This window comes from Carex rostrata, chromosome 13 (assembly GCF_964058835.1).
Source record: "Carex rostrata chromosome 13, lpCarRost1.2, whole genome shotgun sequence".
Taxonomy (NCBI): Eukaryota; Viridiplantae; Streptophyta; class Magnoliopsida; order Poales; family Cyperaceae; genus Carex; species Carex rostrata.
In genome coordinates, this window is record NC_135930.1 from 3,218,125 (window position 1) to 3,290,213 (window position 72,089).

At 34.4% G+C, this 72,089-nt stretch overlaps 3 protein-coding genes across 3 annotated transcripts; 1 reads left to right on the forward strand and 2 right to left on the reverse strand.

Moving 5' to 3' along the window:
• The first annotated feature begins 3,425 nt into the window (after positions 1-3,425).
• LOC144564662 (MATE efflux family protein) lies at positions 3,426-7,031 on the forward strand. The gene is made up of 4 exons (XM_078314266.1): positions 3,426-3,787; positions 4,370-4,695; positions 5,077-5,502; positions 6,067-7,031. Exons 1-4 carry the CDS (start codon positions 3,541-3,543, stop codon positions 6,598-6,600), a joined length of 1,533 nt encoding a protein of 510 aa, XP_078170392.1. The 5' UTR covers positions 3,426-3,540; the 3' UTR covers positions 6,601-7,031.
• Positions 7,032-14,322: 7,291 nt separating this feature from the next.
• On the reverse strand, positions 14,323-26,811 carry LOC144564144 (metal transporter Nramp5-like). The gene is made up of 13 exons (XM_078313684.1): positions 26,659-26,811; positions 25,601-25,679; positions 25,432-25,472; positions 25,229-25,307; positions 24,996-25,100; positions 24,798-24,907; positions 23,872-24,053; positions 23,424-23,493; positions 22,782-22,955; positions 15,765-15,869; positions 15,519-15,650; positions 15,325-15,420; positions 14,323-14,737 (listed from the first exon to the last, which is right to left on the reverse strand). Exons 1-13 carry the CDS (start codon positions 26,788-26,790, stop codon positions 14,411-14,413), a joined length of 1,632 nt encoding a protein of 543 aa, XP_078169810.1. The 5' UTR covers positions 26,791-26,811; the 3' UTR covers positions 14,323-14,410.
• Positions 26,812-34,505: 7,694 nt separating this feature from the next.
• On the reverse strand, positions 34,506-40,861 carry LOC144564143 (metal transporter Nramp5-like). Its single transcript, XM_078313683.1, has 13 exons — positions 40,694-40,861; positions 40,408-40,486; positions 40,260-40,300; positions 40,061-40,139; positions 39,874-39,978; positions 39,622-39,731; positions 38,491-38,672; positions 37,604-37,673; positions 36,602-36,775; positions 35,968-36,072; positions 35,729-35,860; positions 35,535-35,630; positions 34,506-34,963 (listed from the first exon to the last, which is right to left on the reverse strand). The coding sequence occupies exons 1-13, from the start codon at positions 40,823-40,825 to the stop codon at positions 34,634-34,636; spliced, it is 1,635 nt and encodes a 544-aa protein (XP_078169809.1). The 5' UTR covers positions 40,826-40,861; the 3' UTR covers positions 34,506-34,633.
• Between the last annotated feature and the right edge of the window lie 31,228 nt (positions 40,862-72,089).

A 72,089-nucleotide genomic window follows, 5' to 3' on the forward strand; every position in this document is an offset into this window, starting at 1 on the left:
TTTTAATTCTTTTTGTGTGTATATGCAAATCGTAACAGTTGAACAAATTTTGTAAATCTTTTTATACAATTTAAGAGGAATTCAATACCTCTATCTTCCGTATTCCGCCCATCATAATTAATACACACGACTTATTTTTTCTTCTTCTAATATTCAAAATTCAAATAATAAAATTATTAATCCTATTTAATTTAAAAAATAATGCATTCACAAAGAAATTTTATTGTAAATTTTTTTTAGTTCATTTTATACAAGATCAAAAGGTGAAAAAAAAAATCAAATTTTGGGTTTGAATTTGAATTAAAGTGGGTCGGGTATAAGGGTACGGGTAAGGGTAGACAGGTACCCGGGTAGGGTAAAGTCGGGTACGGGTAAGATCGGGTACGGGTATGGTCGGTCCGGGTAGAGTCGAGTATTTGCCAAAAAAAACAGTGACCGGTCCGTTTTTTGCCCGTACCCGCGTATCCATTTACCCGACCTATACCCGGGCTCGGGCACGGGTACCGCGGGCATAGGGTACGGGCGGGCAAGGTAAGGTATACCCGACTGGGGTATAATTAATACACTAAGTGGTGGTATATTTTTCATCTCTCACGTTGAAAATTAACGACACATAATATTTATTTAATATTTGAGGAGGATCCAATAAAATTGTTTTTGGTGACATCCGATTACATTTTATATTTTTTAAAAATTTCAAGTTTAAATAATTAATTTAAATCGTTTAACATGATTGATATATTAAATTGTATCAAATTATATATATATTTTTTATTTTTTTACTATTAATTAAGTATTTTAAAAAATTATTATTTTAAGACCATTAAATTTTTGTACCCATCTTAATAAATAGTAAAAAAATTCAAAAAAATGTAAAGTTTGAACTGCAAACACATTTTAATATATCCATTATGTTAAACGGTTTGAATCGACTATTTGGACTCTAAAAATGTAGAATATAATTCAATGTCACCAAAAAATAGTATAGGTAGATCTCTCCCCTTGATATTTTTGCAATAAAACCATTTATTTAATGGACACGTATTCTTAGCGCACAATGAGGCTCACTACTTTACTGCTTCAGATTAATTTAAAAATAGTGCCTATTCCGGGTATCCAGTATTATTTGTTCATTGAGATTCGTACAAATTTAAAAGAACGGTCATAATCATCTCACTATTTAGAATAATACCTCTGTAGTAATACAGAGGACACAAATTCTTATTAAAAGCCACCAATATTGCAAAGCAGGCTCTCTAGATGAAATCATTTTCTGAAACAATATGTCAAGATTGACATAAGGGGTGGAACTAATTTATTTATTTTTGATAAAAAAGACTGAAATTAAAATACACAATATGTATTAAGTGAAATTTGAACTCAAGTTTTCACAATTATAAAGAGAAGCTCTAACTACTAAATTATAAGTAAATATTGGATATTTAAGAAGAAGTTGGACTATATAAAAATAAAATATTAATTAAATTTTAATATACATAATTAACAGGGTACAGATTGGCTTACTTTTTCAGGTAATTTCTACTCTGTTTATTTTGCCATTTTTAGATATAATTTATTACATTATAGATGTAAATAATTTATAAACTTTTCCTAAACTTATAAAATTTAAAAACTAAAAGAAGTGACTGAAGAAGCATAGTAACACAGATATCCTAAATTTTGTTCAAATATTTTATCAAAATCTTTCTATAAATGCATTGTCAGTTTGTGGTCGGATTAAAAACCCAAAGCAACAACATTCATTAAATGACTTTTCTTCTCTGATATATATGAATAATTTAATTTCAGTTTATTATAATTTCGATATTTTGAAATAATATATAAGAAAATTCCACCTTTGATAAAAGATTTGGGAGTAGGTTTGATGGGCTTCAACATTGTCCGATTCACTTTAATATCCGTGTATATTCGCTTCAATTTTCGTACGATCTTAAAGTGAATTGGACGAACACCGTGCAATTCACTTTAAGACCCGTACACTCCGCTTTAATATATGTGCGCATCCGCTTCAATTTTGGTACACATGGATCTTAAAGCGAATTGGGCTCCAACACCGTCCAATCCACTTTAAAATTCGCACGCTTCACTTTAATATTAGTGTGCTTTAATTTTCATACACATCAATCTCTTGATAAAAATGTATATAATACAGTTCAATGCAAAGTTCTCTTTGCTGAAAATCTTGACCCCACCATCGGAGTAGCTACCTGTACTAAAAAATCTTTTCTTCTGTTCCCTGTACTTTTTATATTATATAATAACATTAGAATATGAATAATTATACTAATTTCCCACCCCTGTCCCCCTATTTATCTCCGCACTCTCTCTCTTCCTTAACTGTCATATCCCCTCACTTATTTGGCTAAAAATTTTCATTTATCCCCGCATTAAATTAGAGTCATTTAATACCAATCCCCGTATTAATTATGCTTTCCTCTAATAACAATTCCCACATTAATTATTCCTTTAAAAACAATTTTCGCATTAATTATACTGTTATCTAATAACAATCACCGTTAATAAATGTTTATTTGTTATTTCTGAGAAGTATTTATCCATGTAACATAAAATATTTATCCATATAACATAAAGTATTTATCATTATATCTGAGAGTATTTATCATTGATGTTTACTGTAAGTTGCAATTATGTTTGAGAAATATTTATCTATGCAACATAAAGTATTTATCCTTATACATGAGAGTATTTATCATTATGTTTAAGAGTATTTATCACTGATGTTTTACTATAAGTGCAATTATGTTTGAGAAATATTTATCTATGTAACATAAAATATTTATCTTTGTAACATAGAGTATTTATCCATGTAACATAGAGTATTTATCATTATGTCTTAGAGTATTTATCATTGATGTTTTTACTGAAAATTACAATTATGTCTGAGAAGTATTTATCTATGTAACATAAAGTATTTATTATTATGTGTGAGAAGTATTTATCATTGGGTGAGGGAATTGTTTATTTAATGGTCCCCAGTTGTGCGGGGACAATCCAAAAAAAATGAAATTTTGTGCGGGGATAACTGACAAGTATTTATGAGGGGATTGTTTATTTAATGGTCCCCAATTGTACGGGGACAATTCAAAAAAAAAAGAAATTTTGTGCGGGGACAATTAATGAATTGATTTATTCAGTCAAAATAGAGATCATTGCATAGAGATTAATACTTTGCAAATTCAGGATAAATACTTTTATGCTTCAAGTTAAATACTAACATTTTCTACGAAGTATTAATGATTGAGCGGTCCCCCCATGACTTTTTTGGAAGTTAGTGCGGGATTTTTTGCGGAGATAGACCTGCGGAGATTGTTATCATGATCCTTAGAATATAAGGTGGCAAGTGCAAAAATGACCCTATATGACCCCTAGACTTTTTGCTTTTTACTGTGCTCTCACCTCTCCACCGTTTACAAGGCATAGCATAGCATCTGATACAAAAAGGAAAGAAAGCTTCTCTCTCTCTCCCTAAACCCTCTCTCTCGATCTCTTTCAACAACAATGGCCATTTCAACAAAGACCAACAAAACTATGGTAAAAGAGGGAGGAGATGACGAAGAATTAGACCCTGGTTTTTACAATTTTACCAACAAGTCCAGTAAAATGGTCGTCGACCCAGTAGTGCTAACGGAGCTCGGCGAGTTATGGTCCATGGCTGCACCGATTACGCTCATGAACTGTGTTGTGTTTCTTCGTGCCATGGTTTCGGTTGTCTTCTTAGGTCGCCTTGGACCGCTCGCTCTGGCAGGTGGGTCCCACTCTCAAAAAAATAAAAGAAAAGCTGTTGTTTGGTAAGAGACGAAACTCTGATTGAACAGCTGGTTATGGTTGTATAGGAAGCGAACTTGAAATTTTGGGTAAGGATTTTAACTGAGTAGTTTTGTCTTCACGCAGCGCACAATCCATATGTAGCTCTTTATTATTCTATAGTCCGTGTGCTGCAAGAAGCCAAAAATGCTCTGTTAAAATATTTACCCAATGAGCAGTATAACTAACTTGTTTATTTTAGAAACAGTATATTACCTAGTAAAGAAAAATCCTGTTTTGATGCTTCTTACTTGGGGGAGTAAAGATGTTAACAGAGCAATTTTGTCTTCAGGCAGCGCAGAGATCGTATGCAGTGCTGTTATGATTTTATTGTCAGTGCGCTGCATCATGTTCAAATATATTAAGACTTCCTTTTTTTAGTATCTCCATTGACTAAAGTACTAAACACAATATTTTACTTGGTACAATTAGTAATAATTAACGTTGACAGTAAGTGGTTAAAGAATATCTATAGTTAGCTTTCTGTGTTAGTGGTAACCAAATTACCTTCTTCGACTGACAGGTGGGGCCCTCTCAATAGGATTTACCAACATAACTGGCTATTCAGTTCTTTTCGGGCTCGCGTCAGGTCTTGAGCCTCTCTGCTCTCAAGCTTACGGCTCGGGCAACTACGAAATGCTTTCTCTCTCCCTCCAAAGAGCATTTCTTTTACTCTTCCTTGCTGCTGTGCCGATTTCCGTTCTCTGGCTGAATCTGGGCCCCATCATGGTGGGCCTCGGCCAAGACCTAGAAATCACTGCCACTGCTGCATCTTTTTGTTTATACTCGCTACCTGATTTATTAACATACATAGCGCTTCAACCCCTCCGGGTTTATTTGCGGTCCCAGGTACATTGAATTTGTTACTACTATGATCTTGTTAAATGATTGGCTGAAAATATAATATTGGGTACTACTAGTACTATCCTAAAAATATGAGAAGGATTAAATGAGGTCTATATATGTTGCTCAGGACTATGCTCTGTGTGCTTGAATTGCTATCTTTGGATTAGAAAAATTAAAATGAAGAGGGACCATGGTTTAATATTAAATTACCATCTTTCGAGGATTCATGCTCTTATGAATCAACAAAAATATACTACCCTAATTATTGTACTTTGCTCATAGTAAATACTTCTGAAAATTGACTTTCAGTTATTGCATCTCACCCCCTACAGTTTATCTATATTGCATTAAAATCTCTTTACTCATTGGAAAATTTCCTTTTAGGGTGTTACTAAACCCATGGCGGCGTGCTCGGCAGCGGCAGTGGTACTCCACGTACCACTCAACTTCTTCCTAGTATTCGTGCTAAGTCTTGGCGTACCAGGTGTTGCAATTGCATCAGCTCTGACAAACTTTAACATGCTAATGTTTTTACTAATCTACTTGTGGTGGACTGGTACGTGTAAGCTGACGTGGTGTGGATGGGCTTCCCCTGCAACAGTGGCTAGTGGGGTCGCTCCACTTGTCAAACTGGCCGTGCCAAGTTGTCTCAGTGTATGTTTGGAATGGTGGTGGTATGAGATCATGACGGTATTAGCTGGATACCTCCCTGACCCCACCACTGCTGTGGGGGCCGCAGCAGTGCTCATACAAACCACTAGTTTAATGTACACCGTGCCTATGGCATTAGCTGCATGCGTCTCTACCAGAGTAAGTTCAATTAATTACTATAAATATTCAAGAACTTTCAATAACTATAGAACAACTCATTGAGGTGGTCCTTGAACTTCATTAATTGTACGTTGTTGTACCATATTATGTTTTGCTATTTCATGTCTCATAAGCTTTTGGTAGTGATATTAAAGAGTACATTATTGGTTCTGAGTATTTTTACTTTGATGAGAGCAGGATGTGTTTTTTTTATAACAAGGGGGGAATTCCTATGGTGGTCCATGAAAATTTAGTTTGCTTTTGAACTGTCATGTTTCCAGTGTGTGCATTGTTACTGGACTACTGGTTTCTAATATTCAATGCTACCAAATGGTCAGCGTTTGTCTTTACCTGCATTCTTCAATGCAAACCTGACAATATCTAAAAGAAAGCTGGAATTAGTGGTCCCCACTTGCCAGTGACAGATATTTGTACCTTTTTCAATATTAATTTTTCAAAAAGAAACTTTATATCCATGGACCAGTATATGCTACACACTAATAACCATCCAAAAAATTAACTTGCTGAGTTACTGTCTTATGATATATTCAAATGAAATTGTAGGTTGGAAATGAGCTCGGGGCAGGGAAGCCGAGCCGGGCCCGCATGGCAGCTATGGTCGCCCTTGGATGTGCACTCATGATCGGTGTCATCCATGTCATCTGGACCCTTGTATTCCGTGAACAGTGGGTCCGGCTTTTCACGAACGATGCATCCATCGTCAGGTTGGCGTCAGCAGTGATGCCTCTAATGGGTTTATGCGAATTGGGAAATTGCCCTCAATCAACTGGTTGCGGAGTCTTACGTGGAACAGCTCGGCCAGCTGTCGGTGCGAGGATCAATTTGTTCTCTTTTTATTTAGTTGGTTTACCTGTAGCCGTTAGCCTGGCTTTTGGGGCCAATGTGGGTTTCTCCGGGCTGTGGTACGGGCTTTTCTCGGCCCAAGTTGCGTGTGTGGTTCTTATACTAATTGCGGTTTTAGTACAAACGGATTGGGAGTTGGAGGCATCAAGGGCTAGAAAACTGACAAATGTTGAGATTGCGGTAGTAAATGACGAGATGAAGGGGCTTATTGGGGACACTAATATGGAAGTGTAACAAAAACCTTAGTTATAACGGGCTTTACAAAGGGTCAAGGAGGGGTATAATAGGTAATATGTAACGGTTTTTGTGGCTCATTGGGTTCGGTTTTGAACCGTTACAACTGAACAGGGGCCTCAACTTTTGGTTTAGTGGAGTTTATATTTTCGAAAGGGAATTGAATGGGGGTATTTTGGTCATCTTTGGTACCTTTTCCTGTGCAACTCTTCTACTAGGCCGGTGACTCATAGAGGTGGTGGTGGTTTGAAAGAGACTACACAAAAATTTGATAAAAGAGATTTTTTGTTGGTGGTTAATTTTTGTAACCTTTTCTTATAAACTCTGCTTTGGTGAAGTGTAAGATAATATATGTGAAGAAGACATAGTTGTAGTTGCCTAGAGCTTTTATAAAGTTTTATTCACATATTAGTGGATATAAGCAAACCTTACCTTTTGCACCCCTCTTTCTGAGAAATCTACCAGAATTTTTTATTTTTAGAAGTACGTAAAATATTTTGTTGAGAAAGAGAAAGATAATTTCTTTTTTGATCTCACGGAAAGAACATAATTATTGATTCGGTATATATTTTTAAAGAAGTAAAACTAATGATTCGATTCCTTTATGCATTATTGTAGGTCTCTTAGTTTGTTCACATTTTTTTTTTGAAATTTAAAGGACCCAAAATATTACTTCAGTTCCTTTACTCATTGAGGTAGATTTATTTTCTTTTTATCTTAGTGAAATATGTTTGTAGACCGTAACTTTTCCTTTTGTAATGATAAATGAGAGGGTTCAAATCTCTTTATTTTTTGTCTTTATCATGTCTTTATTTTTAAAAATTTAAATAATTCAAAGTTTAAAACTTAAAATTCAAAATAAAACCGTTAGATGTGATCTATGTTATTTTCTCTATGTGCCCACAAAAAATTAACACATTTTGATTTTGCTTTTATGTGAATCAATAAGTTAAAAAATCAACGTCTACAAATTATCCATATTAGTATACATTTTTACAAGCTCAAGATGACAACCAAAACAAAATTGAAATACCATAATTTTTTACACACATAGATAAAATGATGTAGTTCATATCCTACAGTTTTATTTTGAATTTTAAGATTTAAATTTTGAGTTATTAAAGTTTTAAAAAATGAAGGCATTTGAACCCTCCTCATGCTAAATATATTGAAACAAAATTACAGGAGTAGAGATTCAATTACCACACATCTTGATACTATATGTTTATAAGTTATTTTTGCAATTTCAAAGTTCAAATAGTTGATTCGAACCGTTCAACATGATCTCCATATTAAAATGTGCTTGGAGATCAAATTTGACATTTTTTGGAACTTCTTTTAGTATTTATTAAGATAGTACTAAATTGTTGTTTTCAGACAATTCCGGATTATTGAAAAATCATGATTTAAAAAAATTCTAAATAAATAGTAAACAATTTAAAAAAAACATGTAAAATTTGGTTTCCAAGCACATTTTAATATGGAGATCATGTTGAACGGTTCAAATCGATTGTTTGAATTTTGAAATCACAAAAATAACTTATAAACATACAGTGTCAAGATGTGTCACCATAAAATGATGTAATTAAATCTCTCCTCAAATTCCAATTACTAAATATTTCACATTTTTGTGTGACTAAACTTGAGAACTTGCACTAATACATAATCGAATCAATTCAATTATTTCCATGGGATCTAATTTTTTTTCCATTTATCTAAATATCTAATATATTTCTACAAATAAAAAAATCTGTAGATTTAGCTGTTGGATCTATTTATAATTAATTTTATATAAACTATGAAGGTTAGTGCGCTACATATAAAAATGTATGAGTGTGCTTCTACATGGATCCCCGCGTAGATAAGCACAACATATCGGTACTAGATTCTGGATGCCAAGTGCATACTTTGTAAAAGAACCTTTATTAGTTTGTGTCAATTTGGGGTTTTCATTTATGTTCAACTTTCTGGGAGAATATTTCATAAGATTGAACGGTGTCCGTTTTGCATTATACAAAGACGAGGGATCCGATTATACTATTTTTTGGTGACACCGAATTACACTCTCTATTTTTAAAGTTTATAAAGTTTAAATAGTTGATCCAAACCGTTCAACTTGTTGGATATGTTAAAATGTGCCTGCAGATCAAATTTTACATTTTTTAGAATTTTTTACTATTTTTTAAGTATTTAACAAAATCGCTATATTCAGACCGTTGAATTTTTGTACCCATCTTAATAAATAGTAAAAAAATTCAGAAAAATGTAAAATTTGATCTGCAAGCACATTTTAACATATTCAACAAGTTGAACGGTTTGGATCAACTGTTTGGACTTTGTAAACATAGGAGTACAATTCGGTGTCACAAAAAAAGGATGTAATCGGATCCCTCCTCTTATATAAATTAATAAAAGAAATTAAGCTTTATGCATGATAATTAATAAGTAGCTGTATTATTACATGAATATTGCTTTATAGCTTTACTTGTATTTCTTAACATTTGATATCTTTAAAAAGATTGATATAAAGTATCTCATCAGATTGATTTAAAATATTTTTAGATCTATATTTAATGCAAACTATTTATTTATGTTTATTAATAAAGTAAACTGAAATAAATACTCCTTTTCTTTTCATAATTAGGAATAAGAATTAAGGCACTCCAATATACAATATTGCACTAAAATTTTTTTGGTTATGGACACCATGTCAATTTAAAAAAAATATGCAGCACTATAATTAATACAAGGATACTTGTAATATGCATCCAAATTCTAGTGGCATGTTGACTAGGGGCCTGTTCGGCCAGATCACTATTCACGTGGGAAAAAAAAAATTCAGTTCAACTGAATTTTTTTTTTCTCACGGAAACAGTGTTTTTTAGTTCAAATCCCGTACCCGCGCCCATTCCCATTTGTCGGCCGAACAGGCCCTAGATGTGCTTCTTTTATGGAATACTGATCTTGTTCAAAGCTAAGAAAATTATTGCGTTGTTAAAAATAACAACATAAACAGTTTGGATTTAATATCTGATTACACTAAATACTTGTAGTACGGATTGCAACTCTTATCTTCATTAAAAAAAAAAAAAGCTATTGCAAGTGGGAATTGTGAACTTCTAATTAAAGCCCTTTAGCAAAGATATATCATATAGACATATACGACGGGTAAAGATTCTAACAGAGCAGCTTTGACTTCATGCAGCGCTGTGCGCTGTTTTGATTCTACATTCCATGCGGTGCATGAAGCCAAAACGGCACTGTTAAATTCTTTACCCTTTCTTACTTCAACAATGCACCTCAGTATAATTAAGGCAATAATGAATGTTAATTTGCTTATGCATGAGAAATTAAGAGTGTGATCCAAAAGAGATGGAGATCATAGGGGGTGCAGATGGATCGGATACGGACCGGATAACGGTAAAACGATATCTGTTATTATTTTTTCGGATACAGATACAAATCAGATGTTAGATGGATACATACATATATATATTGAATATCTGTAGATATATACATAAGTATTTTCATAATATATATATTAAATTATATAGTATATATCTACTATTCAGATATAGATTATTAAAATTGAAAATCATATTAATATATGTATCCACACAAATATTCGACTATTAGATAATAATATCTAATTTTCAGATACATATCTAGATATGGACAGATAATATCGGATCTATTTGCACCACTAGATGGAGAGTGGGTGAGAGGGAATTCACATCCTCTAAGATAACTCAAAATTTGAGTTTAAATCCGAACCGTTCGATTAGAATTTGTACAGATGTTAAAGGGTCATGTGGATTTCCACCTAAGCTGAATTGGCTCAAAATCAGATCGGCCAGTCCGGATCCAAAATCAAAATTAAGTTACTTTAGAGATTCGGATCAGATGAGAGGATAGTGGAAAGGAAATTTATGGATTTGTTTGGCTTCACAAATTTATTAAAGGCACACAACAAGGACGGATGGTAGGTCCCTCCATAAATTAAAATTTTATAATTTTTTATAAACATTAATACTTTTTAGTTTCTTTTATAAATTTAAATTTTACTACAATAAATTATTTAGCCTCCCCAATATCACTATTCTGACTATACATATTTTATTTTGGAGAAGTGTAGGTCCGATGAGTATCGGAACTGTCCGATCCATTTTAAGATTCGTGCATACCTCTCTGCTTTAAGATTCATGAGCACAAATTTTAAAGCACATCGGACAGTTCTGATGCTCATCAATTTTGAAGCCACCACCTTAGCTTTCTTTTTTAGCTAATTGATTTCAAACTGTATCCGCTACATTTAGCTTCCAATGGTTCTTTCATTATCTCAATTTCCATTATTATGCACTTATTTAAGAATTATGTTAGGTTAACTGCAATGTTTCTTGTCCCCTTAATTGGATCATCTCAGCCATGTTAAACTGTTAAATTTTCAGTTAATTAAATCTAAGGGTAATTTTCCAAAATTGAAAAATGAAAAATGAAATGCAGAGGAAGTTAACTAATTATTTGATCATCTTTTTCATCTTGATTCTTTTCATTCCATCCTAAGGATCACAACAACCTAATGATATATTTATATGACAAATTTTCATATTTGCCATATTTTGATTTGACACTATGTTTAAGAAGAAAAAAAAAATATAGTTCTATTGTTTATATTTGCGATGCATAAATATGCATTGGTTGCTTAATGTGACGTCATAAAAAAATTAGTGTTAAATAAAAGGAATTGGATTTTGGACAAATTTTATTTAAAAAAAAGGACCAAAACTGTCTGATTTGCGTCGAGTTTTGTGTAAATTAAATTAGACAATTATATAAATCTAAATCATATGTAAAAAAATTTAACGCAAATAAGACGGTTTTAGATCCGACTTTGAATAAGACTTTATGCAAAGTGATAAAAATCCCACAAAAAAAAATAGTTGTTATAAAACAGAACAATAGCATGCATTCAAAATGACCACTTAGCATTAGCCACAGAGAATTGATAAGAACACAACTAAGACAAATACTTACAATTACTTTTGTTTTTGTCTAGACAACAAAACAACAATGGAAGATTTCAAGGGAAATTTGTCTCTCATTTCCCCTACAAAACAAGGAACAAGTAGTTTGCTAGTTTTTTTTTTTTTTTTTCTAAATATAACTAATATACTCGTAATGCATGCATGTTTGGATGATGACTGTAAATAAATAAATAAATAGAAGAAATGTCATTATCTTTTGTCATCTATAACATAGTAGGTTAAATATTAATTCTAAATCTAGATCACTGATTTGTTTGATAGTGCCTTCTTTTGGAAGTTTTTTATTTTTTTGAAGTGAAAGAAAAACAGAGACGTGATTTTTTTTATAGTTGTAAAATATAATAATATATTTAAATAAACATGGGATCACTTTTCAAGAGGATGGTCCATATGCCTTTATTTTTTGTATCTCCATTTTTAAAAACTTTGATAACTCAAAATTCAAAACTTAAATGTCAAAATAAAACCGTTAGATATGATCTATGCACGTGTAAAAATTATGATATTTCAACTTTGTTGTATTTTTCATCAAGAGCTTGTAAAAATGTAATGATGTGGATATAATTCCTAAACGTTCATTTTTCAACTTATTGGTTCACATGAAAACAAAACGAAATGTGATAATTTTTTATAAGTACGTAGTGAAAATCATATAGGTCACATCTAATGATTTTAGTTTGATGTTTATGTTTTAAATTTTGAGTTATATATTAACGCTATAAAAATGAAGGCATGCATGGTGGAGACACAAAAAATAAAGGCATTTGAAGCCTTCTCTACTTTAAATAATATTCACAAGTAATTATTTAATGAGGAGGGTTCAAATGCCTCCATTTTTTGTGCCTTCATCATGCCTCTATTTTTTAAAACTTTAATAACTCAAAATTTAGAACTTAAAAGTCAAAATAAAATCGTTAGATATGATCTATCTTATTTTCTCTATGTGCTCATAAAAAATTATCACATTTCAATTTTGTTTTTATGTGAATCAATGAGTTCAAAATCAACGTCTAGAAATCATCCAAATTAGTACGTTTTTTACAAGCTCTTGATGACAACCAAAATAAAATTAAAATGTCATAATTTTTTACACGTGCATAGATAAAATGATGTAGATCATATCCAATGGTTTTATTTTGACTTTTAAGTTTTAAATTTTGAATTATTAAAGTTTTAAAAAAATGAAAGCATGGTGGAGGCACAAAAAATGGAGGCATTTGAACCCTCCTCTTATTTAATTGAGTTTGGAACTAGCAAATTTCATAGTAATTTATGAACAAAAAAAAATCATTAGTAATTTAAAGAAATAACATTTAATTTAATGATAAATACAATACTGTGGGGAAGGTTGAATATTTGAAATCCGACTGAATGATCCCTTGTGAATTTTCAAGTTGGAAATTTTGCTCATCAATATCTCTAGCTAGTTAGGTGACTATGCACAAATATTTATCTTAAAAATAAAATCTTTACTAATAAAAAAGTTATAATCTTGTAAATCATATTGCAACATATATATTAATGTTTCTCACAAATCATAGCATAAAAAGTTATGCATCCTTAGTCACAAAATTAAAAGATGTAAGAGAGATGATAAGGAAACCATTTTGAACCAATGCAAAACCCCATTTAGTTTTAAATTGGACTTTAACCTCATCCTGCTCAAGATAATGCAAATTAATTAATTGAGTTGGTAACTTATATGTCATTGGTGCGCTTAGAATGAGAAGTGTTTTCTTTAAAGTAATTATTTTAAATGGTTCATTGTTCAATTTATGTATTGCCAAGTTGTTAGGTTTAGGTGTATGTGGTCATATAGATATAGTTAGGTAACTTAAAAGTGTTTTTAATATATAAAGAAAAGCATAAGCATCTCATGCAATAAGCTTAGCTTACTAAGCAAATTATTTGTTAAGATCCTTTTTGCATGCAGATAAATAAACTAATTAATGAATTGAGAAATAGGAGGAATTTGGTGTGGCCAACCTTTTAGCACAAAAGGTCACCAGTTCATAATGCAAAAATTTAAAAATAAAATAAAAGATTAAACTGTTAATTAGATACTGTCAATATATATCATATTAATGGTTTCATTTTAACATTTAAGTTTTATATTTTAAATTATTAAAGTTTCATAAAAAAAAATTAGCCCAATTTTAAGTTGGATGTCAAAGCGGTGTATACAATTACATAGATCTGAAAACTATTTGACTTTAGTACACTTGATTGTACATTAGCAAATAAGTATAATTCACAGAGATTTTCAGCACTACAAAATGCAATATACTACATTTTTTTTATGAATATCTGGAGCTACTTCTTCCAAAATATTACATTTTCTTTTAACATAAAACCTCATATTTCGGATCAATATTGGTGTGTAATTCAGACCAATATCTTTATTTTCAAAGACCAAATAGTCGATTTAAACCGTTCAATATGATTTCAATATGAAAATGCACTTGCATACTAAATTTTCACATTTCTAAAAATTATTTTACTATTATTTTAGATAGGTAGAAAATCACTACTTTTGAATAGTAAAAAATCTTTAAATCTTTAGATCAAGTGATTTTCTACCTATCTGAAATAATAGTAAAAATATTGCAAAAATGTAAAATTTGACCTACACATACATTTTCATACGATGATCATGTTCAGATTGATTATTTGAATTTTATAACCAGTAATATTGATTCAAAGTACGAACCAAAGTGTGCTATGTTATGCTTAGTATCATAGCCTCATTCCATTTCATGTACAAATTATTCTGGAAATGGGATATCTGCAAGATCCTCTCTATATGGCACAACCTCATTCTCTCCATCTCCAGAGCATATGTGCACCCCTTTCTCCATTTCGACCGGCGCCTTGTAAGAAGCCGGTGCAAATGTGATGGTGTCTTTCCGAAGCGTCAAGTAACCGACGGCAATGATGTAAATCGCCATGAGAGGGAATACTACGATGCCTATTATGACGCGTCCGGCTTTCGGCAAACTGCTTTTAAGCAACCAGTCGGTGAAGCTGGTGCTAAGGAAGTATATGTTTATGCTGACTATCATCAATCCCAGTAGCCATGAAATTATTATTATCTGGTTTACATTATTACATTATCAGTATAAATATTTTTACATATGAAATGTGTAGAATGAAAGAAAAGAAACGAGGATATAGAGCTTATTCTTTGGTGCTATAGTACTATGCATAGCGTGAATTGTTCCGTACTATGGATCAATATATTGATTTTCAAAGTTCAAATAGTCGCTTTGAACTGTCCAACATGATCTTCATATGAAAATGTACTTTCTGACCAATTTTTTTTTTTTTTTAAATTTGTTTACTATTCTTTTAGATAGATAGAAAAACACTGCTTTTGGATGGTCCAGAATTTTCAAATCAAGTGATTTTCTACCCATCTAAAAAAACTAGTAACAAAATTCTAAAAAATGTAAAATGTGATCTGTGAGTACATTTTTATATGAAGATCATGTTGGACGGTTCAGAGCGACTGTGTGGATTTAAAATCAGAAATATGAGTTCAAAGCACCAACCGCTGTGTGATGTTGTGTCATATGCATATTACCATAGCCTCACTCAATAAATTCACAGATCTTTATATATTTGAATTAGTAGTTACCATAGCTGGAGGAAAGTTAGATAAAATATTATTGAGACTAACCCATATGGAGTTTCTGTGGGGCCCCATTTTGGTGCTGCTACTGCTGAACTTGAGAAGAGGTATGAGAGCAAATGGCAAATCAAATGATAATATCATCTACAATTCAACAAATTATGAAAATAAATCAAATTCTAAAATCACATAATCAAATCTGAGTATATTCTCATTTCTTAAAATAAAATTTTATTAATTACCGATGCTATGATAATAAGGCGACCAGCACCAGCAGTTCCACCGATAATTGACACTACCAGACTCGGAGCAATGGCAATGCAACGTGTCATGAGATTTTGTTGCCACTTTTTCATCTTTATGTTCAAAAATCCCTGTTTTAAATCATCTATCATCAGTAATTTCACCAATTTTCTCAAAATGTAAAAGCAATTATATGTAAAAAAAAAAAAATGATCGAGTTGTGTTGAGTAGATAAATTTTGTTACCTGCATGACATACTGGCCTGCATATGTACCAGTAATGGTTGAGCTCTGGCCAGATGCTAGCAATGCAATTGCATAGACAGTTGAGCCTGATTTACCGAGAACATTCTGAAATCAACATAAAAAAATGATTATAATTCAACTTAGACCTACATATGATACAAGCATTACAAAAAATGTTTATTAAATCTAAATGCAATTATATTATCTTTGGTGAGTGAGGTTACGGTACTATGCATAGCTAGCGCGGATAGTCTATCTGAACCGTTCAACATGATCTCCGTATGAAAATAAACTTGAAGATCAAGTTTTACATTTTGTAGATTTTTTTACTATTTTTTTAGATAAGTAGAAAGACACTACTTATTTAGATAGGTAGATTATTTTTACTATTTTTATAGATAGGTAAAAAATTACTTTCTACCAATCTAAAAAAAATACTAAACAAATTGTAAAAAATGTAAAATTTGATCTACAAGTACATTTTCATATGGAGATTGTTGAGATTTAATGTATGTTTATCGCATTAATGGAAGTTATAGGGTCCTTTTGGTAAGAAAGCCTTTATAAGAAAGAATAGGGTTACAGATGTAATTTGTGATGCTTATAAAGGCCCAAGAGAACCAAGAAATCAACACATTTCATTTTTGAACTATTTCTTTTTGGTATCAGAGCTCAAGGGTGTACAAAAATACTATCGACCCACCCGACCTGTCTGACCCGTCCGATCGACCCGTATTTTACCGGGTTGAGATGCTACTGGGTCGGGTACGGGTTGGATTTTGACAAACCCGTTACTCTTGGTCGGGTCATGAATTTGCTCTTAATAACCTGTTTATACCCGGACCTGGCCTCAAATCTATGGCCCGTACCCTTTCCTCCTATCTTATTGCCTAATTTCTTCGTATTAGTAGTAGGTGTGGTAAACTCGAATTGCAATGATTGATGCAGCGGGATACTGGCTTTTTGGGGCTGTTATGATTTTTCCATTAGGTAAAATTTTATCTAAGTTTTCTAAGACTGAAACTATTGCATTTCAATGCTAGTTAGGTGTTTGAGGAGATGAATTAAGGTCACAATTTCCATTAGGCATAATTTTTTTAACAAGGTTCTGTATAAGAAACAGAATCTCATACCCATATTGCTATTGGTTGGTGTACTGGTATAGTGCAAGTAATTACAAAGGTGAATTGTTCTAATTGGTATATTTACCAGGTCTTAATTTAAAAATAAAGTCTACTTGGTTACTTAGTATATAATAGATTTCGATCAAAATTTTAACCCGTTTAACCCGTCTAACCCGCATAACCCGTAATAACCAGTATATAAAAAAATAGATGGGTTGGGTTGGGTAATGGGTGGGTCAAGTAAAGAAATTTTTTAACCCGGTGTAATCGGGTTGGATTCAAATTTTAATAAGATATCATCGACCCACCCGTTGTACACCCCTATCAGAGCTAGGTTTAGCAGCTGCCGTTTTTTTTTCCATTTTTCCCCGAATTCACTGTAGCTACAGTAACCACGAAGCCCAACCAGAGAGGAGCTCCGCCGGGCTCCGTCTGGCCTCGCCGTGGCTGTCGCAGATCCGAGCCAGATCAGCTCCGATCTCTTCTGTGAGCTAGTTCCGCCCTCTCTCTGCTCCGCTTAGGTCTGATCCGAGCACAGTAGCTCCGCCACCTCGTCCTCTTGGCCGAGCACAGCAGAGCCACCACATTTGGCTCAGTTTTTTGCCTAGGTCAGATCTGAACTTGCTCTTCTCCTCTTCTTTGGCCGGTTCTCCTTCTTCTAGGCCGAACCAAAGGTACGAAAGGTTGTTCTTTGCTTGATTTGGCCGGCGTGGGGGGCCTACACCCCATGATACCCAAGAAGCGAGTTTGGATCGGGTTTGATCGGGTTTAAGCTCGAATCTTGATGAGGTAGATCAAGATCGGGTCAAGAAAGAGAAGAAGAAAGGGGGAGATGATCTAGATTCGTCTTGAGGGTGCAAGATCGGGTCTTTACGAGAAAAAAAGGAAGAGGTTTGAGGATGTCAGGAGATGGAGATGGTATGGGAGGTACGGGATTGGAGTGTCTGGGGAAAATCGATCCTGAGGTTCTAAAGGTCTTGGTCGGGCTTATACAGGGAGCTAGTGCCTCGACTAAGCTTGCTATCTCAGCACCTGCTCAGGTGCAGGTCAAGCTAGATCTTCAGAATGTGGAGCTGAAACTTGATGGATCAGCCACCTATTTGAGTTGGTCGCGTCGGGTTAAGAGGGCTCTATCAGGAAGGAACCTGGAGGGGTATCTGACAGGTGAGAAGGGGGAGCCAGCGAAGGACTTGGTTGAGCACAATGAGTGGAAGACTGCTCATAGCCTGCTGCATACCTGGCTTCTGAACTCGATGGTCGCATCTATCGCTATCACGGTAGATGGCATAGAGGCCGTGAGTGATGTCTGGGGGAAGCTGCAGAGGATCTATGCAGGAGCCGACAACAACTTGAGGGTGTTCCAGATCGCGCGGGAGATAGAGGCAGTGGCACAGAGAGAGAGATCGATCCAGGAGTATGCCGCAGAACTGGAGCGACTGTGGGCAGACTATAATTATTTCTCACCACCCGCGTGCTGCAAGGACCCCGAGTGCAAAAAAGGAGATGATAGAGTTCAGAGGAGGACTATGCACTTTATGAGGGGGTTGAACCCGGCATTTGAGCCAAGGTGTGCGGTGCTACTAGCTCAGTCGAAGATTCCCTCACTGGATGAGGCGATCTCGGCTATGATACAGGAGGAGAGCCGAATTGGACTGCAGGCTGGCGCAGGAGGACTTCCACAGGTGAAGTCAGCTCTAGCAGTCTCCAACTCAGGTAACACAGGGTACAGAGGTGAGACTCGACAGTGCTACAACTGTGGTGAGGTAGGTCACCTGAAGCAAGCTTGTCATAAGCCACCCAAGGAGAGAGACACAGGTGGGAGGGGGCAGTTTGGGAGTCGTGGTCGCGGCCGTGGAGGTCGGAGAGGTGGAAGAGGAGGCAACCGGGCACATCTGATGGTTGCAGAGGAGGAAGAAGAAGCTGGTGGGGATCTCACCGAGGAGGATCAGGCACTCTTGGATGGGTTCTCTCAGATGATGAGGAAGCAGAAGGTAGTGAGTGTGGGAGATAATGCATCCACCCCATCTTCATCAAATGGTAACTTTGCTCTGTTTGCTCAGTCAGCACAAGTACTTATGATTCACTCGCTCTTGCTTCTATTCCTACCACTAGATCAGTCGAGTGGATAGTTGATTCTGGTGCGTCTAGGCATGTGACGGGTGCTGCTGGGGAGTTTTCTTCCTATACTCGCCTAGCAGCTCCAGAAAGCATCTAGACAGCTGATGGTACAGCCCGGCCTGTGATTGGTAAGGGTGCAGTAAAATATACCAACTCTCTGACTTTGTCTAATGTTTTGCATGCTCCTTCTTTTCCCGTAAATCTCTTATCTATAAGTGCAATTATCCTCCAACTAAATTGTGTTGTTACTTTTGATATTCCTAAGGTGATCTTCCAGGAGAAGAGGACGGGCAGGAGGCTCGGGACTGGTACATGGCATAGTGGACTGTGGTACATGGATCGAGATGGGATGGACTCAGCCCTTTCGTCCATTGTGGAGAGCCCTGGAGGAGTTGGGAGTAGTGTGGAAGATTTGTTGCTACTCCACCACAGGCGTTTGGGCCACCCTTCTTTTGGTCTTTTGAGTTGTTTGTATCCCATTTTATTTGAAAATTCTAATAAAGATAAACTTGTTTGTGATGCTTGTGAGTTGGGCAAGCACACTAGGAGCTCTTATGTTAGTTCTGGGTTTAGGAGTTCTAGTACTTTTGATTTGATACATTATAATGTATGGGGACCTTGTCCTACACCTACTATTAGTGGTTTTCGATATTTTGTGACTTTCATTGATTGTTGTTCTCGTATGACTTGGCTTTATTTGATGAAACACAAGAGTGAGGTCATTTCGTGCTTTAGGGATTTTCACAAAGGGGTTCAGACTCAATATGGGGCAGTTGTAAAGGTATTGAGGTCTGATAATGGGACAGAGTACACCAACAGGGCCTTTGGGGAGTATCTGTCATCCCAGGGAATAAAGCATCAGACCACTTGTCCATACACACCTGAGCAGAATGGGGTAGCAGAATGAAAGAATAGGCATCTCCTGGAAGTAGCTAGGAGTATGATGTTTGCCATGAATGTACCGAAGTACTTGTGGGGCCAAGCAGTCAAGACCGCTGCCCAACTGATCAATAGGATGCCCTCACGAGTATTGGGGTGGAAGTCTCCGTTTGAGGTGTGGCAAGGTAAGAATGGGTATATCCTTCCTTTGAGGACCTTTGAATGTATCTGTTTTGTGCAGGACATAAAACTCAATGTGGGAAAACTGGACCCAAGGGCGGTCAAATGTGTCTTTGTGGGATACTTAGTCACCCAAAAGGGGTATATGTGTTGGAGCCCCATTGAGAAGAGGTTGTTTGTGAATTTGGATGTCACGTTTCGAGAGCTTGAGTCATACTACACTTCTGAGGTTACCTCACCCTTTGAGGACTCGCTCGATACTGGAGGTACGAGGCGAGAGGGGGAGAGTAGTAGTAGTGATGAGATGCAGCAGATGGTGAGTGTAGGGGCTATGCCTTGTCCAGTTGTGGTGGAGTCGCCTATTGTGCTGATTATAGAGCTGGCCATTGTGCCGAATCAGGGGGAGACTGATCTCGAGGGTGGTGGACCTGAGGCTCAGGGGGAGCTGAGAGTGTACATGAGGAGACGAAAGGAGAATGAGGAAATAATACCTACAGTGCCGCTTGTGCCAAGTCCCTTGTCTCTGCCTACCTCGACTCCTGAGACACCTTCCCCATCCACCGCAGACTCAGAATACACAGGTAATATGATTCCTCTCTCTACTCCTCCCACTCCCCTATCGGTAAGGAGGACTCCTCGCGAGAATGCAGGCATTCCTCTTGACCGATATGGTTTCCCACATGACATTGCCAAATTTGTCTCTTACTCACACATATCACCTGTACATGGAGCATTCATTGCATCTTTGGACATTGTCTCTATTCCTAAGTGTTGGCAGGGTGTTAAGGAGGATCCAAAGTGGGAAGCAGCCATGCAAGAGGAACTTGAGGCACTCGCCAAGAACAAAACTTGAGAGCTCGTGTCACTACCACCTAGCAAGAAGGCAGTTGGATGCAAATGGGTCTTCACAGTGAAGCAAAGCCTAGAAAGGAAGGTCGAGAGGTACAAGGCCCGATTGGTGGCAAAGGGGTACAGTCAGACCTATGGTATAGACTATGATGAGACCTTTGCACCCGTGGCGAAGATGAGCACAGTACGAATGCTAGTTTCCTTAGCCACAAATGGGGGGTGGAAGTTACACCAACTCGACGTGAAGAATACTTTTCTTCATGGTGACTTGTTGGAGGAGGTGTACATGGAGATACCACCAGGTTTTGGCACGAAAGGGACAGTGGGTAAGGTGTGCAGACTCAAGAAGTCTTTTTATGTGCTGAAGCAATCCCCTCGAGCTTGGTTTGACAGGTTCAGGAAGGCTATGGTAGGCATAGGGTATCGGCAGACCAATGCAGACCATACAGTGTTTTTTAGGCAACGAGGAGCTCACACCACTATGCTTGTTGTATATGTGGATGATATGATTATCACCGGGGATGATGAGAGTGAGATCGCTCAGCTGAAGGTGAGATTGGGCAAGGAGTTTGAGGTAAAGGACTTGGGGCGACTTAGATACTTTCTCGGCATTGAGGTGGCCCGTGCCCCCGAAGGAATTGTTCTGTCCTAAAGGAAGTATGTGCTAGACCTGCTCACTGAGACAGACATGTTGGGGTGTAGACCTGCAGTTTCTCTAATTGATGTGAAGGCCAAGATGAGCGCAGAGGCAGGAGAACAGGTTGATCGTGAGAGGTACCAGAGACTGGTAGGTAGATTGATCTATTTGACACATACTCGTCCCGATATCTCATTTGCAGTGAGCGTGGTGAGCCGCTACATGCATGACCCTAGGAAGGACCATATGGACGCAGTGTATCACATCCTGAGGTACCTGAAGAGTGCAACGGGGAAGAGCTTGGTTTTCAGGCAGAATTGACACATGAACATTGAGGGCTATTGTGACTCTGACTGGGCCAGTTGCCAAGATGACAGGAGGTCCACATCTGGCTACTGCATGTTCGTAGGGGGCAACTTGGTCTTTTGGAAGAGCAAGAAGTAGCCAGTTGTTTTGAGATCGACAGCAGAAGCCGAGTATATGGCTATGGCATTGGGAGTTGCTGAGATGGTGTGGTTGAAGAGGTTGTTAGAAGAGCTCAAGGTGAATCATGGAGCTCAAATGAAATTGTGGTGCGATAGCAAGTCAGCAATCAGTATTGCAAACAATCCTGTACAGCATGACAGAACCAAGCATGTGGAGATCGATAGGTTCTTCATAAAGGAAAAACTAGAAAGTGGACTATTGGAGCTGAGTCATGTAGCTACTGGAGATCAAGTAGCTGACTGTCTCACCAAAGAACTTAGCTCAATAGATCTAGATAGGTTTTGTGACAAGATGAGCTTGATAGATATCTTTTGCCCATCTTGAGAGAGAGTGTTGAGATTTAATGTATGTTTATCGCATTAATAGAAGTTATAGGGTCCTTTTGATAAGAAAGCCTTTATAAGAAAGAATAGTGTTACAGATGTAATTTGTGATGCTTATAAAGGCCCAAGAGAACTAAGAAATCAACATATTTCATTTTTGAACTATTTCTTTTTGTGGTGCACCAGCCGGGAATCGAACCCGGGTCTGTACCGTGGCAGGGTACTATTCTACCACTAGACACATTTCATGTTGAACGGTTCGGATAGATTGTTTAACTTTCAAAACTGAGATATTGATCCATAGTACGGACCAAACCACACTATTCATAGTACCATAGCCTCACCCATCTTTGGTAAACAATTTAATAAATAAAAAATAAATAATGATCAGTGATAAGAATTAAACAAAGAGATCTATTACCTTAAGCAAGAAAGAAGCAGAGTCGACGGTGAGGTTGCTACATTTCTCCGCATTGTCCGCAGAAAGATCTCTAGCCTTACATACTGTACCAGAGACTGATACCACCGCGATATTAATTAGCAGTGCAATAAACAACGCAAAGCCACTCTCAATAAGAAAGAACCTACAAGTATCCTGAGATAAAACAGTACAAATTTCAATAATAAAGCAGCTCTGGAATGTTTTACTTCTTGCTTTGATATCCATTTTCAAAGTCCAAATAGTTGATCTGAACCGATCAACATAATCTCCATATTAAAATGTACTTGGATACCAAATCTTGCATTTTTTTGAATTTTTTTACTATATTTTAAATAGGTAGGAAATCAAAGTTATTCAGAAAATTCTTAACCATGAAAAACAGTGATTTTGTACCTCAAAAAAATAGTAAAAATGTCCAAAAAAATGTAAACTTTGGTCTCCAAGCATATTTTAATATGGAGATCATGTTGAACGGTTCGGGTCGACTGTTTGGACCTTAAACTCGCAAAATATGGATGGGAAGTAAAACATGGGTTTTACTTCCGAAAGCACTGTAGTCGAACTTTTTTTTTTTATTGTTAAAAGTTGCTCGAATCAGTTCCACTATAATTCTAAGCTTACATTAAGTCCTTTGACAGATGCCGGGGTCTTCCTTGATAACACCAGAGCTGAATGCAGGAACAAATTGTGTCTGCACAAACATCATATTTTTTTGTTTTGTTTTATTTATGTTTAACCTTTTTAACATAATTCATTCTTGCAATGAAAACTACATTTGGTGATTTGCTTTAAGTTTTTTCATTTTAAGTAGGAGATATATATCCTAAAAAGAAAGGCTCTAAGTTTTTTCATTTAATTTTTTTGTTTTTTCTGGTTTCTGATTTGCTTTACCAGAAACTGTTTGCTGTTCTGTTTTTTGTTTTCATTTTTTTTCCTTTTTACTCGCCCATATATATCCATGGGGTTTAATCTCTAGACCCTACAACAATGTTACCAATTGCGGTTAATCAAATAGGAGCATGACTCCTATTCTTATTCTTACTAAAAAAAACTACGTGTTAAATCTTACGGCATGACGAGAGAACCGAGAAGGGCAATTGCATCAGCTGTCGCACCATCGCCATTGAGCTTGGGCACAAACAATCCCTTGATGACCTCACCGGCAGGGGGTTTAATGTAACCCATCTCTCCAAAGAAACATGCCGCCATGACGAGAATAAGCATCGATATTATGAACTCCAGCTTTCGCACCTAATAAAATTAACAAAGGTTTAGGGTGGTTTTGTTAGTTTTCCAGTGTTTATGTAAAATTCAAAATCACAATTAAGATTTTCAAGACACAAATCAGTTACCCTGTATTTCTTTCTTGGTAGTAAATTTTGTCGGTGGATGACAATGCAGTAAATGATACAAAATAGTATTATTCTCTTCATTGGATCATACCATTGGGGATATGATTCACTACACTAGTAACTTTTTGGGTTCACATTTTATAATGTTATAAAATTAATGGAACAGTGACTAATCTACTTGGACATTTCATCAAACACCTTGTGTGCACTATATAATCTCAAGTACAACAATTAAAGAAAGGATATCAGACGAAACCCCAGAACGAAAAGGTTTGCAATGGTTATCAACCACACTGGGGTTTCAAATAATTCAAACTTTTTTTGAACGAAAATAATTTTGAGTGACAAAAATGTATTTTGAGCCTTTACACCATTATTATACGAGAATACAATCTGTTCCGCTCTCGTATCAACAAAAAATAATAATAAGCCTCCAAATTGGGCTGGGCCGAACCATCCATTCTGGGCCGAATGGAGAAAAGAGAGTAATAGTTGAGACAGCGAGACAAAGGGGGTAAAGATTTTAACAGAGTAGTTTTAACTTCATGCAGTGCACGAACTCTAGAATCAAAACAGCTTTGCATCTGGTCCGTGCGCTGCATGAATCGAAAAATGCTCTGTTTATATTTATAAGAGAACTTACCCCATATCTTTGCAAACCCAAAAGTAGCAGAGTACTTGAACCGGTGATGAGAACGCCAACCCAAATGGGTATATGAAATAATATGTTCAGTGCAAAAGCTGTCCCTATCACTGCATGCGCCATCACAAATTATTTCATTTATTTTAAGCCTGTGAATTGAAGAAGATAGTGAAAGTGATATATGGTGAAGCAACAAACCTTCTGGTATATCTGCTGCAACAACTGCCAACTCAGCAAGAAGCCATAGACAGTATCTGATGAATGTCGGATATTCGCTCTTGCATATCTCGGCTAGATGTCTCCCTAAAATAATTATACCGAACCGAACCAATACATGTAAATCATATATAAATAAATATACACTGATACACAAACAAAACCGACTTTTCTGCTGTCAAGGGAATTAAATTGTATATATGTAGTCTCAGTACCTGTTACTACGCCGAGATTTGCAGCTAATGATTGGATGATCAGTGCAAAAAATAAACCGATCAAAATAACCCACAGGAGCTGAAATTTTTCAAAAAAAAGGAAAGAATATAATAGCATAAGTACACTTTAGTTAGTTCGTTTTTATGACTCGCATGCATCATTGAAGGAAAAAAAATCATGTAATGAAAATAATTAATTTCACCTCGTACTTGTGATTAGCTCCCGCTTGGAGATCAGTTTCGACTGTTACAGTATTTAAAATCAAGATTCAATATACACTAAAATTCCTTTTAAATAACAAAAACGTGTCTCAATTCTGTAATTGATCCGAGAAAGCACAAACAACTGTGCGAAGAGAAAATAAAACTTACAATTGCCAGGGTCAATATATGCCATCGAGACGAGGAAACCAGGCCCGATATGTGCTAAGAATCTCTTCCATCTCGGTGCCTGCTCAATTTATATCATGTGTTAAATTTAATTCATGTTCGATATAAGTCATATAACCCTTGCTAATTGCTATATACATGGTTCTCAAACTCGGAATCGGAATCGGAATCGGAATTTTGATTGTGAAATTGAAATCGGATGAATCGGCAAGAATCGGAATAATCAAATCACTAACTCGGATTTTTTGGCAGAAACTTGTTTTGTAGCCAAAAAGTAGAAAAAAATTGATAAAAAAATTATATTAAGACAAAATATTACACTCAAAATATCTACTAATTACATAATGTAATACAAACATTATAGATAAGATACACTTTTTAAACATAGTTACGTGTATTTAAACATATTATCTTTGTTATCAATTATGTAATATTTTTGTTTGTTTGTCCAGTCAGTTAATGATTTATGCAGTCAGTTCATGGTTACAAATAGATACAATGAGTTATCTATTGGCAAAAAGCTCCATCAGTTTCTTTCCTTTCAGTCATTTTTTTTGTTGCAATGTACTTATCAACCACCAGAATTTGGAATGTACAGTAATTCGCTAGTGGTGTTTGGTTTCACTCATTATCTATTGGATATTATTCTCATTTTATTGAGTAAGCATTTAAAAATAATTAAAAAAATTGTTAACTCGGACAAGCTTGGGTTGACTCTGCCTGCAAATCAGATGACTTGGCCGAGTCAAACACTGTTCAACCGAGTTTTGCTTAAAAAATCGCATGGGTTCAAGACTCGGGTGAAACTCGGACCGGACACGGCCGATACCGAGTTGAGTCGGCCGAGTTTTGAAACCATGCCTATATATATATTGTATATTTAAATTGGATTATATCCTACTGTGCCACATCTTTTGCAAAACAAAAACAGTACTTGAATCCGGACTGCATTATATTGTGTCTGAACAGTTCCATTAAGTTAGTGCGTGTTAATAAACAAAGAAAAAAAAACCTAAAGAAAAAAGAGATAAAAATGAGACCTGGAGTTGTTCATCTAATTTACACTTGTTCTCATCATCTATAGGAACTGGTGCATCATTTAATTCATCTATGGAAGCAACTCTTTTGCTGCTAACTTTTCCAGTCTCTCTTTCCTCTCTAGTAATCTCCATTCTTTGGGTGTAGCTTGTACTAAGTTTTTGGTATTGACTTCAGCTAATCTAGCTATTATATATATATATAGCTTGTCATCCATTTGATCTTCTGTGGAACATATATATAATTCTTTAGGTGCAGTTCCCGCATTCTGACAAGCCTAAAAGAATCGGTGTTACGTACCGCTTTAATTCTTGCAATAAAAGATTGATTTCAAACAACAAATTCAAATAGTTGAAACCGATCTATCTTACTAGTGACGTGTTTACATATCAAATTTATAATTTAATTTATTGTAAAGTCAAGAGGTTAAAAATGAACGGACTAAAATTATCTTATAAATCTTTTTTTTTTTTTACGCTTGACTTTATAGTAAACTAATTCAAAAATTTATAAATTTGATATGTAAACACATCACTTGCAAAATAGGTTGGTTTCAACGGTTTGGATTCGTCATTTAAAATCATTTAAATTGAATTTGGAAAAATTGGTGAGTTTAAGAAATTTGGTTTTGGAGTTAAGCTCAATTATATTCAATTAACATAAAAGAATTTTGGTACGTACGTAGGAATCTATTAAAGGAAGATGGTACATCACTATTATTTCCAACAAGATATATATGACAAGTTTATAAAAAAAATATTGAATGAAATTTCAGATGGATAATTTTCTAACTAGTAACCAAAATAAATGCTTTAATTTGACAAATCCATTTAATATAATTAAATTGTGCAATTCATAGCTAGCGCAAACAACTAATTAACTTTTGCAACCAAATTAATACAATATTGTAATAAGATAGGATAATAATTAAGGATATATATAGAGAACTATTTATGAACTAGCTAATACTCGTTTGACTTTGACAACCTTAACTTGTTGGCACATGGTTAATTAACTATTTTTAAACCAAGAAAATTATTTCTTTTAATAAAATCACAATCTAGTTTCGTACGCTACAAAAATGACGGCACCGGTACGTACAGATCTCTCTTGCATTAATTCTTCTTTAATTTATTTGTCGCATTGTACCGATTATATTGTAACTATTGTACAGATATGCTTGTTTGACCTTAAGATATTTTGTGTTTATATCATTATATATATTAAGATTGGATTAGTGAGTGGTTGATACGTAGCTAGGGCCAGCAATGTATAGTTATATATATGGAGTGTGATGTGCAACAAAAGATTGTTTTAACTTAGAGAGGGAATTAAATATATATATATATATATGAACAAAGTCAACATATATGAGCTTAACTCGATCACTAAGAAATTAATTAATTAAATTGTTAAATTAATTTGTGGAATCTTTTTAGTTTATCCGTATACAAGTAAGAGGTCGAAAATTGTTGAAATCCGACATACTAAATATTTTTTAAAGATTATATTAGAGGTATTGAAATAATATATATATATATATATATATATATATCTATAGAAGAAATATACCAAATTGAAGAATAAGACTATTTCTAAAATATCCTAGAAAATTTTGGAAATAAATAAATATTTTTTTTCGAAATATTTTAATTATATACAATGAAAAATATCATGATAAGTTGTGCATAAGCTCTCTTATACAAAAAAAATACGAAATAGCTACATATAGGGGTGTTCATTGGGTCCGGTTTAGTCAGTTTTGAACCGAACCAAATTAGTTTGGATCAAACAGTTCGATTTTTTCAGTTTAATGACTCGACTCGGTTCGGTTTGAAAATTTGTAAAACCGAAATAACCAAACCGACCGAACTTTTATATATTATGAATTTGGTCCGGAGACCGTCCCAATTTATTTTTTAATACCCCGATTTATTTCTTAATCAATTGCTTTAAATACTTCGATTTATTTCTCAATATTTTAGTTTATTTCTTAATATACTTCGGTTTATTATAAATCAATTGCTTTAAATAAAGAAATTAATATATATATTTTGGTTTGAACCGAACAAATCAAACAAACCGAAATAAAACTTTGATTCGGTTTGGTTCAGTTGCAATGCTAAATCGGTTCGATTCGGTTATATTTTTGAAACCAAATCATGACTTTGATTTGTCTAATTCGATTTTGTTTCAACCGAACTGAACCGATAAACATCCCTAGCTACATACATCGATTGATCCTTAACCCATCAACCTACATCACCCGTACAAGTCATCTACATAGATCGGAAATTAGTTATTTAACGACACAAATACATTTAATATATTGGATATGCAATTTTAGAAAAGAGTAAATTGGACATCATATATTTAATGAGTAGAACTAGAGTGCTCTTAAGCTTACCAAAGTTTTGGTGAACTTAACTCTAAAACTCATCAAATCGATTTCAAATGACGAATCCGAACCGTTGAAACTCATCTACCTTACGTGTGATGCATCTATATGTGAAATTTTTAAACATTCAAATTAATTTAGTATAAAGTCAAGCGGTCAAAAACGTTCAAAAAATGAATGCACTAAAATTAATTTATTAACCTTTTTAATTTTGACCGATTGACTTTATACTAAATTAATTCGAATGTTTAAAAATTTCACATGTAGATGCATCACACGTAAGATAGGCGGATTTCAACGGTTCGGATTTGTCATTTAAAATCGATTTGATGAGTTTTAGAGTTAAGCTCACCAAAACTTTGGTGAGCTTAAGAGCACCCTAGTTCTACTCGATATTTAATATATTGCAAATATGTCCATAATCAATTTTCAAAAAGATAAATAAACTATCAAGCTGTTACATGTACAAATTTTAAAAAAAAATTTGACAACGAAGGGACACCAAACATATATTCCATTGACTAAAGAGAGACATATATTAAAATATAATACCTGTCAGATGAGAAGAATAAAATATTGAATAGTTTTTCATGAAGAACGGAGCTCGAAAACATTTTTTTTTTTCTTTAGAGAGGTGAGTTCAAATATCTCCATTTAAGTCCCATCTTGTTTTTGCTTTTTAATTTTTTTATAGATAAAAATTTTATACTTAAATATTAAAATAAATTATTAGCTGTGATCTATATTATTTTTACTATACATATAAAAATTATCACTTTTCGATTTGGTTTTATTTAAACTAATAATTAAAAAAGAGATGAGCTACGGTGAGTTGCGAAGTAAAACACATTTTTACTTCACGCCGTATTTTTATTTTGAAAGTTCAAATAACCGATCCAAACTGTTAGATGTTTAATCCATATTGAAATGTACTTGGAAACCAAATTTTACATTTTTTAGAATTTTTGTACTATTTATTAAGCATTTTTGAAAATTGCTGTTTTGCTGTAAACAGTAAAAAACAGTAAAATTTTCTGGACCATCAGATCAGCGACATTCAAAATTGCTTAATAAATAGTAAAAAAATTCCAAAAAAATGTAAAATTTGGTCTCCAAGCACATTTCAATATGGAGAACAAGATGAACGGTTCGGATCGACGTTTTGAACTTTAAAATCGCAAAATATGAGCGTAAAGTAAAATAGTCGCTTTACTTCGCAACTCACCGTAGCCCATCTCTTTAAAAAAAATCAACTTCAAAAATTATTCACATCAATATATTCTTACAAGCTCTTAATACTAATTAAAATAATATTAAAATATTGTATATCTTATACATATATACATAGAAAAAGTACTATAATATTATATCTAACAATTTATTTTGATAGTTGAGTAATAAAATTTTAATTATTATATAAACTTAATACTATTAAGATATAAAAATGAAGTAATTTAAACTCTTTCCATCTTTTTAATATATAAAATTAACTAGATTATAAACTTCTTATTGCTCACAACTTTACTTTTTTTTTTTTCCGCTTTCCATGTGCCAAGTGATGAATTGACGTCCTAAATTATCGAAATAAGGTGGAATTTCTTGCATGCTCTTGAATTTTTTTTTGAAATTAGGTATTTTCTTTCTAAAATTCATAATATCATATATATTCTTTGAAATTTTGAAAACTCACAAATTTAAGTAATTTATTGTCTTTTCTGTTAAAACTCATTTTAAATTTAGAAAATCTCATTTTACTCTTAATTTAAAAAATAAAATAAAAAGCCAATTTAAAAGAAAAATTTAATCTTTTAAAAGAAGAGATTGTGTGAAATAATAATTTATTTCTCTACTTGTAGCACACACAATGCAAATAAAAAAATGAATTATTTGTTGCCACAAACTGACCCGTTAGCACTACTTCATGTTTAACCCTAAAAATGCGACACGTAAAACTTGAGTGCAACATAGTACACTTGCATAAAATATGAATCAGCGGGATGAATAATAAAATATTTAGAGTGTAAATCAGTGTTGTAAATAACGGCATGTGGTCGTCAGATGGATAGGGTACCGTCAAATGATTAATTTGAAATAATCGGAAATAATCAGTCATAATCGGAAATAATCAGCCGATTAGTCGAGAAAATCCATAACGGTTTGTTCAATGCCAATGATTAATTGACCTAAATGGACGTTTTTTACAACACTGATATAAATATATTTAAGTCTGAAATTATAGCTACACATGTTTTACCCTAAAAGAAATGACAATGCGAAATCGATCAAGATATATAAGTGGATTTTCATAAATCACTCACAAACAGTTAGTATTTTGAACATAAAATGGTTATACAAACTCGGATTTGAGTGATTCAAAATTATGTGGAAAGCTTATAACAATATATATCTACAACTTTTCTATTTTAAGTTTTACAAATTCGGAATGAATCATGGCCATAAAAATTGTGTACAAGCATGGCTGTAACATTTTTTTTTTCTGGACTTTTAGAAATTACCGTCAGCTGTTAGTATTTTGAGTTTTTGACCATAAAGCCAAATTGTAGATTTTTTATATGAACATAAAGCCAAATTGTGAAGGTTTGAATTATTGAATACACCTGTGTCGGAATTCGCATCCTCTGAGATATCTCATATTTTGCGTGACTTTTTGGAAAAATCTCAACCGTTTAAATATGTTATGCACAAATCTCAAAGCTCAAAGAATACTGCCCCTGCGCTATTCCAATTTCCAAGTAGGCATCGGACACGTCGGTCACGCAAAATGTGAGATATCTCAGAGGATACACAATTGAGGGGAAGGGAACTAAGTTCTTTTTTATAAATTAAAATTTTAATTTGCTTTTTTTTATTTTTATAAAAATTTATACAAAATTTTTCTCTCATAAAATAAATGTACAACATATTTATTTATCCATCTCTGCATCTCAATTTTATAGTTCTGTCCCTCTATGTTATGCATTCATTACTAAACACCCAGTTTTCAACATTAGAAACAAATAAAACGAGAATTATACTTAAAATTCGTTATATTTCCGAGTTATTTGAACTCTTGAATTATGCAAAATTATTCGGCAATTCAGTCATAATGAAATATAATTAAAAAGTTAATAATTTGCGTATAAAATACGAACCATGTTACTATTGTCCTGTGGACTTTCAAGTATAATTTCATTCATAATGAGTTACTACTGTTATAATATATAAAGTTTAGGTTGAGGTTCCTTGATAAGAGATGATTTGAGTGTTAGTTCATATTTTGTTAATGAGGAATAAATGCATTCAAGTGCAATTTTTAACTTAGGTGTGAGAGGTTGTAGATTTGAAATATGAAAATAACAATATTCTTTTATGGAATTAAATAGTTGGGTCAACTTTTATTAAAAAAAAAAGAGGGTTCAAATGCCTTTATTTTTTGTGCCTCCAATATGTTTTTATTTTTTAAAACTTTAATAATTCAAAATTTAAAACTTAAAAGTTAAAATAAAGAGTTAATTTTATATTTACCCTTCAAAACTCCTTAAATTTTCTATTTACCCCTATACTCTTCAATATTTTTAATATATCCCTTAATTCTTTTTATTATTTCCTATTTACCCATAAAATTAATTACTCACATTTAAATACTATTAAAATCTATCTTTTCCAATTATACCCTTCTTCTTGCTTAGAACACTTAATTTATCCCTCAAATTATTTGCATATATTTGGTACTAATTAAAAGATTAACCCTTAAATGGAACATCCCATTGCCTGAAGCAGAGCCTCCGATTAAGGGAGATCCGTGCAGTGCTATTGTTTTCCCCATTATGTACTTACTAATCAAACAAACCAATGATGTAAATGGAGCACACAGATTTCATATATAAATTAATAGATTTAAGTAGAGAAGGTTGTCAGGGCAAACAAAGCACTAACACAGATTTCATATATAAATAGATTTAAGTGGAGAAGTTTGTCTCCATCCTTCAATCGTGTCCTTTCTCCCATTTCTTTTCTATGGATCGCCATATAATTTTTCAATGTCAGATCTGAGCAAAGGCACAAGAAGGTCATAGAAACCATCAACGAATTTGCTATAGAGATAATTTAATCAAAAGAGGACCAATTACAACTGTCACAGAAACAAGGTTTGTTTTCACGATTCATGGCTACGATCAAAGACAGATTTTATCTATGACGAACTAAACATGATGTGCAACAACCTGAAATAGAAGCACATGTTTAAGGGAATAAGAGATTTTTCCTTTTGACGTGGCAGAAGGGAGCTTCACCGAATTTACTTTTTAAATTTTGATGTGGGAAATTCACGGGAAGAGATGTTTGCTTTAGTTTTTCATTTTCTACCATGGTTGAAGAGATCTAGCAAATTCTTCCATAAAAGACTTATCCACGACTCCACATGTTAATTTCAGGGATGGAATGTTCTAAGTAAGAAGAAGGGTATAATGGGAAAAGGTAAATTTTAATAACACTTAAATGTGAGTAATTAATTTTACGGGTAAATAGAAAAAAAAAATAACAAGAATCAAAGGATATATTAAATATAATGAAGAGTGTACGTAGGGGTAAATAGAAAACTAAAGAAGTCTTAAGGGGTATATAAAAAATTAACTCTAAAATAAAATAATTAGATGTGATCTATATTATTTTATCTATATGCTCATAAAAAATTATCACATTTCAATTTTGTTTTTATGTGAATCAATAAGTTCAAAAATCAACTTCTAGAAATTATCCACATTAGTACATTTTTTACAAACTCTTGATGACAACTCAAATAAAATTGAAATGTTATAATTTTTTACAAGTGCATAGATAAAATGATGTAGATCATATCTAACGGTTTTATTTGATTTTAAGTTTTAAATTTTGGATCATTAAATTTTTAAAAAATAGAGACATAATGGAGACACAAAAAATGGAGGCATTTGAAACCCTTCTCAAAAAAAAAAAAAAAACAAAAAGCCCAATTTTTAGCTGGATGGCAAAACGGTATTATCAATTTACACAGACCTGAAAACTATTTGACCTTAGTACACTTGGTTGAACATTTGTAAATAAGTAACTAACATTCACAGACATTTTCAGCACTAACAAAATGTAATATATTGCATTTTTATTTATGAAAATGTAATACATGGAGCTACTTCTTCTGACCTTATCTTCCAAATATTACATTTTTTTTTTTTTGAGATTAAAAAACAACTCATACTTCTAATGAACATTGCTCATAGTTTGAATCAATATCTTCATTTTCAAAGTCCAAACAGTTGATCGGAATCTTTCAACATGATCTCCATATCAAAAGCACAAGCATACTACATTTTATATTTTTTTTTAGAATTTTTTACTATTTTTTAGATAGGTAGAAAATCAAGTGATTTTCTACATATCTAAAAAATTAGTAAAAAAATTCTAAAAATGTAAAATTTGACCTACACGTACATCATGTTCAGATTGACTATTTAAACTTTACAAATAGTGATATCGATTCAAAATACGAATCAATATGCGCTATGCTTATTACCATATAACCCTCATTCCATTTCATGTACATATTATTCTGGAAATGGAATATCTGCAAGATCCTCTCTATATGGCACAACCTCATTCTCTCCGTCTCCTGAGCATATGTGCACTCCTTTCTCCATTTCGATTTGCATCTTGTCAGAAGCCGGTGCAAATGTGATAACTGTGTCTTTCCGAAACGTCAAGTAACCGACGGCAATGATGTAAATCGCCATGAGAGGGAAAACTATGATGCCTATTATCACACGTCCGGCTTTCGGCAAACTGCTTTTAAGCAACCAGTCGGTGAAGCTGGTGCTAAGGAAGTATATGTTTATGCCGATTATCATCAATCCGAGTAGCCATGAAATTATTATTATCTGGTTTACATTATTACATTATCAGTATAAATATTTTTACATATGAAATGTGTAGAATGAAATAAAAGAAACCAGGATATAGAGCTTATTCTTTGGTGCTATGGTACTATGCATAGCGTGAATTGGTCCGTACTATGGATCAATATATTGATTTTCAAAGTTCAAATAGTCGTTTTGAACTGTCCAACATGATCTTGAAAATGTACTTTCTGACCAAATATTTTTTTTTTTGAAATTTGTTTACTATTTTTTTCGATAGATAGAAAAACAGTGCTTTTGGATGGTCAAGAATTTTCAAATCAAGTAATTTTCTACCTATATAAAAAAATAGTAAATGTTTTTTTAAAAAAAATGTAAAATTTGGCATGCGAGAACATTTTCATATGTAAATCATGTTGAACGGTTCAGATCGACTGTGTAGATTTAAAATAAAAAATGTGTCCATAGCGCTAACCGCTATGTGATATGCATATTATCATAGCCTCACTCAATAAATTCACACATCTTTATATATTTGATTAGTAGTTACCATAGCTGGAGAAAAGTTAGATAAAATATTATTGAGACTAACCCAGATGGAGTTTCTGTGGGGCCCCATTTTGGTGCTGCTACTACTGAACTTGAGAAGAGGTATGAGAGCAAATGGCAACTCAAATGATAATATCATCTACAATTCAACAAATTATGAAAATAAATCAAATTCTAAAATCACATAATCAAATCTGAGTATATTCTCATTTCTTAAAATAAAATTTGATTAATTACCGATGCTATGATAATAAGGCGACCAGCACCAGCAGATCCACCGATAATTGACACTACCAGACTCGGAGCAATGGCAATGCAACGTGTCAGTAGATTTTGTTGCCACTTTTTCATCTTTATGTTCAAAAATCCCTGTTTAAAATCATCTATCATCAGCAATTTCACCAATTTCCTCAACATGTAAAAATAATTATTTGTAAAAAAAAAATGATCGAGTTGTGTTGAGTAGATAAGTTTACCTGCATGACATACTGGCCTGCATATGTACCAGTAATGGTTGAGCTCTGGCCAGATGCTAGCAATGCAATTGCATAGACAATTGAGCCTGATTTACCGAGAACATTCTGAAATTAACATAAAAAAAATGATTATAATTCAACTTAGACCTACATTATATGAAACAAGCATTACCAAAAATAATTATTAAACCTAAATGCAATTATATAATTTTTGGTGAGTGAGATTATGGTACTATGTATACTGCTGATAGTCAATCTGAACCATTCAACATTTTCTCCATATGAAAATGTACTTGAAGATCAAGGTTTACATTTTTAAGAAGTTTTTTTAGATAGGTAGAAAGTCACCACTTTTGAATGGTTTAGAATTTTGAGATGGATCAAGTGATTTTCAATTTTCTACCTATCTAAAAAAATACTAAAAAATTTGTAAAAAATGTAAAATTTAATCTACAAGTACATTTTCATTTGGACTTTCAAAACAGAATATTGATCTATATTACAGACTAAACCGCGCTATGCATAGTACTATAGCCTCACTCATCTTTGGTAAACAATTTATCACAAAAAAAAATATATTAATGATCAGTGATAAAAATTTAACCAAGAGATATTATAAAATAGATCTAATTACCTTAAGCAAGAAAGAAGCAGAATTAAGTGTGAGGTCGCTACATTTCTCCGCATCGTCCGCAGAAAGATCACGAGCCTTACATACTGTACCAGAGACTGATACCACTGCAATATTAATTAGCAGTGCAATAAACAATGCAAAGCCGCTCTCAATAAGAAAGAACCTACAAGCATCCTGAGATAAAAACAGTACAAAAAATTATTATTAATAAATAATTGTGGGTAATTTACATAAAAATCCAATTTATGCAATTTTATCGAGAAAAAAGCTGTTTTTAGGGTGATTTTTTTGTATATTCCTGAGACAATTCGAAATTACATATTTTCCCCTCTATAATTCATAATATCATATTTACCTTTCTAAATTTAAAGAACTCACAAACTTATCATTAAAACTCATTTTAGATTTATAAAATATCTATTTTAGCTGTTATTATAAAAATAAAAATATGTAGCATGTTTATGAGACATGTTTGATCTTCATATTGACTGATTGTGAGGACAAATGGTTCATTTTCTATTTGTGATGCACGTACAAACGTATGTCTTCATGGCACTGTGTATGCATCACGAGTAGAGAAACAAACTATTTGCCCTCAGAAACCGACCAAATAAAAGATTGAACATTTTTAGGGTGATTTTTTTGTATATTCCTGAGACAATTCGAAATTACATATTTTCCCCTCTATAATTCATAATAAAAGACTGAACATTTTCCTTATACATAGTATATATTTTTATTTTTTAACAAAGGGTAAAATGGGTATTTCCAGCTTGACCTGCTACCTAGTTACTTTTATAAATTTTAAAATGAGTATTAATAGAAAAGACAATAAATTTGTGAGTTTTTTAAATTCAGAAGGGTAAATATGATATTATGAATTTTAAAGGGGGGAAATATCAAAATACCTAATGTTGAGGTTTTTGAGGGGTATACATGAAATTTCCCCTCTTTTATTGTTAGAAGTTATTCGAATTAGTCTTACTGTAATTCTAAGCTTACATTAATTCCTTTGACAGATGCCGGGGTTTTCCTTGACAGCACCAGAGCTGAATGCAGGAACAAATTGTGTCTGCACAAATACCCAATTTTCTTTATTTACACAAAATCTGATGAAAACTAACAGATATATTTTATTAATTTTTTTTAACAGAATTAATTCTTGCAATGACAATTACGTGTTAAAGCTTAAGGCGTATAGCGGATTGTCCGTACTATAGATAAATAATAGTCAATCTGAACCGTTGTAAAAAATTAATAAAATAATATAAAAGTTTTAAAATTTGATAAATTTTCATATGGAGATCATGTTGAATGGTTCAGATTGACTGTTTGGGTTTTGAAAACATATTTATTGAGAGTAGAACTAGGGTGTTCTTAAGTTTACCAAGTCTCTTAATGAACTCAAGTCTAAAGCTCATCAAATCGGTTTTAAACAGCGAATCTAAACCATTGAAATCTGCCTATCTTATGAGTGATGCGTCTACATGTAAAAAAAATTAATTTTAAAATTAATTTTGCATAGAGTCAAGTGGTAAAAAAAGGTTCAAAAATGAATGCATTAAAATTAATTTATTAACCTTCTAATTTTGACCGCTTGACTTTATACTAAATTAATTCGAATGTTTAAAATTTTCATATATAGATACATCACTCGTAAGGTAGGCGAATTTCAACGGTTCGGATTCGTCATTTGAAGCCGATTCAATAGATTTTAGACTTGAGTTCACCAAAAGACTTGGTGAGCTTAAGAACACCCTAGTTCTACTCATTTATTGATCCATAGTAAATACCAATCCACGCTATGCAAATCGTAGCCTCACTTAATATGTTTAACTTTTTTTTAAAAGAATTCATTCTTGCAATGAGAACAATGTGTTAAAGCTTACGGCATGACAAGAGCACCAAGCAAGGCAATTGCATCAGCCGTTGCACCATCGCCATTGAGCTTGGGCACAAACAATCCCTTGATGACCTCACCAGCCGGGGGCTTAACGTAACCCATCTCTCCAAAGAAACATGCTGCCATGACGAAAACTAGCATCGATATTATGAACTCCAGCTTTCTCACCTAATAAAATTAACAAAAGGTTGAGGTGGTTTTGAGTATAAAGAGTATCACATGTCAAATTCAAAATCACAAATCAATTAACTTTAATTAGATCATGGAAATGGGGATCGATGGTTCGCCACATTCTCATGGTGCCAGTAACTACTTGGGCTCACATTTTATAATGTTATAACACCAATGAAACAGTAACTATTTTACTTGGACATTTCGTCGAACACCTTATGTGCACAATAGAATACAAAAGTGCAACAATTAAAAAAAAGGATATCAGACCAAACACCAGAACGAAAAGGATTGTGATTGTGATCACCACTATTCCTTTACTTTGTTATCATTTACTCTGCGGTTTCAAATAATTCAAAATATTTTTTAATGAAAATAACACATTATGTATTTTGATTCTATAATCCTGCTGTCATCGACTCTAGAGCATCTCCAACAGTGATTGCTTATGGATTGCTTATGCTGATGTGTCAATTGTTTTTTTAATTGCTGGGTTGTATGGCTATTGCTTATTTAGCAATTGTTGGAAAGAATTGCTTAATAAGAAATCATTTTCTAAAGATGAGTTGGCCAAATGTTTAATTCTCAATTGTTTGATTGATTGCACCAATGTAAGAGTGAATTGCTTAATTTTTAAAATTTCTATAATTGTTAATTTAGCAATTAATTTCAATTGCTGGATTGGAGATGCTCTAATAAACAAAAATAAGCTTCCAAATTGGGCTGGGCTGAACCATACATTCTGAGCCGAATGGTTTATCCTGGGCCCAATTCAGGTGAGAGAAAAAACAAAAACAGAGAGGCTCTAACAACTTAGTAAAGATTCTAACAGATTAGCTTTTACTTCATGCAGCGCACAAACCGTATGCAGTACTGTTTTGATTCTATAATTCATGCGCTGCATGAAGCCAAACTACGCTGTTAACATCTTTACCAAAGAACTTACCCCATATCTTTGTACGCCCAAAAGTAGCAGAGTATTTGAACCGGTGATGAGAACGCCAACCCAAATGGGTATATGAAATAATATGTTTAGTGCAAACGCTGTCCCTATCACTGCACCATAAAAAAAAAGAAATTCATTTACTAAAGAGTCTAAGAAGAAGATAAGATGCGTTCACCATTTAATCTCTTCATGCATTCATTCAATCAATCAATCAATCAGAATTAATATATAATTGATAATGAAGAAAAAAACCTTCTGGTATATCTGCTGCAATAACTGCTACCTCAGCAAGCAGCCAGAGACAGTATCTGATGAATATCGGGTATTCGCTCTTGCATATCTCGGCTAGATGCCTCCCTGTAACAATTGTACCAAACTGGTACATTTAAATCATGAATAAATATAAAACCGAGATTTTTTTTCTGTGAAGTATCAGTACCTGTCACGACGCCGAGATTAGCAGCTAATGATTGAATGATCAGTGCAAAAATTAAACCGATCAAAATGACCCACAGGAGCTGAAATTTTTCACAAGAAAGGAATGAACATATAGCATAAGTACACTTTAGTTTGTTTTTATGACTTGGAATAATGAATGATTGAACGAAAAGAGAATCGGGTAATGAAAATAATTTCACCTCATACTTGTGATTAGCGCCAGCTTGGAGGTCAGTTTCCACTGTTACAGTAATTCAAATCATGATTTAATATACACAAAAAGTTCCTTTATAATAACAAAATGCATCTGAATTCTGAAATTGATCAGAGCAAAGAGAAAAAACTTACAATTGCCAGGGTCAAGATATGCCAACGAGACTAGGAAACCAGGCCCGACATGTGCTAAGAATCGCTTCCATCTCGGTGCCTGATCAATTATTATGACGCGTTAAATTTCATGTTCGATTTAACCTCGCTAATATATCGTACATTTAAAATGGATTACATCCTACTGTGCCACATTATTTTCTTTACTTAAATCGAGACTGCATTATTGTGTCTCAACTGTTCCATTAAGTGCTTGTAAATAAACAAAGATAAGAAACAAACCAAGAAAAGAAAGAAACAATGAGACCTTGAGTTGTTCATCTGATTTGCACTTGTTATCAGCATCTACAGGAAATGAGGCCTCTTTTAATCCATCTATGGCAGCAACTCTTTTGCTGCTAACTCTGTCACTGTCTCTCTCATCTCTAGTGACCTCCATTTTTCTGATACTAGCTTCTACTTCAAATTTGTTATAGACTTCAGGTAATGTAGCTGTTATATATATATAGCATATCTGGTTCTCCATTTGATCTTCTGTGTCCCATATAATTCTTTAATTAGGTGCAGATGCCACATTCTGACAAGTTTAAAAGATATTACAAAGCCTTTAAAATTTTCAAATATTATCCATATTTTGCTTATATTTTAATACGTCTATTCAGTATATAATGAAGACATATATTTAATAAACAAATAATTTTGATTAGAAACTTATTAAATCTCTTCCAACAAAATATGATAAGTTTAGAATACATTTTAATGATAGATCAAATCGGTAACTTTAATTCTAGCTAGTAATCAAAACTAATGCCTTTTGACAAATCCATTTCATATATCATAAATTGTGCTATTCATGATTGTCTGGATAACTAACTTTTGCATCCAACTACAAATTAAGTACTAAAGTATTTTTTTTATTTATAAAGCATTAAATGCGCATGTTTTGTTATAAATTAATATGTTTTAATACGTCTATCCAAGAATGATGACATATATTCAATAAAGTAAGATTTTTTTTATGAAAATTAATTAAATGCATCCAAATAAAAATAAATGCTTTTGACAAAGCCATATTATTGTACAATTAATAGTCCGGACACTAATTTAATTAATTTGCAACCAAACAACAAACTTGGAATTAAGATTTTGAAAGTTATCCATAAATGATCAGAATATAGATAATATATATATGGAGATGGGCTATGGTGCATTGCAATGCATAGGCCATGGTGTGCATTGGACTATAAATCACCAATTCAAAGTCCAAATGACCGATCCAAGCCGTTCATCTTGTTCTCCATATTAATATGTGCTTGGAGATCAAATTTTACATTTTTTGGAATTTTTTTACTATTTATTAAGCCACTTTGAAAATCGCTGATCCAACGGTGGCTTCTGATTTTACTGTTCCAAACAGTCACCGTTGGATCAGCGATTTTCAAAGTGGCTTAATAAATAGTAAAAAAAATCCAAAAAATGTAAAATTTGGTCTCCAAGCACATATTAATATGGAGAACAAGATGAACGGTTTGGATTGGTCATTTGGACTTTGAATCGGTGATTTATGGTCCAATGCACACCATGACCTATGCATTGCAATGCACCATAGCCCATCTCTATATATATGTATATATATATGTATATATGAGTAAGGCTACGCTACTTCGCGAATTAAACAGGTTGTTTTAATTCGCGCTCATATCTCTAGTTTCGAAGTCCAAATAGCCGATCCAAACCGTTAGATGTTTAATCTATATTAAAATGTGCTTAGAGACCAAATTTTACATTTTTTAAAATTTTTTTACTATTTATTAAGATGGTTTGAAAATCGCTGTTTTTTAATGGTGCAAAATTTTAATAAAAACAGCAATTTTCAAACCATCTTAATAAATAGTAAAAAAATTCCAAAAAATGTAAAATTTGGTCTCCAAGCACATTTTAATATAGATTAAACATCTAACGGTTTGGATCGGCTATTTGGCCTTCAAAACTAGAGATATGAGCGCGAATTAAAACAACACTTTTAATTCGCGAAGTAGCGTAGCATTACTCATATATATGCATATATATATATGTATATATATATATAGAGAGGTAGGCTAATATACAATCGATTGTTTCTGAGGTCCCGTACAACCAAGTCATTTTCTGATTTTTAAAGTCCAAATAATCGATCCAAATCGTTCATCTTGTTCTCCATATTAATATGTGTTTGCAGACCAAATTTTACATTTTTCTGAATTTTTTTACTATTTATTAAGCCACTTTGAAAACCGTTGATCCAACGGTGGCTTAACAAAACAGTAAAACCAGAAGCTACCGTTGGATCAGCGATTTTCAAAGTGGCTTAATAAATAGTAAAAAAATTCAAAAAAATGTAAAATTTGGTCTCCAAGCACATATTAATATGGAGAACAAGATGAACGATTTGGATCGATCATTTGGACTTTAAAAATTGAAAAATGACTTGGTTGTACGGGAATAATCGATTGTATATTAGCCTATCTCTTACCCATATATATATATGGGTAAGGCTAAGGTGCTATGGGTTGCATAGTGTAACACTGTGAACTTTAAAATTCAGATTTAATTAAAATAATAAGTGGTTAAATTGAATAATATATATATATACGTATATACGAAATTAGTGACGTGGATGGTGAACAATAATTATACGATTAATTGTGTTAAGAAAGAGGAGCAATAGGTGTTATATAAATCATTTAATCAATATCGAACAAGTGGAGGGTTTATTTTGCAAAAAGACCACTTACAAGTGGGGGCCCTTGTCATTCTTTCCTCTTTCCCTCCTTCCTTTCCTTTCCTGCGCCCCCATCTCTTCTCTCTTTTCTTTTGTTTCCGCCAAGAGAGAAAGACAACGAGAGAGTGAGAGAGAGACAACCCTAAAACCTCCCCCGGTGACCGTATTGCCCGAAAACGGAGATTTAGGAAGAGGAGCTCAAACCTCGCACATCCATCCGTTCCATTGGTAATTCCCCTTTCTATTTCTCTCTCATTTCTTGATTCCGTGTTTTTAGGGTTTCAGTGAAAACCCGTAGAATCGTACCAAACTGATTATTCCGTGCCTTTGTTGTTTCTATAGTGTAAATTGATTGATTCCGTGTTCCAAAGTGCAACCAAATTTCCAATTTATGAATTTTCCCAAAAATTGATTAGGGTTTAAATTGTAAAAGTGCCAAAATTTAATAAATTGACCTATGTATAGATCCTAACGAGCACGGCTAGCGGGATTGACGAGCTTACCGAGTCGCGAGATCGCGGACCCTCTACGTGCCCTACGTAACCAGGTGCGGGGGTTCACGGGATCTGTTTTGGGGTTTATTCGTAGAACTAAATAACGGTGCATATTATTATATTTATGTTGATTGCTTGATTTAAATAAACTGTGCATAGCATGTTGAATCTCTGATTGAAAGCATTTGTTGCCGCATTGCATTAATTGTGATATTAGTGTAATTGAATTGTATAACTGTTATGATTCTCATGTTGGTACGGTTTATCGATTGTTGATCTGTCGTTTTGAATAAGTGAGTGGAACCACAGTATGACTTGGATTGATTGTGTGAAGTGAACAGTGTATCATAGTGGAAAGTCTAGCTAGCTACTAGACTTTCATCCAGGACCCTTATGCGCATCTGGAGAATGGCCCTAGTGAACCCAGTACCGGTTGGGTAAGGGAAGTGCAGTGTAATTTTAGGTAGAACTGTGGTTCAGTGATTCAGTGAAAGTGTCAGTGATTTCTTTTTGAGAAAAGTGATATTCTGTTGCATATTCGCGGAATATGCCCGTGTATATTTTAAGTGATGAATTGATGAAATTGTATGACTTGAAACCAGAAAATAGAACTGTTAAGCCGGAGGTGATCGATAGTTGATATCTGTACCTCATAACCAGACTTATATATATTATATCTGTGAAACCAAATCTTTCTGGAAATTCGTTGATTGATGTTGATGAGATGTGAATTGAAATCCGTTTGAATCTATTCCCGGTACATGTGCATTTATTATTATTGGTGAATAAATAAATAGATACCCTTTTGCTATTGTATTTAGTTCTGGTGATGGATTTCTCACAAATCCAGTAGCCCTATAAATTCCGCACTGAGAAAACGGATGACAGGTTTTTCTCACCCCCTCCCCTCGGGGAATTTTTCCCTTTGAATTGAAATGTGCAGGTAAACGCGAGTGAAGTGGGACTCGGGCTCGACGCGTGAGTTTAGGCCGAGCTAATAGGTTATGCCAAACCCTTTTATGCCATTTTGAATGTGTAGTTGAACCCGTAGTCGGTTATTTTGATGTATAGGTTATTATCGAACCGTATTATGTTATAAAATCCTAACGGTACGTTTTAAATTGTTGTTATGACTTAAATGTTGAAATTGCATATTAAATGTCATTAAAATTTCTAGTGAATGGGGAATAATTGTTTAATTATACGGGGATTTGATCGGGTTTGAAAACAGGGTGAAATAGCACGAAAATGGGAAAAGGAATGAAAAACTGTACTCTTATTGCGGGCCGCAATAACCCTATTGCGGGCCGCAATGAGAGTAGACAGAGGGAATTTCGCAGATTAAAATCCAACCAGGTCATTGCGGGCCGCAATACATTCATTGCGGGCCGCAATGAATGGAGGCAGAGACCAACCAGGTCATTGCGGGCCGCAATACATTCATTGCGGGCCGCAATGAATGGAGGCAGAGACGATTTGCAGAGGCTGGAAATTTTGGAACTTGTTGCGGGCCGCAACAGCCCTATTGCGGGCCGCAATGGGGATTCTGAAAAATGCTGTTTTGGGTATAACTTAGCCAAATTAAATCGGATTTGAACCAAACTTGTTTTAAATCAAATCCTATGATAGTATGATTGTATTTTAATTAAAATTTATGTGAAAAAGGACTAATCTGGACCGTCCATCTTGATCGGTAAACTTGACTAATCTGGGCCGTCGGTTAAAGGATTCTCATGAAATTTGACCTCTCCGAAATAAAATTTTCCGGCTGCCGCCCCCCTGCCACCCCCCGCATACTCCTAGGAACAGGCCCACACACATAAACATAACAATAAATCTACATGAATAAAACCGCATTTTAAAACACTGGCGAAAACTGCGCGACCCCCTGTTCCGGGGTGTGACACATAGCGACCTACGGTGCTACGGCTCAATATTCGAGTTTTCAAAATCCAAACGGTCGATCCGAACCGTTCATCTTGTTCTCCATATTAATATGTGTTTGGAGACCAAATTTTTGCATTTTTTGGAAATTTTTTACTATTTTTTTAGATAGGTAGAAAATCAAATATCTGAATGGTGCAGAATTTTTTAGATCAACTGATTTTCTACCTATCTAAAAAAATAGTAAAAAATTTCCAAAAAATGTAAAATTTGGTCTCCAAACACATATTAATATGGAGAACAAGATGAACGGTTCAGATCAACCGTTTGGATTCTTAAAACTCGAATATTGAGCCGTAGCACCGTAGGTCGCTATGCAACCCATAGCACCTTAGCCATATATATATATATATATATATATATAGTAAGGCTTGGGTGCTATGGATAGCATAGAGGGCTATGGTGCTACGGCTCAATATTCGAGTTTTCAAAATCCTAACGGTCGATCCGAACCGTTCATCTTATTCTTCATGTTAATATGTGTTTGGAGACCAAATTTTACATTTTTTTGGAAATATTTTACTATTTTTTTAGATAGGTAGAAAATCAGTTGATCTAAAAAATTTTGCACCATTCAGATATTTGATTTTCTACCTATCTAAAAAAATAGTAAAATTTTTCCAAAAAATGCAAAAATTTGGTCTCCAAACACATATTAATATGGAGAACAAGATGAACGGTTCGGATCGACCGTTTGGATTTTGAAAACTCGAATATTGAGCCGTAGCACCGTAGGTCGCTATGCAACCCATAACACCTTAGCCTTATCCATATATATATATATATATATATATATATATATATATATATATATATATATAGGGTATATATATATATAGAGTAGAGCTACGGTGCTCTTAAGCTCACCAAAGTTTTGGTGAGCTTAACTCTAAAACTCATAAAATTATTTCAAATGACGAATCTGAATCGTTGAAATCCGCCTACCTTACGTGCGATGCATCTACATATGAAATTTTTAAACATTCGAATTAATTTAGTATAAAATCAAGCGGTCAAAATTAGAAGGTTAATAAATTAATTTTAGTGCATTCATTTTTGAACGTTTTTTGACCGCTTGACTTTATACTAAATTAATTTGAATGTTTAAAAATTTCACATGTAGATGCATCACACGTAAGGTAGGCGGGTTTCAACTGTTCAGATTCGTCATTTGAAATCGATTTGATAAGTTTTAGAGTTAAGCTCACCAAAACTTTGGTGAGCTTAAGAGCACCATAGTTCTACTCTCTCTCTCTCTCTCTCTCTCTATATATATATATATATTGAAAATCACTGTTTGGAAAATTTTTACTATTTTTTGAATTTATTGAAAATCGCTGTTTTTTATGGTCTACATTGGTATGAAAAACAACTATTTTCAATAAATCTAAAAAAATAGTAAAAAATTCTCAAAAAATGTAAAACTTGGTCTCCAAACACACATTAAGATCAACTGATTTTCTACCTATCTAAAAAAATAATAAAAAATTTCCAAAAAATGTAAAATTTGGTCTCCAAACACATATTAACATGGAGAACAAGATGAACGATTCAGATTGACCGTTTGGATTTTGAAAACTCGAATATTGAGCTGTAGCACCGTAGGTCGCTATGCAACCCATAGCACCTTAGCCTTACCCTATATATATATATATATATATATATATATATATATATATATATATATATATATATATTGAAAATCACTGTTTGGAAATTTTTTACTATTTTTTGGATTTATTGAAAATCTCTGTTTTTTATGGTCTAGATTTGTTTGAAAAACAACTATTTTCAATAAATCTAAAAAAATAGTAAAAAAATTCTCAAAAAAATGTAAAATTTGGTCTCCAAACACACATTAATATAAATAACAAGATGAACGGTTTGGATCGGTCATTTGGACTTTGAATCCGGTGATTTGTAGTCCAATGCACAAAAATGCCTATGCATTGTAATGTATGGTAGCCTTACTCTATATATATATATATGAGATGGGCTACGGTGAGTTGCAAAGTAAAGCGCGTTTCTACTTCACGCTCATATTTTGTGATTTTAAAGTCCAAACGACCGATCCGAACCGTTCATCTTGTTCTCCATATTGAAATGTGCTTGGAGACCAAATTTTACATTTTTTGGAATTTTTTTACTATTTATTAAGCAATTTTGAAAGTTGCTGATCTGATGGATGAGAAATTTTTTTTCCTAGGCCGTAGAAGAAACACTTCGGTTTTTACATTTTCAAAGTCAAAATAATCGATTCAAATCCGATCCAAGCCGTTCAACATTCAATCTATAATAAAATGTGCTTTGAGACCAAAATTTTATATTTTTCGAAACTTTTTCACTATTTATTAAGTCAGTTTCAAAATTGTTGTTTTCAATGATCCATAAATTTTTCACTATTTATTAAAATCAACGATTTAAAATTTGGCTCAATAAATAGTAAAAAAATTTCAAAATTTAAAATTTGATCTCCAAACATATTTTAATATAGATATCACATCTAACGATTTGGATCGATTATTTGAACTTTGAAAATTGAAAAAATAATTGGTTGCACCATGACTCTGGAACAAATGTTTTGATATTAGCCAACCCCTCTCTTTCTCTCTCTCTCTCTCTCTCTCTCTCTATATATATATATATATATATATATATATAGAGAGAGAGAGAGAGAATGGTTAATATCAAAACGTTTGTTCTTGGATTCTGGAACAAACGTTTTGGTTTTTACATTTTCAAAATCCAAATAGTCGATTAAAACTGTTCAATATTCAAACCATATTAAAATGTTCTTGGAGACCAAATTTTATATTTTTTTTGAATTTTTTTTACTATTTATTAAGCCAATTTTAAAATTATTTTTTTTCAATGCTCCAGAAGTTTTTCACTGTTTGTTGAAATCAGCGATTTTAAAACTGACTTAATAAATGTAAAATAATTAAAAAAAATAAAAAATTTGGTCTTCAAACACATTTTAATGCAGAGATCACATCTAAGGGTTTGGATCGGTTGTTTGGACTTTGAAAATCGAAAAACTAATTGATTGCACTAAAATTACGAAAAAAACGTTTTGATATTAGTCTATGATAAAAACAATTTCTCAAACGTAAAAGATAAGATAAGGATATATATAAATAGACAACTATATATATGACCCATAGCATGTAGCTTTGTTTGACGCTAAATTTTCTAGCACACGTGAAGTCTTAACTATTTATTTTAAAAGTTAAGAATGTTATATCTTTTAAAAAATTCACTAGTTCTACGTTTGCACGTATAATAGTAAGGCGGCACATATCTTGCCATTCTTCTTTGCCACTTGTACCGGCCCCTACTTTTGGGGATTATATTATTACAAGAGATTAGAGAATTAATGCTTGTTTGACCTATGATATTTTGTAGTTATATAACTTATATCAATATAGTATGATTGGATTAATGAGTGGTGTTAGCTAGGGCCGGCTAAACTGTCCCATAAATTCTAATTCGAATGCCCTAAGGTAATTTTGAATCTAAACTGTCCCGTAAACATAGTTACAAGATTCGCGAATTATATCCGAATTATATTCGAATAATTTATTTTTTGGGTGATGCCGAACCGAATGCCGAATTATTCGGTTGACCGAATTTTAACCGAATTAACTCCGAATAATTCTCGAATTTTACGAAAATTTCCCTAATTTTACGAATTATTTGCAATTTTTTCTGAATTTTTCCTAGAACAAATTTTTTTTTTTTTGTGCTCTCTTGCCAGATTGAGATTTTTGATCCGGATAATTCCGAATCATTCCCAAATTATACCTGAATTATTTATCAATCATAAATTTTTGACCTCACCGAACCGAATCCGAATAATTCATTTGTCACTGTGCCCATAAATTCTTCCATATTGGACCAAATTGGTATGTTTTATGATTGGATGGTCAGAATCCAAACTCAAATTTTGAGTTACTTTAGGGGATCAGAAACCTTCCGAGTTCCTTTCCTTTGTTTTGTCCTTTCCTCTGTCCTTTCTCTTCCCACTTCCCACTTCCCAGTATTGCACATATATTTAGTGGTGAACTTTAATTTGGAAAGTAAAGCGATTTTGCTTGCATCTTTTTTGGGATGATTTCATGCGTAGGTTTTCAAAACTTCAAAATTACGTCCAAAGTTCATAATATTATATGAGGTGGGTTATGGTGAATTGCGACGTAAAGCGACTATTTTATTTCACACTCATATTTTGCAATTTTAAAATTTAAAACGTTGATTCGAATCGCTCAACATTATCTCCATATTGAAATGTGCTTGGAGACTAAATTTTATAATTTTTTGAAATTTTTTTACTATTTATTAAGCTATTTTGAAAATTGCTGATCCGGTGGTCCAGAAATATTTAATGTTCACCCGGATTTTCAGATTTCAAAATGGCTTAATAAATAGTAAAAAAATTTCAAAAAATGTAAAATTTAGTTTCCAAGCATATTTTATTATGAAGATCATTTTGGAAGATTCGAATCGGCTATTTGAACTTTGAAAATTAAGATATTGTGTAAAGTAAAATAGTCGCTTTACTTCGCAACTTACCGTAGCTCATCTCATATTATATTTACCCTTCTATAATTCAAAAACTCACAAATTTTTCCATTTTATTGCTTTTCTATTGAAACACATTTTTAATTTATAAAATATACCCATTTTACCATTTATTTTAAAGAAAAATATGAGTCTTCTAATTGGTCTGTTTCTAAGGGTAAATGAGTCATTTCCTACTTCTGACGCTTATACAAGCATATACCTAAATGTCACCGTGTATGCATCGAAAGTAGAGAAATAACCCATTCACCCTTAAAAAACGACCAATTAGAAGATTGATATTTTTCATAAACATGCATATTGTTTTATTTATTTAATAACGCGTAAAATGGATGCTTTATAAATTTGAAATGTGTTTTTAATAAATAAATACAATAAATTGGTAATTTTGTAAGTTTTTTAAATTTAGAAGGGTAAATATGATATAATGAACTAATACGAAATTAGTAATTTTGTAAGTTTTTTAAATTAGAAGGGTAAATATGATATAATGAACTAATACGTAAATTTGATGTTTTTGAGGGGTATACATCAAATTCCCCTATCTCTGATATCATCCAACTTGCATTGTTGTCTGTAATACAGCTCCATAACCATGCAAAACAAATGTTCTCTGGTAAGAATTAATGAAAAGTACACATCCTACACTGCTATACATATCAATTTATTTTTCTTAGACTCAAAGATGTCTAGAAGAAATGAATGTCATTGTATTGGAAGTTCAAAGATTTGGTTCAGTTGCTTTAAAAATAAACATGGTGAATTGAACTTAATTTTTTACATAAAACAATTCATGAGATTGGGTGATCAGTTGCATCACCTATTTTGGTATATTCTTGGTGTTTCTCTAATTTGATTCAAATCTTTAGAGATTTACAAATTAATAAAGATAAGAACAAATAAACATTTACGCTTGAATTTTTTTTTTTTTTTAGAAAATGGGGGTAAACCCACTTATTTCATTACGCTATAATTTAATATTTCATCAGTTAACTAAATAAATTGAAAATTTATAGAAAAGTTCGGTTTGTTTTACATCACTTGGGAGGAATTAAAGAAAGGTGAGAGGAATTGGGAATAGGCGCAACGTCAGTGGGAGGTGACATGTCTTTTTTTTTATTAGATTTATATGGAATTTTAGAAATTGGACCTCAAATAATTTAATTGCAAACATGTTAAAAAAAGATGTATATATATTTTTTTTAAATTAATAAACTATATCAAGAAGTTACATGTATTTTTTATTAAAAAAGATTTGGCAAATCAGGAGCATGAAATCTATGTTCCTTTAAATAATGAGATAAACATTATAATATATTTAAGAGTTGTCAAATTGGAAAAAAATAAATGAGCAAGGCATTGTGGCATGAACAGAGATTCTCATTAAAAAAAAAAAAAGTGGCATGAACAAGGCAGCTTAATAATATAATGTTTTTATATATATAAATAGATTATAAACGTCAGTTAATTATGTCATTCTAGTGGTTTAGGTAAATTCCACACGTCACTCTTTTTTCCTCATCAATATTTTCTCTCGAAATTGTTTCAGTTACAACCTTAAACTTTCAAAATTCATACTTTATTACCGTTTTCTCAAAAAAAAAAAAAATCCTTTCCTTTTCTATTTTGTTCTATTAAAAAAGTATATATTTTGATGTGCAAATATGGTCTGAGCACCAAATAAAAATAGTGCGCAGATTGGGTCTATATCAGTATATTGGTGAAATCATGACATTTAATTTAAGGAGTCCGACGAATATAACATCGGTGTCATATGACGCTAATTTCAAAATTGATTAAATAGACTTCAAACGACTAATCCGAACCATTCAAACCGATTTATTTTATGAGTGATGCGTTTACACGCAATTTTTTTATATTTGCGAGTTATTTTAGTATCAAATTAAGCAGTAAAAATGTTGAAAAATGAATGTATTAAAATTAACTTAAAAACTCACACATTTGACCGCTTGACTTGATACTAAATAAGTTCGAAAAGTTATAAATTTTGTATGTAAACGCACAACTAATGAAGTAGATCGGTTTGAATGGTTTGGATTCATCATTTGAAGTCGATTCGATAGATTTTGGAGTTGATGTTATATAGGCTAAAATAACACTAATGTTATACTAGTCAAACTCCATTCTAAGATATTGAAATAATAAGAAGTATGAACTTGGAAGCGTTAATTTTTTTTAGCAAAGGTAGGGTGTAATGTGCTCACCAAGAGGGTTTGGTGAGTACAACTCCAAAAGTATATCGGATTGGCTTCAAACGACAAATCTAAACCGTTGAAATCCATATACTTCATGAGTGATACATGTACATGCAAAATTTTGAATTCATTTGCTACAAGGTCAAGCGGTCAAAGAAATGGTGAAAAATGAATATATAAATAAAATAACTTATAAAAGATCAATTTCTTTGACTGCCTGACATTGTTGACATTGTAGCAAATGAATTCGAAACTTTTAAAACTTTGCATGTACATGTATCACTCATGAAGTATATAGATTTCAACGGTTTGAATTCGTTGTTTGAAACCAATCCGATATACTTTTAGAGTTGTGCTCACCAAATTCTCTTGATGAGCACATCATATTCTAGCTTTGCTCAATTTTTTTAATCACCATTACATTAAATAATTTATAATTTGAACATGTCATCTTCTCTGCCAAGTGTCATCATCTCCAGTTAACCAAATTATTGTTAATTTGTACGGTTGCGAGTAATTTTGATGTTGACCAAGAGAATAATAATGTCGACATAATAGATATTAATTAAATGCCAAGTCGGAGATAAGAACTTGAGTAGTTGAGTTGCTTCTCAAATCCTTGAACTTCTTTCAATTTTTTTCCAAGGAGAATAATTTGGGTCCGATGTGCTCTCAGACTCAAATTTGAGTCCAATGAGTTCTCAATTCGTTGATCTGCTTTAAGATCCGTACACGATACTTCAATATTTATTAAAATTTAAATGAAAAGAATAAGATTTCTGCCATATAAAATGTATGGAAAGCCTTGTTCAACACAATTTTCAAATTTTATATGAACAAAATGTCCGCTCGAAATCGTTGGATTAGATTCAAAATTCACACACATCATCATTTCAATGTCTGTTTGTGTTACTTCAAATTTTATACGGATCAAGTGTGAATCAAATAGTTCCGAGAGAACATCGAACTAATCCACCGCAAATTTGAAGCGAATCAATTTGTATAAAACACATACGAACCATGTTACTATTCTGGACTCCTGATCAGAATTATCCGATTTGTATCATGGATTCTCATTTTTAATTTTAATGACAATATATATGTACTAGGACCATTTTTCAAACTTCGTCTCAAAATGATTCATCCAACAATTGTGTAATAGGTTTATAATTTTCAGTCATAAATTATGAAAATGATTAATATATAAAATGTATTTGTAGTATAAGAAGGACCGGACCTGATTTTTCGGGCAAAAACCCGTTGATACCCGGACCGAATTGTACCCGTGTCCGTCATACGATTTAAGTTTTACAAACAAAAATAACCTACCTTTATATGCATTGGTTACTTTCACCTTCTGATTTTGTACTTGTGGAACTTATTTTGTAAGGCATCATAATTAATTATGAAGGAGTCACCGACTTGTGTCAAATTCCTGTTGTGGCCATGTCCTCTGACTTGCTTTCTTTTACCAATTTGTCACCTATAGACAATTGATGTGCAGTATTTTATACGAGAATAATTGCATAAAAATTCAAAATAATAGATATGTAGATGAGCTTTTTAAGTTCTCAAAGATGAGCATTATAAATTTAAGGTGCTTGTATCATTATCAATTTGTCACTTGTAACAGAATCTTTCAAAATGGGACAAAATATCAATATGGGTGTGGTGTCGCCATATAAGGCCCCAGTCAAATTAATTCAGGGGAAACTCAAGACAACATATGACATGTATGAGATGATTTTTGCTCATCCCTTTCTGATGAGTCCCCAGGTTTTTTGTACATGTCATGATACTTATTTCATGCATCTATATTCTGAAGTGAATTTCTTATATGTTTCATATTTTTTAGGAAGCTGATATGAATATCCGCACTTGCGTACCCGCACAGTACCCACACTTAAACTGCCATAACTGCTTGTGGGGACCGCAACCGTTTCAGATCTGTAACTTTTTTTTTTAATATTAATAGTCAAATCTTGAAGTATGTAGTCCAAAAAACATAAGTATTTATATCTATATAGTAAACAATGTAAACGATAAATTAATTATTTTTAAATAATTGTACCCGCACATTTTTTTGAAATTTCTGACGTCGTACCCGCACCTAAACTGTCATAATTACTTGTGATGACTAAAAATAATCGTACCTGCACTTTTTTTTTGAAATTTCTGACGTCGTACCCGCATTAGGAACCACTCAAATGGCATGGGGGAACCATAACTGCATGTGGGGACTGAAAGTATTAATATCTAAGTATTGAAAGTATTTATATCTATACTACGCTGTGCTTACAACAATCTCAAAAAGTGTTTATAACTATACAATTATCATAAAATGAAAATTATTTATCATGTATACATAAATCATCTAAAAAATACACATTTAGATCAATATCCATTCTGATATTGAACAATAAAATGAAAACTATTTATCATTTCAACATTTTATATATTACAGATGGAAAGTATTAATATATGTTATAAGTAATGTAGATATATATCCAATCAAGTATTGCTAATGGAGGTGGGAGAAGAGAGAGAGAGAGAGTCTATTTTAGAAAGTCGTTAGTTAGGATGGTCAAATTAGAATGTTAACTGAGTTGGAAAATATGTGAGTACAGTGCGGGGACGGAGGTGTGGGTACTAAAATGATTATTCTATTTTTTATGATTTTATGCATATTTATTTATTTATTTTACTTTAGAACTTTGTTCATTGTTTTTGCACAATTTTCACCATCTTATCTACTTCACAATTTTAATACAGCAAATTGGTTCTTTGTTTTGAATGAAACTTCACAGATTTAAACTTTAGTATCAAGTCTACCATGTAGCCAAATATTAATATTTCATTCAATCTAACACTTTGGCTTAACACCAATGCAAAGTTTATAACAGCCCAGATGTCAATGCACTTCACGGAATTTGGATTTTTAAAGTATGTACATGAGAAGTAGTGTAAGCACATGGAGATGCAAGCCTCACAGCAGGAGCAAGTATGGTTTCTTTTTTAAAGTTATATTGTTAGGTTTATATCATTCAAAATGTGGAGAATTTGTATGCTTTATTTGTTGGCTTTGTTTATATTATAGAAAGTTCTATTTAATTATTTATTTGATTTTTGAAATTTAAGAAAAATGAAGTTAAATTAAAAGTCCAATAAAACAAGGTGTCTAGATTGAGGGAATTTAACTTCATTGTTGAATAATTATTCTTTTTATTGGTCAATTTTTTTTTATGAAAATATGTCAAATTGTATGAGAATATTATTTTGTTATCTTATAAAATGTCCCGTTGCAACGCACGGGTACTATACTAGTAATTGTAAATGTTGTTTATATTGATAAATGTTATGCTTTTGGTATGTATTGTGTTTACTTTCATAGCTTATCGTAATGTAGTGTTTTTTTTTTTTTTTTTTTTATATTGGTAAATGTAGTGTTTTTGATATGAATTCAGATCTATGATAATGTATTTTTTTAAAAACAAAATATGAATCATACATGGTTTTTCAATTAAAATCATGTTTGAAATGTATTTTCAACACGGTTTTATTTAAAAAATAAAAAAAATCTGTGTATGAATATATTTTACGAAAAAAATATGCCTTTTTTCAGAAACGTTCTATGGTTTTGAATTGTGTATGTACTGATAGTTTCATCCATGCTAAGAATGTACACGGTTGCAAAATTGTGTACAATTAGCATTTTTAACCGTATATAATTGCCTATTATGTAGTAGTGGTCATACCGTACGTATATCTCGGTAATTAATACACAACAGTGACTTATCTTATTAGACTAGACCAAGTTATTCTATTTCCTGTCATGTCATTTTACATGATCTATTATTGATCATATGTATTTAATTAGGTTGAACTTTCTCCATTTTTATAGGAAAAGAATTTTTTGACAATGACAACTGCATATTATATATAATTTAGGAAGCTGATAACAGTACCCGCACTGCAGTATCCGTAGTGGGGACCACCGAAGATTAAATGTGAAAAAATAACTTTTCGTGGGGATTGCAAAAACTCTACAATTCAATTTTTTCCTTAAGTATTAATACCTATGCACAAAATTATTTATACCTAAGTACGGAAATATTTATAGTTATGAGATGAACAATTATTTATTATGCGGGTACTGTAGTGCGAAGATAATAGTAGTACCCGTAGTACTGTACCTGCACTGTACCCGCAGGGGGACCACCGAAAATTAAATGCAGAAATATAATTTCTTGTAGGGACTGCAAAATCTCCACAATTTTAATTTTTTTTCTGAATTATTAATACCTACGCAATTTTTTCTTTCAAATGAGATCCATGATGACATACCTTCAGACTCGTCGTTGCAAAAATATTTATACCTCGTCGTACAAGTATTTATATCTATACTTGCAAGTATTTTTTACATGTGACACTGAAAGTATTAATATCTAAGTATTGAAAGTATTTATACGTATGAGGTCAACTATTTTTATTAGAGGAATGCTGACGCGGGAATGATTGGAGAACTCGAAAAGGAATAATCATAACAAGTTACGCATCAAAGTATTAATATCTTCTTTTTAAGTGTTAATATCTTATCTTCTAAATATTTATAACTACGAAGGTATAAATATCTAAGTATTTTTTATATATGACAATGAAAGTATTAATATCTAAGTACTGAAAGTATTTATATCTATACACTGAAGTATTTATTCCTATGAAGTCAACTAATTTTGTTAGAGAAAGGTTGATGTAGGAACGAGTGCGGGTACTGTAAAAGAGAAACTATATAATTAGTGGGGACCATAAAGAAATAGTGCTGCTGGGATTTTAGAATAATAATTAGTTGAGACTATATAATATCTTTTTAGAATAATAATTAGTGGACACAATATAATTAGTGGGGATCATAATACATTATTCCTCTAAGTGCGGGTACTGTAGTGCGGGTATTCAAATAATTATTCTATAATTTAACACCCGTAACGGTAGACAAATAGAAATAAACATAAAATAAAATGATATGTAGATCTTCATATGAGTTGTACATTCAACATGATACAATTTAAGATTAACTCACTAATAATTAAGTACTCATGAGAAAAATGAACCATAAAATTTTGAGACAACTACCAATTTTTAAATTGTACTAAACATGCATGATATGCAATGTAACTAAATGATGAAAGAAATAAGCGTTCAATATATATATATTAAGTTCAAATATGTTTACTTATATTTAAAATCTTATCTTAAAAAGAAGATCCTAGTTAGTTAAAATATGTTGCTACCACAAGTTGCTGCACATTAAGGAGCAGGAAATGCTGTCAAAGGTCTCACAAAATTGGTCACGAGAAAGCAATGGCTACTATATATCGTACTAGTAACTAACAGGTGGGGATAGCTAGGGTTGCTAATGATCAAGGTTCGGTTCAAACTCGGTTCAGCTCAATGAGAGAAGCAAAATGATTTGGTTCTAGTTTGGCTCGATTTTGAAAGAAAAAGCTCGGTTCGGCTCAGCTCATGTAAACACTTGACTCGACTTGGCCCGCTCGGCCCGGCTCATACTATATTTGAGTTAACAATAAATATATTTAAGTCCCTTGAAGACTCAGATTGAACACTTCTTGAACATATAATTACTATAACTGAAATGAACACATAATAATTTTTGAAATAACGTCATTTCCATTTTTAAATTCGAGGGACCTAAAACTAGAATCAAGAGATTGAATTTGTACTCGCCATCTCGCTTCCCTTTATATTCTTTGCAATATTAATTGCTCGGTTTTGGGTGCTACTATTTTGGCAAGGCGATAGCGTGTCAGGAATTGCGTACCGGTGTTGGTACGCAGGTCTATGGTTTGCCTTTGCCACCTCCAGGTGTTGTAGATCAGAAAAAAGTTAGAAGTTCAGGGCCTCAAAAAATGTCTAATTCTGTCAATTTCTGTCCGAAATCAATCCCTGGTCATCTTCAATTTGGGTCTATTTCTAACTTTTTATATTTTTCAATTTGTCTTGTTGATTGCTAATTCAAGCAATATTGCAAAGAATATAAAGGGAACGAGATGGGCTCATGATCAGTCGGCTCAGCTCAGCTCGGCTTCGGTTTCGATTAAGTCATAATATTTGAGTCGAGTTGAGTTCGGACTTTTTTCAATTTAGAGTCCAATTCATTACAAAAAATCAGTGTTTTAAATAGCTTTTCCGGATCATATATAAACGCTAAGCTATCAGATAAAAATAAGCTAACTTAGCTACGATCGCTACAGCTATAATAGCTGACCGCTATTACCGCTATGCGGGACGCGCTATAGCTACCGCTATGCTACATGAGCTTTTTTTTGTAATTTATATGGGCTTCTGTACTTCTATTCTTATTTCTAATGCTACATGGTATTCTACAATAAGTATGCTAAACCAAACTATGTGCCTTTATTTTTATTTGTGATTTATTCTCTCGTTCTATATCGAGAAATATTCAAATATTAATTCTTCATTTTGATTACTCTTCGTATAGTATTCATTTGTAAAATTATTATTGCTCGTTTCAATTAAAAGCTAATTTTGATTATTATTATTATATATAAAATGTTTAAATATGTATATTGACTTCATTTACCTATAAAATTAATTGCTCTTCGTCTATTATAATATGTAATACTATGAAGTATGAACTATTAAATAATGTAACTTTTTAGATTTTTTTTCCTTATTATTTGCGTAATTGATAAAAAGTATAGACTTAGATTAGTTGTTACCTCAATTCTCCAATATTGATTATGTTGATAATTAGTATAAATATAAAATATAAAATTTGAAAAGGAAAAATTGCTATGTATGATAGCTTCTGCTATAGCTACGTTATTCGCAATAGTTTTTTTTTGTCTCCCTGCTATGCCGTTATAATCGCTATTTAGAACCTTGCAAAAAATTGAATTGTTCAACTCATTGGCTCATGAGCCGACCTAGCTCATTAGCAGCACTAGGTGGGGATTAATTAATGTCATAAATAACATGATAATCAATATACAACAATGACAGGGTGGACCTGACTATTATACCTCACTAATGTCACAGACAACTTACAATTATTTATGTTGAAATTTACTTCTTCTTTTTTTAATTTTTTATACAGTTCAACTATTTCATAAAATGCTAAATCTATGTTTGTAATTTAGTGCTTAGAATTTTACTCTTTCATACACATTATACATTTTATGTCATCCAACTGCTTTGATATCTACAAAAAAAATTCTTCATTCGAGTTTCGAACATGCGACATTCCACATAGAGAATATTGCCTTTGGTTACTAGACAAGCTAGGTTGGTTCTATTCTACCTGTCATTTTACATTGATCTATTAATATGTATTTAATCAGGTTGAACATTCTCGGTTTTTATTCTAAATATAGGAATTTTTTTTTAAGTTGTGCAATTCAATGATTTAATTTAAGATTGTTTAATAACTAATCAAGTACTGATAAGAATTGTTTAATAACTGATTAAGTAGTGATCCATTTTTATACTAACTCGTTGGATGAGTACTGATTAGTTTTTAAAATTATAATATATTTGATATGCAATATAAGTGATACGGAGATCTTTTTATATTTTTATACGTATATTATAATCATTAATCAGATGCTATCACTATTATAAAATATATTTATTATCAATATAATATATTTCCGGATCCTCACACATGTCTATGCATGTGTTGGTGTATATATAAACTTAATTTAATCCTGGTGATAATTAATAAATGCAAGATCTAATTAATAAATAGGGGGAATTTCATGCATGTGACTAAAATTTAAAAATTACGTATTTCTTCACTGAACTTTGAAATTATGTATCCCACTCTAAATTTCCAAATTTCATATAATTTACTTATTTTATTGTCTTTTATATTAAAAAAATATTTAAAATTTATAAAATATACATTTAAACATTTATGAAAAAACATAAAAAAAATGTAATATGTTTAAGAAAAATGTTGGTCTTATAATTAGTCGGTTACCGAGAGCGAAAGGTTCATTTCTCTACTCCTAATACATACACAAGGTTATACATATATGACACTGTGTATACGTCATGTTACGTTACGAAATTTTTACAATTAAATTCAAATGATTTAATAGAAGGAATCGATAAATCATGTTAACAAAATAGAAGTTTAAACCTTAATTAAGGTTCCCCTAAATAATTAAGTTAAGTGTGAATCGAAACCGCGTCGAAATTTCGAGATTTCGGAACTTTATAGGCTCAGTGCGGATGAGATTGACCCGCAGTGCGGGTGGGTGCATCCGCACTCATGCCATTCTGTGTTGGTCTGCATTTTTCTAAGTACTGAGTGCGGATGGATGGACCCGCAGTGCGGGTGGAAGTCATCCGCAGTTGGCTCAGACTTTCTCTGGACTTGTGTCTAAAATTGACTAAGTAGTGAGTGCGGGTGAGGGATCCGCAGTGCGGATGGGTCCAGCCGCACTCATGAATTTCTGTATTGCACTGAATTTTCCTGAAATCGGCTAAGTAGTGAGTGCGGATGAGGTTGACCCGCAGTGCGAGTGGGATTCATCCGCACTAGGCTCGGAGTTTTCCTGGATTCTGTTGACAACCGACTAAGTCTCGAGTGCGGATCAAGCCACCCGCAGTGCGGATGGGTACATCCGCATTCAAGGTAAAATTAACCCTAAAATCCAAATCAAAGCTTCTCTCTCTCTCTCCTCCATCATTTCCCCATTTTTAAGTTATTTTCGTCCAAGAGAGAAGGAAAAGAGCCCGTGAGTTTCCGTTTCTTTCAGACTCCCGATTGTTGCGAGAAATCGAGTCTGGAACCGAGAAAGCAGCCGAGGATCTCTCCGAACCCTTCTATTTGGTATTTCTTTCTCTCCTTTTTGCTTTCGAAACCTCGAATTTTCTCGATTTCTCAGATTCTCGTTTTAAACTCGAGATTTGTGTTCAAATTGCTCGAGGACTAGTTCCTCTACACTCCTTACTAGTTTGTTTGTCAATCTTTTTCCCTATTTCTTCCGATTTGTGAAATCTGATTTCTAGGGTTTCGTGCCAAAATTGGAAGTTGGCATAATCGTGATTTGATTTGTTTAACCCGACCAATTAGACTTGTAATCGGTAGGGTTGCTTCCTGATCTTGAATTTTTAGAACGTTTAACGGCTGATTTGAGGTTTTGACCAAATTAGGGTTTAACCAATCGGTAAATTGAATTGATCCGAGAACCAAAGTAGTGAAACGGTGATTGATGGTTACCAAAGTGAAAGGGTATATGGCTAGAGGGCCTAGATGCAATTGTGCACCGTTATATGAGATTTTTAATAAGAAAGAAGGAACCGAAAAGAATCGATACCAAAACATAAGAATTGATTTAGGACTGTACAAACCCTAAGTAAACGTATAGACCACTGAACCCGAATTAAACCAAGTATACGTATAATATAGGGGTAGGCTCGGTCGAGCAAGACTTAACGAGGCAATTCGAGACGCCCGATCCGTAGCTAAGCGGTACGCTCGTCTTATTCAGGTGCGGGATTCTTGGACTTGTTTGATACTTTATTTTCAGGAATTAAACTGTTTATTCGTTTGTCATGTTGAATGATTAATTATTGCATATTTTGGAATTCATGTTGTAGATTGATTCTTGCATAACTGAGAATGATTTGAATTGTTTGGTTAAGATTACTTGGCATGTTGGTATGGTTATTATTTGATTAGTTCTATTAATTGTTCTTGATGTGAATGAATCCGCCAGGCCGACCTGTTTAGGTGGCTGGATAAGGTAACGGTGACCTATCCGTTGACCTGTGTTTATGAATTTGCCAGGCCGACCTGTTTAGGTGGCTGGATAGGGTGACGCTGCTGACTTATGCGTTTGACCTGTTAGAATTTGCCAGACCGACCTGTTTAGGTGGCTGGATAGGGTGACGCTGCTGACTTATGCGTTTGACCTGTTAGAATTTGCCAGACCGACCTGTTTAGGTGGCTGGATAGGGTGACGCTGCTGACTTATGCGTTTGACCTGTTATGATTTTGCGAGACTGACCTATATGTGTGGCTTTGATATATATTTGCTTGAGATTTAGCAAAGTTGACCTGTATAGGTAACTTTGATTCCGTGTGTTTGCATTTGTGTCAAGTTGACCTGTATTGGTGACTTGTAAACCGGACCTTAGGAAATGGTTAAGCCAAACAGCAATTGCAGATGGGTGTCTGATAAAGGGTCCAGCGGTTGGCCATCTGTAGGCGTCTGTAACCCTACAGATGTGGGTTTGATAACGGTTCAGCTCGAGAGAACATCTGTAATTGCTACAAGCCCAATTGAACTGAGTTAGGAATCGAGTTAAGCCAAAATATATGTTGTGTGTTGAAAACCATCTTGGAAATTCCGTAAACTGTTTTCAGGTTGATAAATTGTTGTTGAGTATTGGCATTCTGCTATTTATGATTATACATATATCTGTTTGCATTGTTATTGTTTGGGTTTCATTGTTGAATATAGAGTTTGATTGCAAGTCCAATAATCTAAACTGTGGCAAATTTCGCACTGAGAATTTATTCTCACCCCCACCCTCCCGGTTATTTTACAGGTACTGGTGCGACTGATTCCGGAGAGGCACGAGAGGAGTAGGCCTTAGTAGCTTACCAGTATATGTGTTACGTTACGAAATTTTTACAATTAAATTAAAATGATTTAAAAGAAAGAATCAAGTTAATTGTGTTAATAAAATGGAAGTTTAAACCTTAATTAAGGTTTCCCTAAATAAGTAAGTTAATTGTGAATTGAAATCGCGTCGAAATTTCGAGATTTCAGAACATTATAGGCTCAGTGCGGATGGAGTCCATCCGCAGTGCGGGTAAGGGTCCTGGATGAAAGTCTAGTAGCTAGCTAGACTTTCCACTATGATACACTGTTCACTTCACAGTGCGGGTAAGGGTCCATCCGCAGTGCGGGTAAGGGTCCATCCGCAGTGCGGGTGGGGTGCATCCGCACTCATTAAAATTCTGTGTTGGTCAAAAAATCGGCTAAGTAGTGAGTGCGGATGGGGTCCATCCACAGTGCGGGTAAGGGTCCATCCTCAGTGCGGGTGGGGTTCATCCGCACTAGGCTCGGATTTTTCTTGAATTTGGTCTGAAAACTTTCTAAGTCCCGAGTGCGGGTCAAGCCACCCGCAGTGCGGATGGGGGCATCCGCACTCAGGGTGATTTTTGCCCTAAAACTCAAATCCAACCTTCTCTCTCTCTCTCACTTCACCATTTCCCCATTTCTAAGTTATTTTCGTCCAAGAGAGAAGGAAAAGAGCCCGTGAGTTTCCGTTTCTTTCAGACTCCCGATTGTTGCGAGAAATCGAGTTTGGAACCGAGAAAGCAGCCGAGGATCTCTCCGAACCCTTCTATTTGGTATTTCTTTCTCTCCTTATTTCTTTCGAAAACTCGAATTTTCTCGATTTCTCAGATTCTCGTTTTAAACCCGAGATTTGTGTTCAAATTGCTCGAGGACTAGTTCCTCTACACTCCTTACTAGTTTGTTTGCCAATCTTTTTCCCGATTTCTTCCGATTTATGAAATCTGATTTCTAGGGTTTCGTTCCAAAATTGAAAGTTGGCATAATCGTGATTTGATTTGCTTAACCCGACCAATTAGACTTGTAATCGGTAGGGTTGCCTCCTGATCGTGAATTTTTAGAACATTTAACGGCTGATTTGAGGTTTTGACCAAATTAGGGTTAACCAAATGGTAAATTGAAATGAACCGAGAACCAAAGTAGTGAAACGGTGATTGATGGTCACCAAATGGAGAGTTGTATGGTCCAGAGGACCTAGATGAGATTTTGTGTAGTTTTAGAGGATTTTGGTAAGAAAGAAGGAACCGAAAAGAATTGATTTGGGACTGTACCAACCCTAAGTAAACGTATGGACCACTGAACCCGAATTAAACCAGGTAAACGTATAATATAGGTGTAGGCTCGGTCGAGCAAGAACTTGCTAGACAATACGAGACGTCCGATCCTTAAGCTAAGCGGTACGCTCGTCATAATAAGGTGCGGGATTCTTGGACTTGTTTGATACTTTATTTTCAGGAATTAAACTGTTTATTCGTTTGTCATGTTGAATATCATTGATTGCATCACTGAATTGTGTAGAGCATTTGCATCGCCCAATCAAATTAAACTCGAATTGATCTGAATTGAATGATTTGCATGCTGGTATGGTTATAGGTTATGTCGATCTATTGTGATCTGATTTTGATTTAAAGTCACCACGAGTGGAATTGATATGTGTGTGAATGGATTTACGAAGTTAAGCACTTGGATCCAATTAATTTGCCAAGTCGGGCTGTATGCTGACTTGGATTCCCAGGATCCTAAATGGCCTTAGGTGAACGGCCCTCGATATTCCCAGTACCGGTTGGGACGAGGGAGGGTGATTATGTTATGAGATGTGTGATTGGAAATCGTGGTTGACTTGTGTAACGTCTATGGCTCGGTAGCATTTTCCTACGTGTTAATGCATTTGAACGGTCGATTGAATATGACGAATATTGGAAACGATTCTAAAGTGGATTTTCTTTACATGATTTGAACCAGACCTTAATAAACTGTTAAGCCAAGCGGTTGCAGATGGGTGTCAGATAAAGGGTCCAGCGGTTGGCCATCTGTAGGTGTCAGTAACCCTACAGATGTGGGTTTGATAAAGGTTCAGCTCGAAAGAACATCTGTAATTGCTACAAGCCCTACTGAACTGAGTTAGGAATCGAGTTAAGCCAAAATATATGTTGTGTTTGAGATTCATCTTGGAAATTCCGTAAACTGTGTTTCAGGTTGATTAACTGTTGTCGAGTAGTGGCATTCTGTTATTTATGTTTTCTTATATAACTGTTTGCATTGTTGTTGTTTGGGTTTCATTATTGAATATAGAGTTTGATTGCAAGTCCAATAATTCAAATGTGGCAAATTCGCACTGAGAATTTATTCTCACCCCCACCTTCCCCGTTATTTTACAGGTATTGGTGCGACTGATTCCGGAGAGGCACGAGAGTAGTAGGCCTTAGTAGCTTACCAGTATATGACCCTAGATATCTTTTGTTGTATAGATTTAGGGTAGGCCTCGTGGTTGGTATCCGGATGAGATACTTTTGTTGTATTATATGCTGACCAGACTGTGTACTCTGATATATATATTAGAAACTTGTTTGAATTGCTTGTTGTTTGGTTTGAAATGTGAGTAGCCTTGTAAGCATACACGGCGTTGTATGCTTACGGCGGGGGACTGTTACGACCCGTGGCCGCGGGGTGTGACAGCTCTCTTCGGTGGTATCAGAGCATAGGTTTTTAAGCCCTAACCAGACTGATAGGATACGTGAGTGGGGTACGTTATACTTGGGATCGTTAAGGCTAACGACTTGTTAATTCTATGAGATAATTATATGCAAATTCAATAAATATTTCTTCTTATTTAAGAATTATGGAAGGACGTCGAGGTAGGGGACGACCTCGAATCAGGAATCGTGATCCTATTCAGGATCCACAGAACGAGCCAATCGTTCATATGAGTGAGGCCGGATCTACAGGTATGTTGCGCACGCTTAATTGTAGAAAAGTTAGACGGTTAATATCGTGCATTTTAGCGGTGGAAGTTAGACATCTGATCGATTCAGGGTGCAATGCGTTTCTGGCGGCAGTAGTGTACACCACTACGGAAGTTAGAGAGATAAATACGATTCCGGTGGTGTCAGAATTCGTGGATGTGTTCCCAGAAAAGATAGTCGGACTACCACCCGAGCGAGAAGTGGAATTTGGTATAGAGTTGATGCCGAGCACAACTCCAATTTCAAAGAGTCCATATCGTATGGCTCCTGCAGAATTGAAGGAACTCAAGGCCCAATTAGAAGAGATGCTGGAAAGCGGGTTTATTAGACCGAGCACATCTCCATGGGGTGCTCCGGTGTTGTTTGTGAAGAAGAAGGATGGTACCTTGCGGTTATGTATCGACTACCGCGAACTGAACAAGGTAACCGTCAAGAATAGATACCCGTTACCCTGAATCGACGACTTGTTTGATCAGCTGCAAGGATCTTCGATCTACTCCAAGATAGACTTGAGAACGGGGTACCACCAGCTGAGAATACGTCCGACTGATGTGGAAAAGACAGCCTTCCGAACGCGCTATGGGCATTACGAATATATGGTGATGCCGTTCGGGCTAACGAACGCTCCGGCTGCATTTATGGACATGATGCAGCGAGTGTTTCACGACCTATTGGATTCAACTGTGGTGGTGTTCATCGATGACATCCTGATATATTCAAGGTCACGTGAGGAGCATGAGGTACATCTGCGGATAGTGTTACAGAGATTGAGGGATCATCAACTATTCGCAAAGTTTTCGAAGTGTGAGTTCTGGCTTGAGAAAGTGGCCTTCCTTGGGCACGTGATATCAGGTGAAGGGTTGGTCGTGGATTCAGAAAAGATTCGGGCGGTGACCGATTGGAAGAGGCCAGAAACAGTTATGGAGATTCGCAGTTTTCTGGGGCTAGCCGGATATTATAGAAGGTTCGTACTTGGATTCTCACAGTTAGCTGCTCCCCTTACGAAGCTTTTGCATAAAGGTGTGAAGTTCGAGTGGGGTGCCACTCAAGATCAAAGTTTTGAGGAGTTGAAGAGTCGGTTGGTAACTGCACCGGTTCTTGCCATGCCCATCACCGACGAGGAGTATACCGTCTACACCGACGCATCCGGATCTGGTTTGGGATGTGTATTGATGCAGAAGGACCATGTTATAGCATATGCTTCTCGGCAGTTACGATCACACGAACAGAATTATCCGACCCATGATCTGGAGCTAGCTGCAGTGATCTTCGCTTTAAAGATTTGGCGGCATTACCTGTATGGAGTGAAGTGCCGTATCTTCACGGATCACCAAAGCTTGAAGTATATCTTCACTCAAAGGGAGTTGAATTTGAGGCAGAGGAGATGGTTGGAGCTGATGAAGGACTACGATCTGGATATCCAGTATCATGCCGGAAAGGCAAACGTGGTAGCAGATGCGCTAAGCAGGAAGAGTCAGATCAATCTGGCATCGATTATCACCAGCGAGACACACCTTCTCGAAGAAATGAGAAGAATGAATCTGCACGTGGGTGCATCCCATGAGTTTGCATTGGAAACCTCATCTCGATTGATTGGAGATAGCAATAGTGCAGGTACAGCTACAGTTGCCTCGATTATCTTGGCCGCGGTCGAGGTTCGACCAGAGTTACACGAACAGATTCGAGCAGCACAACAAGAGGACCCAAAGTGCCAGAAATTCCGACAACATTTCGAGTCAAATGCAGACTCGCCATTTCAACTCCACGAAGATGGTATTCTGCGGTTCCATAACCGCATATGCGTTCCGAATGACTCAGAACTGAAGAATCTGATTCTGTCAGAAGCGCATGACTCGGGGTATACCATTCACCCTGGTGAAGTCAAGATGTATCAAGATCTAAAGCGATATTTCTGGTGGCCAAAGATGAAAAGGAACGTGCAAAACTATGTGGAGAAATGTCAGGTCTGTCAGCAAGTTAAGGCAGATAGACGGAAGAGGACGGGCTTACTAAGACCTTTGGAGATACCCATGCGGAAATTCGAGTCTATCACTATGGACTTCGTGACTGGATTTCCGAGAACCGTTGGACGATATGATGCCATATGGGTAATAGTGGATCGGTTGACGAAGATTGCACACTTCATTCCACTCCGGATCGAGACATCCGGAAGAGAGCTAGCCGATTTGTTCCTGCAATACCAGTTTAAATACCACGGATGTTCGAGGCACATTGTCTCCGACCGAGACCCTCGATTTACATCTCACTTTTGGGAAAGCTTTCAAGAAGCCATGGGCACGAAACTGAGATTCAGTACAGCCCATCATCCGCAAACCGACGGTCAATCCGAACGAACCATACAAACATTGGAGGACATGCTTCGATCCTGTGCTTTAAGTTTCCGAGAATCTTGGATCAACCATTTGTACTTGGTAGAGTTTGCGTACAACAATAGCTACCATTCGAGTATCGGAATGTCACCACAAGAGGCACTTACAGGACAGCAGTGTCGCACACCATTGTGGTGGGGACCCACAGGTACGTATTCACCTACCGGGCCTCAGATGCTGGAAGAGATTGCCGAAAAGACGAAAGTCGTTTTGAGTCGGCTTAAGTCGGCCCAAGAGCGACAAAAGAAATATGCAGATGTGCATAGAAGACCGTTGGAGTTTCAAGAAGGGGATCACGTGTGGCTTCGAGTTTCACCCGTCAGGGGTGTACACCGATTTGGCGTATCAGGCAAGTTGAGTCCTAGATACATTGGACCGTTTCAGATTTTGAGGCGAATGGGACCGGTGGCATATGAGCTTGCATTGCCACCAGCATTGGACCGGGTTCATCCGGTGTTTCATGTGTCACAATTGCGCCGATACGTACGAGATCCATCTCATTGCATTAATCACTCGGACCTGCATGTCCAAGGTGACTTGTCCTATCAAGAAGAGCCAATGCAGATATTGGACCGAAAAGAACAGCAACTACGGAGCAAGACGATTAAGCTTGTCCTGGTCAAATGGGGACACCATTCGACTAAGGAAGCAACATGGGAACATGAGGAAACCATTCGTGAGAAGTACCCGGAACTATTCAACGAATCAGGTACGCAATTTAGTTCAGAGGACTGAACTTTATTCTAAGGGGGGGAGAAATGTTACGTTACGAAATTTTTACAATTAAATTAAAATGATTTAAAAGAAAGAATCAAGTTAATTGTGTTAATAAAATGGAAGTTTAAACCTTAATTAAGGTTTCCCTAAATAAGTAAGTTAATTGTGAATTGAAATCGCGTCGAAATTTCGAGATTTCAGAACATTATAGGCTCAGTGCGGATGGAGTCCATCCGCAGTGCGGGTAAGGGTCCATCCGCAGTGCGGGTAAGGGTCCATCCGCAGTGCGGGTGGGGTGCATCCGCACTCATTAAAATTCTGTGTTGGTCAAAAAATCGGCTAAGTAGTGAGTGCGGATGGGGTCCATCCGCAGTGCGGGTAAGGGTCCATCCTCAGTGCGGGTGGGGTTCATCCGCACTAGGCTCGGATTTTTCTTGAATTTGGTCTGAAAACTTTCTAAGTCCCGAGTGCGGGTCAAGCCACCCGCAGTGCGGATGGGGGCATCCGCACTCAGGGTGATTTTTGCCCTAAAACTCAAATCCAACCTTCTCTCTCTCTCTCACTTCACCATTTCCCCATTTCTAAGTTATTTTCGTCCAAGAGAGAAGGAAAAGAGCCCGTGAGTTTCCGTTTCTTTCAGACTCCTGATTGTTGCGAGAAATCGAGTTTGGAACCGAGAAAGCAGCCGAGGATCTCTCCGAACCCTTCTATTTGGTATTTCTTTCTCTCCTTATTTCTTTCGAAAACTCGAATTTTCTCGATTTCTCAGATTCTCGTTTTAAACCCGAGATTTGTGTTCAAATTGCTCGAGGACTAGTTCCTCTACACTCCTTACTAGTTTGTTTGCCAATCTTTTTCCCGATTTCTTCCGATTTATGAAATCTGATTTCTAGGGTTTCGTTCCAAAATTGAAAGTTGGCATAATCGTGATTTGATTTGCTTAACCCGACCAATTAGACTTGTAATCGGTAGGGTTGCCTCCTGATCGTGAATTTTTAGAACATTTAACGGCTGATTTGAGGTTTTGACCAAATTAGGGTTAACCAAATGGTAAATTGAAATGAACCGAGAACCAAAGTAGTGAAACGGTGATTGATGGTCACCAAATGGAGAGTTGTATGGTCCAGAGGACCTAGATGAGATTTTGTGTAGTTTTAGAGGATTTTGGTAAGAAAGAAGGAACCGAAAAGAATTGATTTGGGACTGTACCAACCCTAAGTAAACGTATGGACCACTGAACCCGAATTAAACCAGGTAAACGTATAATATAGGTGTAGGCTCGGTCGAGCAAGAACTTGCTAGACAATACGAGACGTCCGATCCTTAAGCTAAGCGGTACGCTCGTCATAATAAGGTGCGGGATTCTTGGACTTGTTTGATACTTTATTTTCAGGAATTAAACTGTTTATTCGTCTGTCATGTTGAATATCATTGATTGCATCACTGAATTGTGTAGAGCATTTGCATCGCCCAATCAAATTAAACTCGAATTGATCTGAATTGAATGATTTGCATGCTGGTATGGTTATAGGTTATGTCGATCTATTGTGATCTGATTTTGATTTAAAGTCACCACGAGTGGAATTGATATGTGTGTGAATGGATTTACGAAGTTAAGCACTTGGATCCAATTAATTTGCCAAGTCGGGCTGTATGCTGACTTGGATTCCCAGGATCCTAAATGGCCTTAGGTGAACGGCCCTCGATATTCCCAGTACCGGTTGGGACGAGGGAGGGTGATTATGTTATGAGATGTGTGATTGGAAATCGTGGTTGACTTGTGTAACGTCTATGGCTCGGTAGCATTTTCCTACGTGTTAATGCATTTGAACGGTCGATTGAATATGACGAATATTGGAAACGATTCTAAAGTGGATTTTCTTTACATGATTTGAACCAGACCTTAATAAACTGTTAAGCCAAGCGGTTGCAGATGGGTGTCAGATAAAGGGTCCAGCGGTTGGCCATCTGTAGGTGTCAGTAACCCTACAGATGTGGGTTTGATAAAGGTTCAGCTCGAAAGAACATCTGTAATTGCTACAAGCCCTACTGAACTGAGTTAGGAATCGAGTTAAGCCAAAATATATGTTGTGTTTGAGATTCATCTTGGAAATTCCGTAAACTGTGTTTCAGGTTGATTAACTGTTGTCGAGTAGTGGCATTCTGTTATTTATGTTTTCTTATATAACTGTTTGCATTGTTGTTGTTTGGGTTTCATTATTGAATATAGAGTTTGATTGCAAGTCCAATAATTCAAATGTGGCAAATTCGCACTGAGAATTTATTCTCACCCCCACCTTCCCCGTTATTTTACAGGTATTGGTGCGACTGATTCCGGAGAGGCACGAGAGTAGTAGGCCTTAGTAGCTTACCAGTATATGACCCTAGATATCTTTTGTTGTATAGATTTAGGGTAGGCCTCGTGGTTGGTATCCGGATGAGATACTTTTGTTGTATTATATGCTGACCAGACTGTGTACTCTGATATATATATTAGAAACTTGTTTGAATTGCTTGTTGTTTGGTTTGAAATGTGAGTAGCCTTGTAAGCATACACGGCGTTGTATGCTTACGGCGGGGGACTGTTACGACCCGTGGCCGCGGGGTGTGACAATATGACCCTAGATATGTTTTGGTGGTATAGATTTAGGGTAGGCCTCGTGGTTGGTATCCGGATGAGATACTTTTGTTGTATTATATGCTGACCAGACTGTGTACTCTGATATATATATTAGAAACTTGTTTGAATTGCTTGTTGTTTGGTTTGAAATGTGAGTAGCCTTGTAAGCATACACGGCGTTGTATGCTTACGGCGGGGGACTGTTACGACCCGTGGCCGCGGGGTGTGACACGTCAAAAGTACAAAAATAAACCATTTGCCCTCAAAAACCAATTAAATATAAGACTGACATTTTTCTTAAACAAGTTACAAATTTTTTTTTGCTTTTAATAAAGTGTAAAATTGATATTTTATAAATTTAAAATTAAAATGAGTTT

What these genes read in the sequence shown, in the direction of transcription:
- LOC144564662 (XM_078314266.1), top strand. Translation starts at nt 3,541, where the DNA reads ATGGCCATTTCAACAAAGACCAACAAAACTATGGTAAAAGAGGGAGGA. An exon ending in GGGTTTATTTGCGGTCCCAG is followed by an intron (nt 4,696 to 5,076) that starts GTACATTGAATT and finishes ATTTCCTTTTAG; the next exon opens with GGTGTTACTAAACCCATGGC. An exon ending in CTGCATGCGTCTCTACCAGA is followed by an intron (nt 5,503 to 6,066) that starts GTAAGTTCAATT and finishes ATGAAATTGTAG; the next exon opens with GTTGGAAATGAGCTCGGGGC.
- LOC144564144 (XM_078313684.1), bottom strand. Translation starts at nt 26,790, where the DNA reads ATGGAGATTACTAGAGAGGAAAGAGAGACTGGAAAAGTTAGCAGCAAA. An exon ending in CTCGGTTCTCTCGTCATGCC is followed by an intron (nt 23,494 to 23,871) that starts GTAAGATTTAAC and finishes ATGTTTGTGCAG; the next exon opens with ACACAATTTGTTCCTGCATT. An exon ending in CTGCTTCTTTCTTGCTTAAG is followed by an intron (nt 15,870 to 22,781) that starts GTAATAGATCTC and finishes TGTTGATTTCAG; the next exon opens with AATGTTCTCGGTAAATCAGG.
- LOC144564143 (XM_078313683.1), bottom strand. Translation starts at nt 40,825, where the DNA reads ATGGAGGTCACTAGAGATGAGAGAGACAGTGACAGAGTTAGCAGCAAA. An exon ending in TGCAGCAGATATACCAGAAG is followed by an intron (nt 39,732 to 39,873) that starts GTTTTTTTCTTC and finishes TTTATGGTGCAG; the next exon opens with TGATAGGGACAGCGTTTGCA. An exon ending in GCCTTATTATCATAGCATCG is followed by an intron (nt 35,631 to 35,728) that starts GTAATTAATCAA and finishes GTTGAATTGTAG; the next exon opens with ATGATATTATCATTTGAGTT.